The following is a 72,089-nucleotide window of genomic DNA, read 5'->3' as shown; positions in this document are numbered from 1 at the left end:
AAGAGCAGTGTCGACTGTATTCATCAGCGGGATTCAGAACGAGGAGCTATATAAGGCTTTGGCAGGCAACTCGAGCTTGCAGCAGGATGTGCTAGCCAGGCTCTTTGAGGAGACCATCCGAGTGGACGATCAGCTGAAGGAGCAGAGCTCCAGGAGCGCGAACGTAGAAGAGACCGCTTCGGAAGCTCAAAGAGGCTGTCAGCCTCAAGTGAGCGATCAGCACCATCAGCCCAGGATAAGGGAAAAGCCACCGAAACGAATCAAGGCTTGGTTGATGTTAGAATGGAACTAGCTGAGTTGCACGAAATGTTGAGACGACCAATGCACCCACACATCCAATGCATGTACTGTGGCAGAAACCACTTGCCAACCGAGTGTCAAGACCCTAGGTCACGACCTTGCGCTAACTGCGGTAGGTTCGGTCATGATGTCGCACATTGTAGACTGCCAAGGAGACTTCCGTACTCACAACTATACGGCCAACCTTACCTAGTGAGCAGGCGCAGCCATTCTTCAGAAGGGGAGCCCCATTGGCCCTTCCCGCGCCCAACGACGTTAAGCCGACTGTTCCCAGGATGGAGATAAATCCTACAGGCATTCCTAGGCCGCCTGGTCCTTACGTAACCCACCCATTGAGTGACGCTCTTGTCCACTATGTGGAAGAACCAAATGAGAAGGAAGCTTACATATGCCCTTATGTTTCGCAGGACGACGAGGGCAACGCTGTCCTCATGGACTATCGACTAGTCCTAGTGATGGCATTGGGAAGAGGACGAGGTAAGCAGGCACAGGACCCAATTACCTGTTGGACATGTGGCCTTGGACATGTGGCCACCCAAGTCATGTCTCATCGCGCTACCCTGAGAGGGAGCAACAAAACATAGATAAGGCCGACCAAATGTGCGCTGAGTGCAGAATCACTCATCTTTTCGTCGATTTCCCAAGGAGGAAGCCGTCACCTGGTTCAGCCAATGAGCCATCTATCCCATTAGGGCTGTTTGGTGTCGAGAACCACAATGGGGAGGCCACGCCTATCCCATTGTGGGTCATGACCCGTGCCCAAACGAAGCAAGCTGGCATCTCTCTGCCAGGACCTAGCAATCTGGATGCAGCCTCGATAGGGAAGAAGAGCCGTAGACGGCGGAAGAGGAAGTCAGAAGCTAAAATCGCACTAAAGACTGAGAGTGTTATAACTCTGCCCACTGGAAACAAGATCTTCGACGCAGAAGCAGAGACATCAACCCCTAAGACGGCCGAAAAGGAAAGCGCTAAGGTAGGGGAGTACCCGCAACCGAAGCGACAACTAGAGGCCATAGAGAAGGCGAGGGAATGGGTAAAGGAAGCCCAAGAACACCTAAAGGACGCTGAGCCCATCATGGAGGATGGGATCGATGACCTCTCCGGCATAAGTGCGCTGATCTCACTCCCACAGCCCAAGTCAAGAGAAGCAACTACACCACAAGAGGTGCCATTAAGGCCAAACCTCAAAGCTGCTATAGGGCCACGGTTCAGTCACGGCCACTAGTCAAGACAATCCAGGTTAAGAGAGAGACGAACACCCAATGATCTCCTAACCACACTAGTGACTACCCCTGTAACACTCAGTCTGGGAGATCTGCTTAGACAGCACCCCACCCTATGGCAAGACCTTAAGCAGTGGGTTGAAGGAACACAAGAGCAGGTCACGACAGACCCTCAGGACCATGGGGCAGAAACGCAAATACCGTGTTTGATGCTGCACACTACGCCTAAGTCCTTGCATGTCAATGCCTTTTGGGAAGGCTCCGAGATGCATGCAATCTTGCCAGTTTTAGCCCTAGGCGACACCACGAGGAAGGGAATCATAGACACGGGGGCCGGGGTTAGTGTGCTTAGCTACACAGTGCTTCAGACTTGGGGAAACCCACCTGTTGAGACTGCTAGGTTTAATGTCACACTAGCAAATGGTATGAGAGTTAAGCCATTCGGGGTGCTTAAGAATTGGCCAAAGAAGATCGCAGGTGTCCAGTTCTTCGTTGACTTTATAGTCATGAAGGGAGTGGACTACGACATCCTATTAGGCCGCCCCTAGATGCGCAATGCTTGGGTCATCAAAGATTGGGGTAACGGCTTAATCTTCCTTTGCAATAGGACAGATGCCATGAGAGTAGAGATGGACACTTGGAAGACCTCATCTGTCGACTTAGATGCCATCTCTACTATGCTCAAGGGCAATACTCAGGCCAAGAAGTCCTACAGGCCCTTGACCAGGTATATCCCATGCCCAGAGGACGAGCGGGATTGGATGCATGTCCTTGCTACAATCGACCTGCCGTTCTCTGATCACGAAGCATATGAGCAGGCCATCAAAATAATTGGTAAGGCTGACGACACACCCTCCGTGCCAGTCTGCATGATGGCAGGAAGCCTTCAAGGGAAGCCGAAGCCTGTCAACTCCCACGTTCCAACCGACGAAATGGAACTCCAGGAGATACTGGAATATCTATTGGATAAGCTAGCTGGCAATCCAGCTGCGAATCTCAAACCACTCCAGGATCTCCTAGATGAACCCAAGTGGCAATGGACCAGAGTGCATGACTTAAACCTCATGTATAACTGGGCCCTGGTGCCTGACCAATGACCAAGGATAGACCAAGTCCTAGGAGATGACTAGCAGTCTGATGAAGGAAATTCGAACAACAAATACGAAGACTGCCAGTCCTTCAGTGATGAAAGTGAGGGTGAGGTAGATACTGTGGAATATGACACTGAAGGATAAGAAATAGAGCAAATATGGGCAGACTCCAAGCCACTGAACGAGGAGTCGTGAGCGTGGAATGTGACCGCACATGGAATGTGACTAGCCCAGCCAGGAATGACGTCGGTATTGAGATCTGAATCACCATCTGAACTGCGCCCACCAGGAGAAACCACCTCTTCTAGCGAAGGGGGGGAATTCGACTCTGAATCAGAGGTTAGCTCGGAGAGTGATCCAGAGATCCCTAGGCCGCCCACAACCAAACGCACTAAGGGGGACCTACCGGTCCACCTGAGGCACAAGCGATTGAGACAAGAGAAGGCAAAACAACCTAGGGAGGATCGAACGGAAGAACAGCGGAAGCTGCAGAACCTCCCTAAACGATTCACGAAATTCAAAAAGGGGGATAGGGTGGTAGTGCTGTTAGGTGCCAAACGTCAAGCACAAACAAGTGAACCAATCGAGGGACCAGCCAGGGTCAAGGAGGTGGACCTAGCCCAAGAGGGGGAATCACCCCGACCAGTCTTCATTGCTGATGATTTGACTAGTAAAGAAGAAACGAGTCTTGTTGCTCTCTTGCGAGAGTACATAGACGTGTTCGCCTGGTCCTTAGGAAAGCTTAAGGGGGTGGACCCAAGTGTTGTGACCCACAACATACCCATGACGCCAGACGCAATATCGGTCAAGCAGCGACTGTACCCTATGAATCCTAAACATGCTCATGCCGTCAAGGAGGAGATTGATAAGCTAATGAGAGCAGGATTCATTTATGAAATTGAGCACATGGACTGGGTATCGCCCATAGTCATCGTGATGAAGAAAAATGGAAAAATTTGAGTGTGTGTCAATTACAAGAAGGTGAACGCTGCCACCAAGAGGGACAATTATCACTTGCCGTACATCGAGCACATGCTGGAGAGAGTGGCAGGCAAGGAAGCCTATAATTTCCTGGACAGCTTCTCAAGATACAACCAGGTGCAAGTGCATCCTGCTGACAGGCATAAGACTGCCTTCGCCACTAAGTGGGGTGTCTATGCGTACATAGTCATGCCCTTCGGGTTGACTAATGCCCCTGCCACTTTCCAACGCCTCATGTGCACCATCTTTAAGGACATGCTTCGCAAGGAGTTAGAAGTCTTTGTTGACAACCTTTGTGTCCACTCAACATGGGTCGAACACTTAGACAAACTCCGAGCAGTCTTTAAGTGGTGTCGTTTATACAGCCTCTCCTTGAACCCCTTAAAGTGCCAGTTTTGGGTGAAGCATAGATGCATTCTAGGACACGTGGTGTCAAAGAACGGCATTGCCACTGACTTCTCGAAGGTCAGGGTCATTGTTGACCTTCCACCCCCAAGCAACTACAAAGGAGTTCAATGCTTCCTAGGTCATACTGGGTACTATCGGTGGTTTGTACTCAATTTTGCGTTGATCGTCAGACCATTGTACAAACTGCTTATAGTCTTCGAATGGACTGAAGCATGCCAAAGGGCATACAAACAGTTGAAGAAGGCTCTAACCACAGCACCAATCCTACGAGCCCCAGATTGGACCATCACCTTCCACGTGCATATCGACGCTTCTAAGTTTGTCATGGGGGCGGTGTTGTGCCAGCCTGGCGAACACAATTTAGACTATCTAGTAAGCTTTGTTAGCAGACAACTCACTGAGACAGAAATGAATTACTCAACGATGGAAAGAGAAGGACTAGCCATGGTATTCGCAGTGAAGAAATTCTGGCATTACCTCTTGGCCACGCCCTTCACCTTTTTTGTGGACCATCAAGCCTTGCTATATCTAGTAAACAAACCTTGTGCTATGGGACGCATAGCTCGATGGCTCCTTTTTCTTTTGGAGTTCAACTTCTCCGTAGTGGTACGGAAGGGAAAGCAGCATTACATGGCTGATCACATGTCGTGTATTCCCACCGGGGAAGCCGCTAGGCAAGGTGTTATTGATGAACTCCCCGACGCCCATCTGTTTAATCTCTCCAGTGAGAGAGACCTGTTTAAGGCTAATCTGACACCATATTGGGAAGATGACATAGTCCAAGTGCTTGAGCACGGACTGCTTGACTGACCAATAGAAAAAGCCCGGCTTAGGAGATTAATCCTCAAGATCCAGCCTTATCAGCTGATTGCAGGCCAACTCTACAGGCTGGGGCAAGATGGATTGTTGTGCAGGTGCGTGTGCGAATATGAGGTGCACGATGTGCTCTCAGAAGCACACGGCGGCATTGCTGGAGGCCATTTTAGTGGAGACACGACAGCATGAAAAGTGTTGCAATCTCAATTGTGGTGGCCCACGCTTTTTTGTGACGCGCCATGATTCGTCAAGCACTGTGACAAGTGCCAACGGATGAAGGTCCCAATTTGCAAGGATCGAATGGAATTAACTCCAGTTATTGCTCGACAACCCTTCGAAAAATGGGGAATTGATTTCATTGGGCCCATCAATCCTGCAACACAGTATTCGCAGGCCAAGTACATCATTGTGGCCACGGACTACCTCACTAAGTGGGCAAAAGTGCGAGCCACACGAAAAAATGAAGCTAGAACGATGGCTAAGTTCTTATGGGAGCAAGTAATCTAACGATTCGATTGCCCCATCGAACTGGTCAGTGACCAAGGCACGCACTTCATCAATGAAGTGATCGCACACCTCCTATCCACCTTCCTCATCATCCATCGCAAATCCTTGCCATACTACCCTCAGGCAAACAGCCAGGCCGAATCAACAAATAAGGTTCTCATCAATGTCCTAACCAAAATCATTTCTGCTTCACGCAGCGACTGGGACAACAAGTTGATGGCAGCTCTGTGGGCTTACCAAATCGCCTATAAAACGGCTGTCAGTCAAACCCCCTTTAGGCTGACATATGGGACAGAAGCGATTCTACCGGTAGAGTTCTTCGTTCCTAGCCTGAGAATAGCGCTTCAAGAGCGATGGGAAGGAAAGGAGGCATGGATGTAGCGACTAGTTGAGCTCAAACGTCTCTCAGAGACTCGTCTTCTTGCCACCCATGCACTGATTTGCGAAAAAGCCCGACGCAAGAGCTGGTTTGACAAGCACGTCAAGTAGCACGAGTTTGAACAGGGTGACTTAGTGCTCCTCTACTTAGTTAAAGGGCATAAGCAAAAGATGAAGTTTAGAGGTCTTGGACCATTCAAGGTTCGTGCAATCAGCCGAACAGGAAATGTCGAACTCGAGACCCTAAACGTGAAGGAATAGGCTTCTTCAATGTCAGCTGTGTCAAGAAGTACTACCCTCCTACGCATCCTTTGCATGAACCGCCAATGTTAGAACCGCCTGTCAGGGTCCGAATAGCCACAATCACTGAAATCGATGACGAGGACGAGGAAGCCGTGGAACCCGCATACCTTCGTATCATGGTCACGGCCAAACACACATGCGCTTTCACCGCCTTGATCAACGAGGGAGCAGACTTCAACGTCCTGACCTACGATCATTGGACTCAACTTGGCCAGCCACAACTTCAACCCACCACTACAAAATTAAGCCCACATGGGGCCCATTCCTACGCACTACTCGGCAAGTGCAAGGCAATCGTTTCTACCGAGTCTGAGACTGCTCCAATGCTTTTCTACGTGCTGCCAAATGCTAAAAATGCAGGCATAGAGTCATTGTTGGGGCGCACCTTCAAAAAGCAGACCCACTGCAATGTCGACTACGCATTGTAGTGCATCCACCTAGCAATAGGCAACGTTCGCATTGTTACAGCTTTTAGCAAGGGCTGCGTGACCTCATCCTGGGCCACCCAGCCACCGATAGAAACACCCGTAGGCAATTCTAAGGAGGGGGTGGAATGCGGCCACCACTCCCCGAGTCTCATCGCCCGCAACCCATACCAGCCCAAGCTAAGGCCCCACAATCCCACCTCCAATGGGTGCCTAAACAACCGCAATAGCCGCCTAGGAGTCGGCGCTCCTACCCTCAGAAGACTAGAAACTCTAAACCTAGGAGGCCCAAATGTAGCCATAGGAATAGATGTGTAATCAGTCAGAGATGGGTCCCCAAGGCTCTCTTGCGTGCACAAGGCTACTATGAGGGCAATGCTTGGCTATGGATACCTAAGGCCCACGTGGCCAGAGGCACCAGTCGCACACCGACCTCAAGCTCGATCATCCCGAAAACCGTAAGATCTCGAAACCATGAGCCGTAGAGCTTCCTCGATCTGCAACCATCGAGTCCATCCACATGTGAAACAATGCAAATCACCCAAGCCTGTCAGACCAATCAACAACTGCCAACTCGGGCATCATTACAAGCAGGAAATGATTCAGGTTTCCAACTCCATCCTGAAAGCAATAGGCCATCACGTGAGGCCACTGCTAACCTAGCTTCTGTCCCAGCGACCCAATCGCAAGCTCCCGAAGTCCTACCACAGCAACTCTCCGTAGTCAAAGGCTCAAGTCCTACCAAACCCCAACCGCCCACAAGCCTTAGGCCCTCTTATAAGCAGAAATCCTTTCTCTCACAGCTGATTTAGCTAAGGAAACAAGGGATGATGTGGTGAATTGCATTAAACGACTGGACGCTACTTTTGTGTCGCTAGCTCTAAGCTACGATCGCCTCGACTTAGGCCTATTGGATGAATCCTTCATAGCCGAAGTTCAAACGATGTCTTGTTCTTGGGAAATGTTTGAATTTGCATTTGCAAAAGTCCCTACCTCTGTTGCTAAGTTGCTCAGTGGTGAGATCTCAAAAGAGCAGGCAATCAAACAGCGCCTCATCATGTCGTATGATCAACGAACCACCTCCGCCATCACTGACCAAGAAGTGGCAGAGTTGTCAAAACTAGCTGAGACAAAATCCCAGTTCTTAAGGCATTGGTACGATCTTAGACTGCAATGGAAAGTCGAAGGATGCTGAGTAATGACCAACGCCAAGCAGCGACGCGCTATCAAAATGGCAGAGTACGACCCCACATACGTCGCACCGACATTATATCGAGTGTTAACCATGTTGCGAGGCCGTCCTATAGAAGACCACATCAAGGGACTCCCCTACCTCGACCGCTTGTTGATTGAAGAAGAGTTACACATCGCTAACCGAGTCAACTCGGGCGACTTCCTAACTGATGTTCTCACATACATCACTCAAGTGGGGATTAAACCCTCCGACCTGGACCGCGAAGCCCATCTCGAGTACAACCCCAATTTCTATACCTGGCTCCTTCACAAGTAGCCAACCACGCCAAAATACCTACACCTTCTAACCCTCATCCTAGGAAGGATTCTTCTCAGACTAAAAGGGGAAGGAGTAATGTGAATCAGATCAGAAGTAATAAAGCAAATCAAAGCCATGAAGTATGTAGACGTGCATTGGGAAAAACGGATGGGGTAGGAAAGAGGACACAAAAACTTTGAATCAAAAGGAAAAAAGTTAAAGTATGAAAAGAACCTGCACTAGACTTTAATGAGTTCATTCAGAAGCATAAAGTTTTTGAGGTTTTAACTATTACTATGTCATAAGCACTAACGAAAATTACAGTTATGATAGGAACAAAAGATGTCACAGCAGGACCGAGCCCACCAACTCCTCTTCACAGAGGAAGAGAGAACGTGGTACAACATCAACCTGGAGAACCGCGCCTATAATCAGCTGAAATTCTAGACTATCCACAATTTGGAAGAATTAGTGGCCAAAGAAGAGGCGGCCAGGAGCATCGTGGAAAGTTGCAACCTTAAAAAGTACCTGGAAAGTTTTTCATGAGAACCTAAGCACACGAGCTGTGTGGAATTCCTCAGGACCTACCTCTTAGAATATCAATCTCGTTCATGTGTGTTTGACCGACATGAGCTGGACACAGCTGGTCTGGCTAGATCAGTTAGGTACATTAAATAAGTTGGTTCTACTTCTAGTGTGAATGGTCTTTATGACCTTAGGTTGTATATGCACTAAGAGTGTGCTGAATGAATAATGAGAAGAATAGAGAGAGGAAGCATGTTGCTTCACTCCGTGTTGCTCTCTTTCCTGCATCCATGAAATCTAACATGGTATCAGAGCCATGAATGGGCTCACTGGTGGAATGCACTCAAGAAGAAGACTTGAAGATTGACCTGAAGAGCTGGGAAAGGAAGAGGACTGACATTCATTTTTCATCAATGGTCTCACAGAGGTATGTATTGTGGAGCATTGGAGTCTCATTGCTTGAAGTAGGAGCTGTGGCTTGCTGAGGAGTCTTCCAAGGACTGATTGAGCACCAGTGAGTGCATTATCATTATAATAATAAGCAAAATGTGCAGCAACAGAGATCAGGCCAGTCTGCGTGTTTGCGCCTGCTGTGGCTGAAGGCATATTCACCTGCAACACAAGGCATTTGCAGCTCCTTAGGTAATCTACAGCTTGCCTATACACCTTGGAAGGTGGTTGAAGGTCTTGGCATGCTATCACTTGGATGTATGCTCAGTTATGAGCTACAGATCTGAAATAACAGCAGTTCAGCTGTAAATAGTGATAGGGCAGCTTGTATCTGAACTTGATTGGAGCTTGAAGCTCTTTGATATGATTTATGGACCTCATTGGAGCCAAGGAGCACTTTGGAAGACATATGTATCAGTTCTCATGCCTTTGAACTGAAATTTCTTGAAGGAAGTACTCAAATCTGGAAGTGTAAACAGGCTGGAAACCTGTCTCAAAATAGTGGGCAGCAAGCATTAGCTTCCATTGAATTATTAGATAACACTTGGTTGGGATTTATCATATGTATGACATGGGATATGTATGCTGGAGGTTTATGGATTGGGTTGAGCATCAAGGGATCATGGAAGTTGAAGTCTAAGGCTAGTGATTACTCCAGTGACATTGTCTCAGTGGTTGCAAGTAGTAAATGCAATCTATGAATTGGATTCATGAAGACAGGATGCCTATAGTTACCCGAATGCTCATGTATTGAACCTAACACTTCAAAGTGAATGTCTGACATGATTTGAGGCTGTTTTGGAGCTGGATGGACTTTGGTTTATTGAGAATTTGCTAATTGCAATTTGTAAGTAGAAGGCTTGATACTTATACCTGCTATCTATGCACTGATTTGTGCCCCATTGGTTATGCTCGGATTGCTACATGTACTAGCAGATGTCTATGAAGGTTTGGGACATGTATGACATGTATATCACTCAATTTTGGGCTTGAAATCACTGCTGCTCACTCACAGAATTACAGTTTTCAGACTGCATATATGTACCCTGGCAGTGAGGTTGCAGGATTTCAAACCGAAGTGAATACATAGTATTTGCACTGACTGCTTTACTCACAGGTTAAGCCACTTGGTATGAGCTGTTTTGGACTGTCAGTGGGCTGAAATACCCTGGTTTTTTACTGCAATTAATTGCAGAAAACTGTCATAAACAGTTTCGGGCTGAAGTTGAACTGTTAAGAAGATCTTGGTTTGCAGGTAGTCAGGCAAGGTCTACAACATGGCAAATGCTGATAGAACTGATAATGTAACCCAGATTGTGGGAGAAAAGCTTGATAGCAACAAGTATGCAATATGGAAGTTCCACATGGAGAACTTTTTGATAGGCAAAGGATACTGGGACTTAGTGACAGGTGTTGAGGCTGAACCTGAAGTTCCAGAAAGGAATCCTACAGCTGATCAAAGACAAGCGCATCGAGCCTGGACAGAAAGAGCTCGCAGGGTTTTACATTGGTTGTCATTATGTATCTCAGATGCTATGTTGATGCAGATTATGAACTGTAAATCCCCAGCAGATGCATGGAATATATTGGTCAAATACTATGGCACAACCACAAGTGCAAGGAAGATACAATTAAAGTAGAAATTCAATAACATGGAGAGGAAGAATAGATCCATACAAGATTATGTCACAGAGGTTAAGACCATAGCAGATCAGCTGGCATCTGTTGGCTCACAGGTTGAAGATGAGGATATGGTTGCAGTGACCTTAAATGGCTTGGGTCCTGAGTACAAGTCTTTTGACACTTCAGTGTCTGTGCAGGCTGAGATGCCTGACTTTAATGAGCTGGTTGCATTATTGATTCATGAAGAGGTGAAGCTTGGCTTAACTACAGGGTCAAGTAGTTCAAAGAATAAGGATGCAGTTTTTTACTCGAATCAACGTGGTCGTGGTAGTCGTGGTAGAGGCTATGGATCTGGCAGAGGAGGCCAGCAGAATGCATCCTATAGTAATAGCAATCAACAGTCATCAAATGCAAGAGGTGGTGGAAACTTTCGAGACAGGGGGAGATCTAACTCCCCTGGCAGAGGCTCATGGCAGCAGCAGCGTCAGTCAGACAATCCAAATAAAGATAAGGATTGTCACTACTGTGGAAAGTATGGGCATATTGCAAAGGACTGCTGGAAGAAGCAGGGAAACCGGAAGGGCAAGCAGCATGGACATTATGCTACGTCCAGTCAGGCAGATGACTCTGGTGATAGACTGTTTGCCATGCAATATGTCAAAGATAAGACTGCTGAAAAATCATCTGATGATGCAGTGTGGTACATTGACTCGGGGGCGTTGAATCACATGACCCCTCACGGTGATTGGTTCACGGATATGGTGGCTGAAAAGCATGGCTATGTATGCACAGGTGATGACACGCAGCATAGCATTGAGCATAAAGGCAAAGTGCCTCTTGTGGTCCATAATGGCAGAAAGAAAAATTTGCATGATGTATTGCATGTCCCTTCAATTACGAAGAACTTGTTATCTGTTGGTCAGATGACGGAGCAAAACTTGCAGGTTAGATTCAATAAGCATGGCAGAATGTTTACTCTTGATGCTTCTTTGCCAGAGCTGAATTCAGCTATGTTTGCCCATGGTTCTGGCACTGCTAGGGATTTGGAAATATAGCACAAGAGAGTGGGGCATGTCAATGTGCAAAGGCTACAAATTATGCAAAAGAAACAGCTGGTTACAGGTTTACCGAAGTTCCAATATTCAGATATTGGTCATGTATGCGAGGCTTGCCAGTTCGGTAAGCAGTCACGATTGCCATTTGTCAGGCATGTACGACAGAGTACACGTCCATTGCAGTTAGTGCACTCTGATGTTTGGGGGCCAGCTCATAATGTATCTATGGGAGGTTCCAGATATTATGTATCCTTCATTGATGACTACAGTCGCTATACCTGGCTTTACATATTGAAAACAAAAGATGAGTTCTTTGTTGTTTTTCAGCAATTTAAAGCACAGGTTGAGAAGGAGTTTGAATGCTACATCTCTTGCTTGAGATCTGATAGTGGTGGGGAGTATATATCAAATGAATTTGATGATTTCTTGGCTGAAAATGGCATTTGTAGGCAGCTCACCTTTAGCTACACTCTGCAGCAAAACGGAGTAGCTGAAAGGAAGAATAGGGTTCTGATGGAAGCTGCTAGGACTATGATGAATGAAAAGCATATGCCACTTTACTATTGGGCAAAGGCTGTTATGACAGTCGTATACATTTTGAACAAGTCTCCCACTGCAGGTATTCATGAGATGACACCGTTTGAGAAGTTGTATGGCTATAAGCCGGATGTAAATCACATGAAAGTCTTTGGCTGTCTTGCTTATGTGCACATATTCCTGATGAGAAAAGGAAGAAGTTGGATCCCAAAGCACATAAGTGTGTTTTCATTGGATATTCGCAAGAGAAGAAGGCATACAAATGCTATGATCCCTCTACCAGGGAGACTTTGGTAAGCAGGGATGTTATCACCAGTTACAGTGCCAACGGCGGATATGCCTTCCACTCATGCCTCTACAATTGATTTATAGCAGAGCACTGTTATGACAGGACCTCGTAGTCAGACAGTATCCCCATGGATAGGGAGATTGAGGAGCTCGTTGTCCACTGACACCAGTATGTCAGTGAGGGGGAGACATGATGTCTTGGACAGCAAAGGAAAAGAGAAAGTTATTGAGGATGCATCTGGTATGATGACACCTGGCAGAATGACTTCTGGCTATGAGTTTGGTGATACTTTAGACAGCGAACTTGGTATTCTGAATGTCTATACGCCTGGCACAAGGCAGAGTAGGTATATTCCGCCTCATGAGAGAGGGGAATCGAGTAGTGCACCATAGCTTAGACGCTCGCAAAGGGTCAGATACCCTGTTGACAGGTTGACATACAGTGGCTACTTTGCAAAGCATTATGCGTACATGACAAAAGTGATGGAGGTCAAAGAACCAAGTACATATGCTGAATCAGTGAAAGATGAGAATTGGTGTGTAGCCATGGATGAAGAAATGAATGCCTTGGCTGAAAATAAAACATGGGATTTAGTACCACTGCCTGAAGGGAAAAAGACCATTGGCTGCAAATGGGTCTACAAAATCAAATGCAAGTCAGATGACAGTGTGGAGAGATACAAAGCCAGGCTGGTCGCAAAGGGGTATGCCCAACAGTATGGACTTGATTATGAGGAAACATTCAGTCCTATTGTCAAGATGGCAACCATACGCACTGTGATTTCCTTGGCTGCTTTGCTAAAGGCTGGAAATTGCAGCAGATGGACGTTAAGAATGCATTTCTTAATGGTGACCTAGCAGAGGATGTCTATATGGTTCAGCCGGAAGGGTATGTTCACCCTGATTTTCAGCATTATGTATGCAGGTTGAAAAAGGCATTGTACGGGCTAAAGTAGGCTCCAAGAGCTTGGCATGCTAGGATCAGTAACTACTTGCAGAGATTGGGTTTTGCTATTGGTAGGGCTGATCACAGCCTATTTACAAAGAAGACTGACAGTGGTTTAGTAGTGCTGGTCATATATGTTGATGATTTGATAATCACTGGTGATGATGACTTGGGTATACAGCATGTAATGAAGATGTTGAAATCTGAATTTGACATGAAAGACCTGGGAGAACTGAAGTATTTCTTGGGCATTGAGGTAATTCTAGCTGACAATGGGTTATGGCTTATGCAAAAGCACTATGCCATAGAGATGCTGAAGAAGTATGGCATGGCTGAATGCAAACCTCTGGATACACCTCTTGATCAGAATGTCAAGCTAGACATGAACACTGGGGCTGAAGTAGAGGATGTGACTATGTACAGTCATATGGTTGGCAGCTTGATTTACTTGACCATCACTAGGCCTGACTTGAGCTATGCTACAGGGCTCATAAGCCAGTTTATGCAGAAGCCTAGAAAGCCGCACTTGGATGCAGTTAGACGCATTATGAGATATGTTAAGTCCATTGTAGAGTATGGGTTGTTCTATGTCAGAGATAAGCCCTTGATATTGATTGGATACACATATGCAGATTGGGTAGGTTGCTCATATGATCGTAGATCTACGAGTGGATATGCATTTGGATTTGGTAGCGGCATGATTAGCTGGAGCAGCAAGAAGCAGCCTACGGTTGCTTTGTCGAGTACTGAGGCAGAGTACAGGGGTGTTGCATTGGCACCATGCAAGATTTCATGGCTGCTCAAGCTTATGGCTGATTTGGACATACAGGTAGATGCTCCAGTGAAATTACTATGTGATAATCTGAGTAGTGTACTCCTGGCTATGAATCCAGTCTATCATGCCAGGACGAAACACATAGAGGTACACTACCATTTCATTAGAGAGATGGTTCTTGCAGGACGAGTTGATCTTATGCATGTAAAGACTGATGAACAGGTAGCGGATATCTTTACCAAGTCCTTGGGTAAAGATAAGTTCTGTGGTTTTAGACAGCTGCTTGGAGTACATATGATGTCTTGAGCTTGAGGGGGAGTGTTAGAATATCAAGCTCGTTCATGTGTGTTTGACGACACAACTAGTCTGGCTAGATCAGTTAGGTACATTAAATAAGTCAGTTCTACTTCTAGTGTGAATGGTCTTTATGACCTTAGGTTCTATATGCACTAAGAGTGTGCTGAATGAATAATGAGAAGAATAGAGAGAGGAAGCATGTTGCTTCACTCCGTTTTGCTCTCTTTCCTGCATCCATGAAATCTAACACTACCATCCCGATGGAGAGTGTGGCACTGTCACAGTGGGGAGAGGGCAAAATGCTAAGCAGGTGCTAGTCCATCTAACCCTGGCATTGGTGGAGAAGGCACTAGGGCTGGAACCGAAGGTGGAGAAGAAGCAAAAGAGGGACGTGTATGCCATGTTGGGGATGAGGAAGGAGGAGGTGCTGAGATGGCATCAGTAGCCAGGACATCCCCAGTGCAGAGTCCAGACTACAAGCGAAGCTCGTACATGCGCTCTTCTCTAGCCAACACTATAACGCGCTGATGCACAGGATCAGCGTACCAATCCTGGAAAATGTAGCGGCCCATACCCTACACGAAGTCGACTAGAACGGCTACATGCGCAAGACTATCGATCAGGCAGCCCGAGCTCTAGCATTAGGAAGCCTGCCAGTAGGAGGAGAATCACCGATGTCGAAGGCCGCAGAAAGAGAAAGGGCTTCTTCCAAAGCCTCATTCATTGCATATGGGGGCATTTTAACGGTGCTTATCCAGGAGGCCGTAAAGGAAGCAAAAGAGGGGGAGGGAGAAACACCCGACCGATCACCGCCCCATCAACACCAAGACAGGTCTAGCGATAGGACGGAGACGGAGGAAGAAGGGGAAGAACAAAAGAGCAAAAAGCAAGTTAAGGAGACTAAGGAAAAAACAGTGCAGAAGAAGAAGAAACAAGATGAAGGCCGTAGAAAGGAGAGGGAGGACTTGGAGAAAGTGAAACGACAATCCCTCAAGGAGGCTGAGGAGAGAGAAAGGAAGAAGAAGCTGGAAGAAGAAGAGACAACGGAACAAGTAAGGTAGGCTAAAAAGGCGTCTAAGCGGGAAGCCGAAAGGAAAAGAAAAGAAGAGCAGGAGAAAAAAGAAAAACTAGAGGAAGAATGCAAAAAGTCCGAGGAGGAAAGAAAAAGAAGAGTCGCGGAGGAGGACGAGGAGTTACGAAGAAAGGAGGAGGAGGACTTGCCAGAAGCTACCCGCCAGTCAATTGAGCAACAGTGCAGGGCAGATGACCCAGAAGCCTGGAATCAGCCCAGGGAAGACAGGCCTAGCTCCAGCATGCAGGCCCCAGAACCTGCACCCCCCGCAGCTCCAGAAGGAAAAGGCAAAGCACCCCTGCATCCCATCCCCACCCTCATGGCACCCCCCCGCTGAAACCACTATGCCCACCCCTAGCATCCCTACCAGCTTGGAAGTGTCAACCTGGTGGCCTGGATGCAATACTTCATCAACAAGGAAATAGCCCAAGGGAAAAGCATGGAGACGATGACCACAGGACCAAAAAGGCCAGCTGCAGATGCTGAATCAAGGCAGGATCAAAAGCGCCCGTGCATGGAGGCCTCAACCACCCCCACCCACACAATAATGATGCCGCCAGCCAGTTATGACGAATACATTGCTAAGCTACTCTCCCAACTGGAGAGGGCCAAGGAGAAGAAAAGGATGGCTGTGGTGTGGCTGAGTTGATGGTAGAAAAAGAGTCAGTGGCGGCTTTCCAATTGGAAAAAACCCACATCATTTCCATGGAGCAATGCCAAATCTTTGAACTCAAGCAAGAGTTGAAGGCCAAAGAAAATAAGGAAGAGAGTTACAAGCAACAACTGGAGGATGAGAACCAGGAACTCGTGCAAATGCAGCGGGAGTACAAACTCCTCCTGATGCAATATAAGGAACTGGAGTCGAAGTATAAGGAACTGGAGTCAAAGACCGCTACCATTGAGCAGATGATGGGGGAGCTGAACGTCAAGGAAGAGGAGAGGAGCCAAGAGAGGGAGCAGCAACAAAAGAAGATCGAGTCTATCTCCGATCAGCTATGTCTCGGGAAGACAGAATAAGACAACATGAGCAGAGCGCTCAAGGCCTAGGAGCAGAAGCTCGTAACCCTAGCTCAAAAGCAGGGGGAGAGAATGGAAGGCATGAGCAAAAGGGCCGAGAAATGGGCTACGCAGAACGAGGCGCGGGTGAAGGCTCTGGCGCGGTGCCTCGCCTTGGTGGAGAAGGAAAAAATCTTGGCAGAAAGCAAAGCGGGTGCCATCCAGATAGCCTTCATCACCCAATAACAAGCCTTCCTCAATACGCTGATGGATACAACTCAACCAGAGGGGGCGGAGCCATTGGAGGTGGTAAAGAAGAAATTAAGCATCGCACGTAGAGCTCTATACACGGGGCTGCAAATGCCACCCAACCTGCGAAGGTAAGGCTAGGCCTAGAGGAGCAACGGAAGTATCTACTACTGGCCGGTATAACCCCCCAGGAGGCAGACGCCCTCGGCTTTGAGGAAATAACACTACCAGAAAACTGGCATGGGGAGGAAGTCGAATTTAGAATTGACATGAACAGGTTCAGAGAAGATATAATCCCGCAGCCCCCCTCGCCGCACGAACAAGAGCAACAACCCGACTCGCCCCTGGACAGACAAGCCATCCTTAAAGAGCGACGAAAAAAGCTGGTGGAAGAGGCCATAAAATGGCTGAAGGCCAAGCCCGTCGTGCAGCCATCCACTCCCCTCCCACCATGCCCTGAAGACCTACCTATGCAATTCCACGCCGAACTGGTGATCAAGGCGATGGAGGAGGTGATAGTGGCTGGCAGCCGACTAGGCCAAAGATGGTTGAAGGACAGAGCAAAAACCCCCACCTTGTGGGGCACGGAAGAGGCCGAGTTCTAGCAAGATAAGATATACAAGGTGCCACACACGGTGAGGGGCTACGACTGCTAACCCCTCTGGAGGAGGCGAATATGTAATACCAACATGTTTGCCTGGATGGCTTTTTGTAACACCCTACCCCACGAGCGGAACGACCCCACGTTTATGGCGTATCCCTGTAGGGTAGGTGTGGATTTTGTCACCACGCTCCATGGGAGGCACGACTTCCCCGTTATCTACAATGCCAACACCACTTCCTTTGAAAACGCTCTACTTTGTGACCTAGGAAGCCGCTGCCTCCATGACACATTTTCTTGTGGAGTTCTCCTGCCCAGATCCCGCATTCATAACCACTTGTAATTACCTTAGGCTCCTTAAACTCATACTTAAGAAAGACCCAGCACCACAAGAAAGCAGCTTGCCTCCCCTCTTTTTTGATCCTAACGCTATCGATAGTTGCGCCATGACCCACTTAATGATGCGGGCTAGCCTTCTACCTTCATTTTGCCTAGCGCTCCTAGAGAATATGAGCGATAGCCAATTCACTAGGTGCAGCCACCCCTTCCTATCCACCACCTCTCTCCATGTCCGCATGAACCTGAAAGGGTACATGCAGAGCCATCAATTTTTACGCAAATCCATCCGTCCACCCTCCCCCCTCATTCTGACGACGAGAGCTAGCCTTGGTTGTCCTGCTCCTCATGTAATACTATCAAGCAATGTGGCCAAAAAAAAAACTCACTGCACCTAGGGTCCTTAAGTTAGGCGTTTCCAGTGACCTCAATCGGCTGACTCCACTCATAACCCCCTAGCCCTTTTTAATCCCCCCACGTCACGCTTAGGGCACATCAACGGCAAGACACACCTAGGGAAGTAACACTCCCCTATGGTTCGACCTGTCACCCTAAGCCACTAGCACCACTCCCCCTTGGCACAAATGGGGTCCTCAAGTGTGGGACATCACCCGGGTCTGCCTGCGGTTAGACCCACTTCCCCATTTCACTAGCACGAGTACACCGCACCAACATGCTAATGACAGCTGCCCCCCTAGGTAGAGCACTGCACCTTCTTCTTCAAGTATACCACTTCTGTCCAACCACCAACTTCGGAGGCCCTCGTTCACCCATGCAATCCACTGCGCTGCTCCGACGACCATCGTTCTTGAGTTGCCACAAACCCCTGAGTCTCCATGCTACCCTTAACCTTACACCCATGCCAAAAGTGCCATGGAACTGGCACCCGTCTAGGAGGGGGTAATGTTAACCCCAAGTCAAGATGGCGAAAAATGGAGAAAAAGCAAAGGAAGATGAAGAAAAAGAGTGAAGACATGCAAGCGGCCCCTAAAGATGGACCGGGGCAAAAAGAGCAACCATAAAAGAAAAGGCGCCTCAAAAAACTTGAAAAATCTTTGTAAAAGAGCGCCATGCTCCCTCCTATGCCCATTGTAAAATATTAGACGGGTGTAGGCTAGAGGCACGGGGCTAAAAGAGGAAAATGGAAAAAGGACATTGCCACAATGGCTGATCATGTAAAAAAGGGATGGGTGCCCATGGGATTTTAGGGTTTTTATATATAAAGTTCAAAAAGTGAATAAGAGATCATTCTTTGGTGTGTGGCAAAAAGAGTCTTATTCTTCTTCTCTCCTTCTCACCTTCTTGCTTGTGTGTGCTCTTGAGAGAGGGAGTGTGAGAGTGTGAGGGAGTGAGTGTGTGTGAGGGTGAGGGATCAAGAAGATGAAACTCTTCACCATCTCCTCTTCTTCTTCTTCTCTTCCCTTCTCTCTTCTTGCGTGCACGGCTATGGAGAATGGAGCTTGGAGGTGGAGGCTTGAGGATGCTTGAGCTAGCATCTAGGATCGTGGAGCTACCGGTGTGTAGAAGAGAAGAGGCAACTCGTATCGGCACTAAGGTAAGCTCACTACACTCATAGGATCGACGGCGCGTCGGCTAGGTGAGAGATAGCCATTAGAGCTTGCTTGGAATGCTTGAAACAATAAGCAGTCCGTGGGTCGGCGGTTGAGCAAAAGCTCCCACAATTATCCACATTATTGATCATCCAAATGAAATCATCACCATATCACCCTCAAGCTAATGGTCAGGTGGAATCTATGAATAAGATCCTAGTAAAAGTCCTGACTAAGGTAGTCTCCACCTCGCGCACTGATTGGGACAATAACCTCATGACAATGCTATGGGCCTATAGGACAACTTATAAGACGGCTATAGGGCAAACACCATCCAAGCTAACCTATGGGAATGAAGCAATAATGTCAATGGAGTTCTTCATTCCAAGTTTGAGAGTGGTAGAACAAGAGAGATGGGGTGAAAAGGAAGCATCGATAAAATGCTTGGTGGAGGTAGAATGCCTCTCTGAAACTCGGCTATTAGCAACCCATGCACTAATCTGCGAAAAGGTGAGACGCAAGAGTTGGTTTGACAAACATGTCAAACAAAATGACTTCGAGTAGGGTGACCTAGTACTCCTATACTCTATAAAGGGCCATAAGCAAAAGATAAAGTTCAGAGGATTGGGACCTTTCAAGGTCCACAATATTAGTCGAACCCACAACATAGAGCTCCAGACTCTACATGGAGAGAGCATAGGCTTCTTTAGGTAGTCAGTTCAAGAAGTACTACCTCCAACACATCCAGTGCACAAGCCTCCAATGATGGACCCACCTATGAACATAAGAGTAGCCACCATCCTTGAGATAGAAGACGAGGATGAGGAAGCAATGGCACCTACATACCTACACATATCAGTCACTACCAAGAGGATACATGCTTTTGATGCACTCATTGATGAGGGAGCTAACTTTAATATTCTTATATATTATCATTGGACCCTCATTGGTCAGGTCCCAGTTGCAACCTACTAATGCTAAACTCAAACCATTAGGGGGCAGTCTTATTCACTGCTAGAAAAGTGCTAGCAGTCTCTATTGAAACTGAAAACCTACCAATGGTCATCTATGTGTTGCCTAACACCAAGGCCACAGGTAAGGAATTGCTGCTAGGATGTGCATTCAAGAAACAAGCACACTACAATGTTAAGTACAACTCACAATGTATTCGCCTTACCATTGGCAATGTTCGAATAGTGACGGCTTTCAACAAGGGAAGTGTAGCTCCATCTAAGGCCGTAGTGCCACTGGTAGAGCAACTTAGTGCCAAGCCTAAGGAGGGGGGTCATGACTTATTCCAATCCACCACAACAAACCAGCTACAACCCCCAGCAAAGGCACCCAAAGCAACTAAGAAGCAGCTCAAATGGATACCCAAATGACAATCATTATTGCCTAGAAGTCAACCCGCATGAACTCATAATCCAAGAAGCTCACACCCTAGGCCTAGGAGACAAAGCTGGCACTATAGAAGCTGATGAGAACGATTAAGTCATGATGGGTGCCCAAATCCCTACTGCATGCTCAAGGCTACTACAAAGGCAAAAATTGGATTTGGTTGCCCAAGACTACAAGTGGCACATGTGTCCCTCAGCCACCACTGCCTTCCAGCCCATCTCCACATGACTATAAGCTAGCTAAGTATGAGAAACAAACTAACCCAAAATGAACCAAACCCATCAAGCCTCAACAAGTCTATCAACCAAAACCACGGCATGTTGCATCTGAATCAACTCAACCTGACACTTCTACCATTCCAACTACTCCACAAGGAGAAAGCAACACATCAACTAGGTCACATGATGAGCCCATTGCACAAGTGGCCGACAGACACCCCACTGACCAACCCATGAAGTAGACATTACTAGTAGCTAAGTTATCTAGTCAAACCCCAACCTCCTATAGGCCTTACACCCTCCTATGAGCAGAGATCTATCCTTATTTGGCCTCAGACTTGGCCGTGAATATGGGGGGGGGACGACCTGGTCACTTCCATCATATGCTTGGATGCCACCTTCCCCGTGTTTGCTAAAAGCTATGAGTGGTTGGATTTAGTCCTCCTCGACAAGCCATTAGCAATAGATGTACGCTCCTTGCCATGCACTTGGAAGGAATATGAATTCATGTTCTCATCAAGATTCCTGAGGTGGTCGAGGACTTGATTGCCAACGAGATTTCTTGAGAGCAAGCTCTCAAACAGTGGTTACTCACCTCCTATAGCAAGAGCAAAGTCTCTACAATGATCCAAGAACTAGAAGAGTTGAAACAATTAGACGACTCTAACTCTTCCTTTCTGCAAAAATGGTATGCTCTCTGTCTTCGATTAGAACAAGAAGGCTGGCAAATTATGACCAACACTGAGCAAAGATTTGCAATCAAAACCTTTGAGTATGCTCCAACCTATGTGGCTTCTACATCATTCAGAGTATTGGTCATCAAGTGCAATTGGCCTTTAAAAGAGCATGTTATGGCCCATCCTTATTAGGATCGACTCTTGATTGAGGAAGAACTGCACATCACTAGTAGGATGAACTCTGGTGACTTTCTAATTGATGTCTTGACCTACATTACACACATAGACATTAGGCCTCAAAATATGGGTCATCACACCCACTTAAGGTATAAACCATAGTTCTATGCTTGGCTCATGAAGAAATAAAGCACAACAAGCACGTGCTTAATACCCTTAACCCTTATCCTCCAATCCTAGGAAGAATCTTCATCATTCCTAGGGGGAGGGGTAAGGTGGAAAAGAAAAGATGACTTGAACTTCAAAACTTCAAAGGTGAAAAAGGACAGATAAAGTGAACTTGAACTTGAGGAAAAAATTTTATGGAATTCGTGCCTAGAATGTGTGGATTGCTTGAAGTAAAAAAAAAAATCCATTCCATACTGGAACATTACACCATTCCATAGTGTTTGTTTGTAATCTTTTTTTCTTTATGCAATAGGTACTCTCAAATGAACTAATTGTAAGATGTTGTGTACTAACAGGAACTCGAGATGACATGACAACTTCCATTCTTGGAGAAAGAGCACAATAGATACCACTTGGCCATTGAGACATAAGTCTACAACCAACTAAAATACCATAGAATCAGCAATTTGGAAGATCCGGTGACCAAGGAAGATGCAATGAAGCAAATAGTTGATCAATGAAATCTCTAGAAATAGTAGAGAAAGTTAGCTAAAAGATCAACTAGAGTAGATTAACTGAGTTCTTGAGATCTTTTGATGCAAGAAAGAATAGTGGTATAGTAACCATCAGGCAAGGAGGCTCACCCAAAAAAATAGAAGTTGCACTTAGCCCTAAAATAGTGGAGAAGGCATTAGGTCTGGCAAACACATAGGGAAAGAGACCGAAGAAGGATGTTTACAACATGCTAAAGATGTCAAAGACAAAGATGCACAACAATGATGGGATTAGTTTATCAAACATCCCTGACCTCATCATCCAATTACAAGCAAAGATGGTGCATGCCCTTTTCTCTAGTCACTGATATAATGCACTCATGACCTGGATACAAGTGCCAAATGCTTGAAAGCATCCCAATAGCAAGGCCCCTAAACAAAGTGAATTTGAATGCCTAGATCCATAAAATGATTAAATCATTAGAAAAGGCATTGTCATCAAGCCAAAGATCTGTAGGGGGTGAGTCATTGGCCACCCCACATGATTGAATCAAATAGAAAAATGCCTACATTGAAAGCACCCATGATAGGGTTTGGAGGGGTACTAAGATGGCCATCATCCAAGAAGCCATGGGAGAGATGGAAAGGGAAGAAGAAGTAGGGGAGACACCGAAGAGATCTCCTATTCAAGAGCAGCACCACTCCCTGATCACAAAAATCCCATCAATGTCTCCAAAAATAGGAAATGTGGGAGACAAAGAAGCTATCATGCTACAAAAAGAAGAAGTAGAGTGAGCTGTCAGAAAGAAAGAAGCTCAACTCCAAGAACAATAGCAACAAAAGGGTTCAACCAAAAGGACCATTAGTGAGCAAGGTGAGGAGGGTTCTATCCCATCGAACCAAGGAGACAAGGGAAAAATCATATTGAAAATCCTAGGCAAGAAGAAGGAAACTACAATAGAAGAGGACAAAGCCTTAGAAGCCATGCAAAAAAAATCAAGAAAGCTAGAGGAGGAACGAAAGAAGATGCAGGAAGAAGAGGAGGAATGCCTACGAAAGGAGAAGAAGAGTCTAAAATGTCAAAAGATGAACGAAGAAAGAAGCAACAAGAGGAGGAAAGACTAAAGAGAGAAGATGATGAGAAAATGACTCTTGCCCTTAGATTGTCAGTGGAGCAAACCTCCTAATTGGAAGAATTGGGAAGGATGAGCCTAGAAGATGCACCAGGCACCAGTCCCACAACAGCAAAAGCAACTCAAGGACCTATAGTGGCAAGCAAAGGGAAGGCTCCATTAGACCCATCACTGTCCGTCATGGTTGCCACCACTACCACCACACGAGAAACCATAGACACGAATGTGAACCAAAGCAATGTGATGGCATGGGTGCAGTACCTACTAATCTTAGTGCAATAGCTTTTGGCCTAGCACCAAGTGGAGGAGCCCCAACACCAAGGATGAAGAGGCATGTTGCTATAGATGCAAAGTCAAGAAAATACCCGAAGAAGGCTAGAGCAGAAGCCTCAACAATGTCCATACCTTTGGCCATGCTAGGGTCATCAAAGTATGATAAATATGTCCGAGAGCTACTAGGCCAATTGGAAAAGGTGAAAGAAGAGAGGAAGGCAGTGTTGGCAGAGTTGAAAACCAAAAGAGATGCATTCTCAGCTTACCAACTAGAGAAGATGAAGCAAATAGCCACCTAGCAGAGGCAAATAAGCAACTTGAGGAAGGAGCTCGAAGTAAAGAAGGATGAAGAGAGCACAAAAGAGTCCCAAGATGCAAAGGCAAGGGAGGAGATAGGGCTGGAGATGCATTTCTCAACCCTTTTACAACAAAATAAGGAAATGGAGAAGCACCTTGAGCAACTGAGAAAAATCAGAGATGAGCTCACTGAGGAGTTGGAAAGAGTAAGAACCCAGGCCTATGCACAGTTCCATAAGGAAAAACAACAAAATGAATGGTTGCTTAAAGAACTATACAAGGCCAAGGCACAGAGAGACGAGGTGTCATCCAAAAGGTTGACAGAGGTGGAAAGTTGACTCCATGTGGCCCTCCTAGAGCAAGAAGGACTGGAAGAATAACTGAACTACCTTAGAAAATAGAAATAAGAGATACTCAAGATCTAGATGGAGCAGAAATAGATGGTAATGATGTTGTCTCAATGCCAGAATCAAGGCATAGAATGGATGGAGGAGAAGGCCAGTGCTTGGGAGAAAAAAACCGCTGGAAGGCTCAAGGACCTTGCCGCATGCCTTGCCTTGGTAGAAAGTGAATGAGTCATTGCACTAGCAAGGGGGCAGAAGCAATGGATGCAGGTATAGAAGTCTAGTAGCAAGCCTTTCTGAATACGGTATTGCATGTGACCTAGGCTGAGGGTGAGGATATAATGGAAGAGCTAAGAAGGAAGCTAGAAATTACAAGAAGAGCCCTGTGATGTGGTCTCTATGAAAAGGCACCAAAAGAGAGCACTAGCCTAAGCAAGGAGAATCAACGATAGTACCTAATGTAGGCTGGGCTCTTGATAAAGAAGTTGGAGGAATTAGGATTTGGAGAGCCAGAACAACAAGATCAACCATCCATTATAGCTGCAATGGAACCACCAAGAGAAGAAGGGTAAGACTTTGAGCAAGGCCAAGACAAAGAAGAGCGGCCACATAAGCTGAGCCCACCACAGCAAATGCAAGCACAAACAGAAGAGCAAGGTGAGGAAGCTGCTCCTGAGAGAGTTGTGGAAAGGAAGTGTAAGCAGAGAGAGCATGTGGAGCTAGCATGAAGGAGACTCCAAGAAAGGCCATAACAAGTTCCCAAGGTCAAGATCCACAAAGAAAAGAATGATATCCTATAAACTAGGCATAGGAATTGGCTGTCTAGGAGCAATGGGAGAAAAAATTCCAGCCTTTCAAACTCTCCTTCGACTAACCTCGTTCCATTAGGTAGGGTCCTATCTCTAAGAGTAGTGGAGCAAGTGATCAAGCTCACCCAATGACTAGGAAACTGATGTATCGAGGAAAGACCAATATATCCTACAAGGTGGCAAAGAGAGCCTGCAGAGACTCTTGGCAAGATGAGGTTTGGGAGATCCCAAAGACCATTAACAGATACGAATCCCAAACTGAAATGACGGCAACATGTCTGGGACTCCAACCTTAAGATGCTTGGATGGCCTTCTAAAAGACCAGAGTAGAGAAGTGAAATGATCCCACCTATATGCCATATCCGCAGAGAATTGGGGTAGATTATAACTCCAATGTGCATGGCAAGTATGATTTCCCAATGATATATAATGTAAATGCAAGGAGTCCAGAGGAGTGCTTAGTTTTCACTGAGCAGGACATCCACCCATCCATCATGCACTTCCTCGACGAGTTTTCATCCTGCCCCGACCCCACATTCATCACTACTACTTGTAATTATCTTAGGGTACTTAGGATTTTGCTCAAGCAAAAGCCCATAATGGAAGAGGTCTAGCTCTTTCTTTATCTAAATGTAGGAATTGATAATTGTGCAATGACCCATCTTATGATGAAGGCCACACTTCTACCTTCCTTTTATATGGTGGTCCTTAAAGATATGAACGACAGCCACTTCACCAAATGCAATCACCCCTTCTTATCAATGACACCCCTAAATGTACGTATTAACATAAAAGGCTAATCACAGAGTAGACCCTTCCTTACCAAGTCTCTTCGGCCCCCTCGTAGTGTAGCTCCTAAAGGGCATCAGGATGACATCTAGTGTGCTCTCGTCTAATGTATTAAATATCCCCAAAAAAACACACAAACAAACAAAAAAAGAGAAGAGAAAAAGAAAGAAAGAAGACAAAGAAAGGACAAAGACAAAGCACAGGAAAATGAAGAAATGAAATTCTCATATACCATCAAAGTGCCACAAACACTATATCTAGGGACAATTATATCCCTAGCCCCTTCCCCCACTTCACACTCAGGGATATCAAGGGCAAGACATGCCTAGGGAGTTTACACTCGCCTATACGGTTAGAGACCTGTCTCCATAAGTCACACCCATAGCACCTCTCCTTACACACGAACTGGGTCCTCAAGTGTAGGACAGCACTACGAGCTTGCTTGAGGTTCCACTAGCATGGATATCATGTACTACATGGTGAGGTAGACACTCCCCCAATTAGTGCACTTCCTTTTCCTTTTCAGGTACATTCGACAACCCACGATCCCACCAACCTCGAAGGTCCCCTATCACCCATTCAATCTATGCTCAGCCTCTGCAACCTCTCATCCAATTTGTTATGCTTCTTCTCCATGACCAATCTCCCCAAAGACGTTGATTGAGGTTCCACTAGCATGGACATCATTTACTACATGGTGAGGTAGACACACCCCCCCAGGTAGTGCATTTCCTTTTCCTTTTCAGGTACATTCGACAACCCACGATCCCACCAACCTCGAAGGTCCCCAATCACCCATTCAATCTATTCTCAACCTCTGCAACCTCTCATCCAATTTGTTATGCTTCTTCTCCATGACCAATCTCCCCAAAGACCCATTCTCGACCCACGATCCCACCAACCTCGAAGGTCCCCTTTCACCCATTTAATCTACTCTCAGCCTCTGCAACCTCTCATCCAATTTGTTATTCCTCTTCTCCATGACCAATCTCCCCAAAGACCCATTCTCGACCCACACAGCAAATCTTCAACCACGAGTCCTCACCAACAAGTGCCATGGGACTAGCACTTGGCTAGAAGGGGGATAATGCTAACGTCGATGCAAAGAAAGCAAAAAAGAAAGTAAAAGAAAACTTAAAAAACATAGGACAAAGTCAAAAAAGCTGGTCCAACGAAAAAACAAGAGGAAAAGGGCCAAAAGCACAATGAATAAATTTAAAAGTCTAGTACGAGTGCAAAAAGGAAAATGTGTATCTTAAATATAAAGGCGCACCCTAAATCCTTATAAAAGAGTGCCATGGTCCCTACTATGCAATTTGTAAATGTAGATGGACATGGATGAAGGAATAGTGTAAATAGGAAGGGAATAGGGAAAGAGAACCTAGGCTAAAATGGCCAGTCATGTAAAAAAGGGATGGGCACCCAAGGAGGAGGTAGGGCATATATAAAAGGCAAAAAGTGACTGTAGAAGCTCATTCTTGTGTGTGGCCAAAACTAGCTCTTTTCTTCTTCTTCTTCTTCTTCTTCTTCTTCTTCTTCTTCTTGTGCTTGAGAGAGGGAGTGTGAGGGAGTGAGGGAGTGAGTGTGTGAGGGTGAGGGACTGTGGCGGAGAAGCTCTCCATCTTCTCCTCTCTTCTTCTTCTCTTCTCTTGTCTTCTCTTATCTCACACGTGGCAAGGGAGCTTGGAGCTTGGAGCTTACTTGAGCTTGCATCTTGGATCATGGGGCTACAGGAGAGCTCATGGGAGGAGGAAACTCGATCGGGCATGATGATAAGCTCATTACACTCATAGGTGTGAGAGTACGCATGGCTATGTAAGAGGTAGCCATTACACTTGGCTTCAAATTCTTGAAATAATAAGTGGTCCCTGGGTCTTGGTCGTTGAGCGAGAGCTCCCACAATCAAGCCTAAGCTTTGACTTGCAAAAAATTTCAGTTCACCCTCGTGCGTTCATACTGCCCTGCAAGCAGTTTCGGGCCAAACTGAGGGGCATATGATCTCGAATTCATGATTTGACTGGACAGACGACTTTTTAGCATTGAAATCTATTAGCTTGGCCTTTGTCACTTGCTTTCTGACTTCAGGATCAAGTAGTTGCTTCATAACACTAAACCTTTGTGGCCATTAAATGGAGGGTCAAACAGATTAGACACTTACATTGGATTCCCAGGTGTCAAAATGCATCTAGGAAAATTCTAGCTCCTTGGTCCATGATCGTTCCATTTTTTGCCAAAAATGCCTCTTTTACAACTTCATGTCACTTTTGCGCTTTAACTTTGACTCTAAAATTCAATTCTCAATAGTAACCGAGACATGGTAGCTCAAGTGGTAGTGAGATAGTGTGCTAAACCCAAGGTCAAGGATTCCATCCTCATGAGCATGATGAGGACACCTTATATATTGTAAAAAGTGATTATGGCTCCACTTGGCTAGTCAGCAAGAGGGATGTTGTAATGGGATCGCATGTCAAGGAGGTAGTCAATGGTTTGGGTTAGCCTTGAGTGATTACAACTATGGATGAAAGTTCTGATATTCAAATAATAAAAAAGCAATTCATGTCTAACTATGATAGGTAGTAAAGGCCAATGAATAGTCATTATACCAACTTATGGATACACACACACGCGCGCGCACACACACACACATGTATGTAGCTCAATTGGCAAGTTGAAATGAGGTTTGAACTAGTCATTACACCAACTTATGGAGGGACAGAAAAAATGTTCATATATAAAATGAGCACTCAAAGTGGCTATCAATCATGATTCATGAAAAATGAATGGCTCTTGCCATATTTAGCTCTTTTTTCACATGTTAGTAGGTTACATTTTTAAATTTCAAAACATGGTTGTTATTTTAGGCCAAGATTTCACATGATATGAGCCTTTCCTTTGATCAATTAGATCTGCCAAAGGCATCATATGCGTTTTATAATTAGTCTCAAAATATAAAATTTACAAAATATCAGATTGATCATATTAATATTTTGGATTATGCTCTCATACATTTCAATGTCTACTTCAAAGTATATGCTAGGTTGTACTCAAAGTCAACCTTGCTAGTACTATGAATTGTATGTGGCTAGGGAGTATAATTAAAATACTACTACTATAGAATGTATGTGGCTATGGAATATATTGAACTCCCTTCCCCGCTCCTTTTCCAACCCCACCCTTACCCCCCCCCCCCCCCCCAAAAAAAAAACCCCCTCTCTTACTTTTACAATTGGAGGGAGGAGTTAAGGGGGCCCATCCATTAATGTATATGCTTATGTACTTTTTGGAAAAAAAACCCTCCCTCACACTTACATGATTCTATAAATTGCCTATGATGAACCCCCCTAGGTCAAAAATCCAATGTGCTTCTATAAGTGAGTAACATTTGGAATACATGTCTATTATGTGTTACCAATGAGAATTTCTTTCTCTATCCCTGTTTTGAGTAGCTCCACACAAAATATCTGCCCTTTTTTTATCACTCCCAAGTTGGCACATACTTTCAAGTTGCAAGCATATGTAATTTCTCTAAGAGACACCTTATCCAATTGCATTTGCTGAAAATAATTGAGTGCTTCCTCACCAAGCATGTGTTTTGCTACATTGAAAACTATAGATAGGAAACCATAAACATCAATTGTCCTTTTAGCACTGAGGTGTGCTTGTCTTCAATCTTCTGTGGCAAAATCACAACTTTTAGCTACCTATTAAAAATCCTTAAGTGCTAAGAGAGCCATGCATTGATGGCTTCTAAATGGTTTTTCTCCTCTTCTCAAAGAAAAAAAACAAACAAAAAGAGAGAGCAATGCTTGAGCAATACATTATTAACATTGTAAATGCACGCCCTACCTTGTAAAGTTTCAAGCTTCAAAACAATCTTCATTTTTTGTGCTTGTTCTGATCATCTTGAAAACTGTGAGCTTTCATGTCGTCCACCTCCACGCTTGTGATGAGAATAGCCTAGTAACTCCCAAGACATGAGACATTACTTGAGATTATCTAAGTTAGTCAAGAGAGCTTGGGAAAACTTGTGTACTGGAGCATAAGACAACAATGCCTTCTTGGCAAGCGCAAGAAGCACATATTTGTGTGGTTAGCCAGAGCTAAATTAGAGGAGAGAAATGAGAGGGTTGAAGAAGAACATAGAGGGATTGCTACAAGGACGGGGGAGGATGTCAGAGAGAGAACCAGGGAGAGAGAAAGAGGAGAGAGAAAGACTGCAGAAAGAGAGAGAATAAGAGTGACGAGGAGAGAGAAATACTAGAATTGGAGAGAGAAAGACTAGAACAAGAAGGGAGAGAAAGATTGTAAATGTATTGATTTGTCAAAATATGTGAAAAATTACAACTTCTCTCCTTATATACCAGTGTCTATGTGACATGGCATATTATTAGCATTCTAACTATTCCCAGCTTCTTACAATCCATCCCTTCCCAAAAGTTTTTGTCCTCAAAAACAAACCTAGAAAGAACTAAAGAAGAGATGGATAGAACAGAGTACTACTCTGTTTTACAGCTTTACAAATGGGAAATGAATGAAAGATTATCATTACAAGGGCTGAATTTGAAGAACGGAAAGAGGACCCCATTATATACATGATTTGAAGAACTTCAGAAGCAATTGGAGCCATAGAATCTTCAACAAATAGTTCCAGAAGAAAGTAGACAGCTTGCTGAAATAACAGTCCCTGTTGGACCAAATCTGCCATAACTTTTGATAGAAGTGTCCAAATGAGATGTACCACATATCAAAACGAAGCTCTTGAAGAGTACTTTAAGCTCATGTAGATAGCTCAATTCTGAAAATGAAGTACGACAAAAACTGTTCTAAAACAGCGTGCTGTCCTGAACCAGTCTGTATCAATACTAGCTCCATAAGCAATAGGCTTCAGCCACCAATGTATCCCTCAAGTATGGATACTCATCCAATATTGAATCAGGTCTCCAAGAAGCCTCTTCAGAGGGTAAACCTCTCCATTTAATTAAATATTCCACAATAGAACGTGATCGAAGCTTCTTTTCGCGCTGACCTATAACAGCCTCTGGGATGTACTGAACAAGACCATCTTCATCAATAGGTGGCAGCTCATCAACTAAATCCACTGGATCACCATAATAGGGCTTGAGCTGACTAACATGGAAGACGTTATGAATCTTTGTAGAAGAGGGAAGCTCTAGTCTGTATGCCAAATCTCCAATCCGTTTAAGGATCCTGTAAGGGCCATAGAATCTGTGGGCAAGCTTATTACTGGATCCATCTTTCAATGTAGAGTACTTGGATTTGGGCACCTTCAACAAAACTAGCTCTCCTTCCTGAAACTCTAAAGGCCTCCTCTTCTCATCAGCATACATCTTCATCTGATCTTGAGCCTTCCTTAGATTCACCTTGCATTGCTGAAGAAGGGTCTGCATTCTTTCCAACTCTTCCTTCCCATAAGGGTTGATCTTTTCATTAAAAATGACTGTGAGCAAGGGCACCTTGTAACCATACAAAGCCTCAAAGGGTGAAACTCCTATGCTCGCATGAGTGGAATTATTATAAGCAAACTCAGCCAAGTGTAACCAAGAATCCCATGAAGTTTGGACATCATAGCAAAAATGGCGAAGATAAGTCTCCAACCATTTATTAACTCTCTCTGTCTATCCATCAGTTTAGGGATGATAAGCCGTAGATGGAGCCAACTTAGTACCCATAGATGTAAATACCGCTTGCCAAAAGTTACTCATAAACTTTGAGTCCCTATCATGGACAATCACCTGCGGTAATCCATGTAATCTGAAAATATGCTCCATAAACTGGTTGGCCACTTGAGAAGCAGTAAACTGAATTTTTATTGGGATAAAATGAGCTGCTTTGGTGAGCCTGTCAACCACCACATAAATACTATTCCACCCCTTCTTGGTAGTAGGTAAGCCAGTGATAAAGTCCATAGTAATATGAGTCCATTTACCCGTAGGAATAGGCAATGGCTGCAACAAACCTCCTGGCTTATGGGTGCTATCCTTATTTTGCTGACAAGGCATACACTTCATAATGAAGTCCTTGACATCTTTCCACAGTCCTTTCCAATAAAAGCTCTTGCTGATCCTGTCATAAGTCTTGAAAACTCCCAAATGTCCAGCTAAAGGCGAAGAATGCAACTCCTCCATAATTTTTCGCTTGAAAGAAGAAGTAGAGGGAATAACAATCTTGCCCTTCCACCAAATAAGACCATTTTTAAGCTGGTAATGTGAGTTTTCTTCCATAAGACCTTGCTGTAATTTCTGAAAGATTTGGCTGAATTCCTTATCTAAGAGATATGCCTCTTGTAGCTCTTCAATCCAATCACTATGTAATTCTGTCATGGCTGATACTTTGCAGGCCCACATACGAGAGAGAGAATCAGCCACTATGTTGTCTTTGCCCCTTGTATGAGTGATGTCAAAGTCATAATTTTGTAATGTTGCTACCCATCGTCTTTGCTTTGGAGTGAGATTTGACTGAGTAAGGAAATACTTGAGTACCCGATGATCACTATGTACTCTGAACCGGCTGCCATACAAGTAATGATACCATTTCTTGATTGCATGCAGAATAGCCAACATTTCCTGGTCATAAACATTCATGGTCATCTCCTTATCAGTAAGCTTACGACTTTCAAATGCAATTACTCCATGCTCCCGAAGCAAAACAGCCCCAATGCCACGGCCACTAGCATCACACTGTATAGTAAACTCTTTAGAGAAATTCGGGCATACAAGAATAGGAGCAGAGGTAAGTAATTCCTTTAACTGGTTGAAGTTGCTATCTGCAAGAGCATCCCAAAAGAAAGCCTCTTTCTTCAACCTGTCAGTTAAAGGGGCTGCAATTGCCGCATAATTCTTTATAAATCTGCTATAGAATGAAGACAGACCAAGAAATCCTCTAAGAGAGGTAGTAGTAGTAGGCGTTGGCCAATCTTTTATGCATTGCACCTTCTTGGGATCAGCCTGTATTCCTTTTTCACTGACTATATGTCCCAAGTATTCCACTTCAGTCTGCATGAAAGAACACTTCTTCTCCTTAGCAAAAAGCCTATGATGTCTCAATACATCAAAAACCTTCCTCATATGCGACAAATGATCCTGTAAAGTCTTGCTATAGATCAAAATGTCATCAAAGAACACCAGGACAAACTGAAAGAGGAAAGGTTGCAGAATCTTATTCATCAAGCTTTGAAAGGTAGCTGGGGCATTTGTAAGGCCGAATGGCATCACCAAGAAATGGTAGAGCCCACGATCAGTCCTAAAAGCAGTCTTGACCTCATCACCCTCTCTCATACGAATCTGATGATACCCTAATCTCAAATCAATCTTCGTGAAGAATCGAGCCCCCTTAAGCTCATCAAGCAAATCATCTATCCTGGGTATAGGATACATGTTCTTCACGGTTATCTTATTGAGATCCCTGTAGTCAATGCACATTCTGAAAGATCCATCTTTCTTTTTGACTAACAGAACTGGGGATGCATACGGTGAAGAACTTGGTTCAATGAATCCCATTTCAAGAAGCTCTTTGATTTGCTTGGCTACTTCCTTTCGTTCACATTTTGATAGTCTGTAAGGTGGCTTATTGATTGTCTTTGAGTTGGGTTCCAAATCAATGGGGTGATCCACCGCTCTCTTAGGAGGCAATGAAGTAGGTACTTCAAATAAATCTCTATACTCCTCAAGAAGAGCTGTCAAGGCTGGATGGTTCGCTGAATTATTGGGCTGATCTTGTGTTTCTTTGTTCAAATGCAATACAAATATCTGTGAGCGCTTCTTGTACTCTTTCTTGAGTTGTTGAATGGTGATAAGCTGAAAATCAGATCTACTAGGGATTCCCTGTAAACGGATGAGCTCTCCATTGGAGAAAAACTCCATATATAACTGTGAGAAATCCATAGTAATCCTGCCTAAGGTCATCAACCAATCATAACCAAGTACAATATCTATGGGCCCCATTTCCAAAGTGATCAGGTTTACTTTGACTTGAAAATTTTCAGCCATCTGCAAAGAAACCTGTGGGCAAATCTGTGTGCTGATTTCCTCTTCACCATTAGCCACTTGTACTCTAATGGGCTGCTGTAAGTCGGTGGGAACACAATTCAACTTGTACATAATGGATTTATTGACAAAACTGTGGGTACTGCCACTATCTATCAGGATGAACACTGGCTTTCCACATATGCTTCCCTTCATACGAAGTGTATTAGGGCTCTTAGATCCCGTCCAAGCATCCATAGAGATAGAACAATTAGTGGCAGCAGGCAGCTCATTACAAAATCCACCAGGATCAAATGGAACATCTTCGCCTGGATCAAAAGGAAAAGAATCAGATGGATCATAAAAGTACTCCTGTCCACCATCATCCTCAAAATCTTCATTTTCAACATTGTCTATCACTGCATTAGCCTCATTTATGTCATCTTCAAAGTCCTCAAAGACTAGCATACTCTGAAGCTTTGGCTTGACATTCTTATATACACACTTTGAAGCATGGTCAAGAGTATACTTTTCTCCACATTTGAAGCATAAGCCCTTGTCCTTTCTTTCCTTGTAAAGATCCATGGGAATAGATTTGGAATTTGTAATGGCTGAAGTGGGCTTAGGCTTGTTATCACCCTGCTTAAATTCAACCTTTGGACTGTTTGCTGTCCTGAAATTGCTTTGAAGCCTAGAAGCATTAAATGGAGGATAAGTTGGTACCCTTAAGTTCCCACTAGGCACATGATTGCTGTCATAAATGTTACCAACTTGCCCTTGCTTTAAAACAGTCCTTGGCTGTCCATAACTTGGCTAAAATGAAGACTCTTTCCTATACTTCCTTCCATAACGCTCTACAAGCTCAATAGCCTTGAAAAGTGAAGTAGGATTTTGCGCCATAACATCAGCTAACAAGGATGGTTCTAAACCATACATAAACTTATGTAACTTGGCCTCATCACTGATGCTTTCCACATACATAGTCAAGTTGAGGAATTGGTTTGTATATTCTCTTACACTTAGGCCCCTTTGTTCCAAACCATACCATCTTCGTGCTAGCTTCTCTTTTTCAAGAGGCGAAACAAAGACTTCAGCCATAAGTGCCTTGAAAGCTTCCCAATTCTCAATAAGTACATTCTCTTTCTTGATATACCTCCACCAAGTATGGGCAAATCCTTCTAAATGCAGGGAAGCAAAGTGTATCTTCATGTCATCAGTTTTAGGAAATATGTCAAAGTAGGACTCCATCTTAGAGGTCCATTCCTATAATTCTGATGGTGAAGATGACTGGCCATTGAATTTGGCTAAAGCAATTTTGTCCTTGAATTCTCTATCATGGAAGGGTTACTGTCCCAAAACTGGCTGATCAGGATTTCCAAGTACAGAACCTCCATATTGGGACTGAAATCTTCCAACAGGTGGCTGAGAATTACCATGTAATCTTCCTATTGGTAAAGCACCCCTAGAATTCTGAGTATGCAGTCCAAAAGCTTGAGTATTAGCTCCATTCAAACTGCCCACATAGTCATCATGCCTTTGTGAAGCTTCTCCTACTTCATACTGACTATTTGGAATGCCTCTTCTTCCAATGATCCCATTTCCATGACCATTCTGGTTAGATGGCTGAAGTGGGACTGAAGGGCCACTGTTTGAACAAGCTTTCTCATTAACTTCCTTTGATGCCATTTGCAACTGCATAAATTTTGCAATTTGTGCCATGAGTTGTTCGTTGGATTCTACCAACTTATCAATAGAAGCCTTGGTCTGATCAGTAGATTGAACCATCTGCTCCATTCTTGACAAGATGGCCTCATGTCGTTCCCTATGTCTCAATTCATGGGCACACAAGGTATCAGTGAGTATACTGATTTCTCCTTGTTGTTGAGGCTCTTCAGGGTTCTCTTGAAGTGCGCTATACATCATAGAATCCCTGATTTGCTGTGCATAGTCCTCCTGGACCTTATTTTTGCCTTTATGTCCTGCCATACTAGTGCAGTCCTGCAGTACCCCCTGTCAGTAAAACGGCTATAACTTTGGCTAGAAAACTCCGATTACAAAACTTTTTTGTGTGAATCGAAGCTTACAATGCCCTCTTCGAGATGAGCTATAGCACGCTATAACAGGTTTAGGACAGAAAATTCTGTAACTGAATTTCAGAGTCTGAACTATCAAGTCCTGCACCCTGTTTAGACCTGTAAGTGCCCTGTTTTGACCCTGTAATGCAAGAGAGTAACCTCAAATGGCTACCAAACCCTGCAAAGGGGTATATAGGACCTGTGGGTACCCTATGGTACCTGCACCTGTGCTTCAATATCAAAGGGTGTACCTATATCCACCTGTAAATACCCTGTGGGTAACTTGTAAATTCCCTGTTTTACCCTGTTTTAATCCAGTAGGTACTTGAGTCGTTGGAAAGTCTTCAATCTTCAATTCTCCACTCGCTGTACCTGTGTGAGGGATAAAACGGCAGGACGGGCTCCCTACACGGGCTCCGAATCACCGGGAGGTGGGCAAAGTTCCCCTCGGGTCGGTTGGTTGCACCCCTTCGGGATCTTCGATAGTGAGGGAGGGTCACCTCTCTTTTGTCCCACTATCTCCCCCGGCATCCACCTTTTTCCTCGGTGGGAATATCAACATGGCAGAGGCTAGTGTACTAAGAAATCAGCATGATATGCAATTGAAAAATATCCATTCAGCCTTTCATGAGATGCAATTGATTGAGATAAGAAAACTTGAGATGGGAGAAGGGTTTTACCTATGCAATTCAGTGACTCACTGATTGCTAGTACTTACCCTTTTACAATTTTTCAATTTAGGTAAAAGAGAATCAACCAATCAATTGGATTAGAGTAAACAAAGGCATCAATCAATGTATTCAGTCAATAAGATGCAAATGTTATGCTGAAATCTCAGATTGAGGCTTTTAATTCACTGATTGAAGCTAATATGCATTAGGCAAGCATTGCATTCATGAGTAGGTGAATTCAAGTAAAGGTTGGCTGAGAATTTGATGAAAATGTTCAATTCTTTAATCTCTCAATCAAATGGCTTAAGCTCAGCAATTGGATTAGTGAGAGAGATTAAAAATTGAAGAGGAATACCTTGACATGGTTGAAAATAACTTGCCAAATGCTTGATAGGGCTCCCGGTTGTCCAATATTAGCAAAATAATCCATAAGGCTTGCTTATCTGATGGTTGAGACCAATCTTGAAGCTTCAAATGCTTGAAATTGAAGCATTAAACCCGTTTTCCCCAAATTTTTGCTCCATAGAAGCTCTTGATCCTCAATCTTTAGCCATCCCGTGCTTAATCCTTGCAATTTGTTGAAGAATCCTTGCTGAAATGATTCCACGGGCCAAAAGGATGAAGAATCTTCAAGAAATTGTCAAGAAATGGAAGCTTGGGCTGAAGCTTTCATGGCTGCCCATGGACTGTTCACCTAGGGTTCAAGAGAGCTGAGGAATCCTTGAATGTGGCTGAGAATCTCACTATTGCTGAGGATTTATGTTTGAAATGAATCAAGAGGAGTGCCAAAGCTGAGGAGAAGCAAGCTGGAAGCAGGGCAGGGCTGGAATCAGCCCGAAAATTGCGCCGCAATTTTCGGGGCTGCTTCTGCCTCCATGGCAGTGGAAAGCTTGAGCAACCATATGCTCATTCTAAAGGTCTTGAACTGAGGAATCATTTCCATGTGGTATTTGACCAAGAAACTCAGGGATAAGAGAGATATGAACTAATCTTCAGGGCTGAACCTCCATGAAACCTGCAGGAAACTCCAGGAAAGGGGAAAGAGAAACCCCTCTTTTCAAAGTAACCACAGTTTATTCCCAAACTAGGCCCGGTTAACCATCCTTTACCCTAGTTACCTTCAATTTTGCATAAAATTTGGTGACGTCCAACCATTTAAGCCCTTATCCGCCATATCTGACCTTGGATATCTCCAGATGTAGTCATTTGCTAACTGTAGTTGTCCTGCAGCACTCCACTAGTCATTGTCTTGTACCATTTTTGTCTGAAATTGGTTTTGAAATAGGAAAATAGGAGTGAAAATGGAAGAAAATAATGGATTAAAGACTGAAGCTCTGATACCACTTGTCAGAGAGAGAACCAGGGAGAGAGAAAGAGGAGAGAGAAAGACTGCAGATGAGAGAGAAAGACTGCAGAAAGAGAGAGAATAAGAGTGACGAGGAGAGAGAAAGACTAGAATTGGAGAGAGAAAGACAGGAAAGATGAAGAAGCCATGGAAGCTTGGAACAAGAAGGGAGAGAAAGATTGTAAATGTATTGATTTGTCAAAAGATGTGAAAAATTACAACTTCTCTCCTTATATACCAGTGTCTATGTGACATGGCATATTATTAGCATTCTAACTATTCCCAGCTTCTTACAGAGGAGAGAATGAGAGGGAAGAAGTGTGTGAAGCAAAAATGGTGAATTCCCCTCTGGCAGGGTAACAAACAACTTGGCCTTGGCATAGGCTTTGAGGAGGGCAACAAATGCACAGTTGTTAGGTTGGAAATGGTCCTCTTCATCTGGTGCTAGAAGTGGAATGCACACTACAAATTCCCGACATTGATATAACCAAATATGAGGGTGGTCCATGAGTAGAGGTTGCACTGAGGGGGCTAATCAAAGGCTTGCTAGTCCATAAAGTCAAAAGATAGTAAATCATTAATGCCCATAGCCTTCATCTATAAACTTGTCATAGCAAGGTTGATTCTCTAAAGTGCTAGGATAGATGTTGGTAGCATCTCATTTTCATATGTAATTTTTGTATAGAGCTGGTAGCACTTGCCTTGTTCAATATAACCAACTCTTCTTGCACATTGTTTTGAAGATGCATGAGAAATGGATATAATGATGAGGGAGTCTAAATCAAGCTTGGGATTATAGACATTCTATTTTGCAAATCTTGGGTCAACTAGATTATAAATGCCATCAATTGTCAAAGAGGCTTCAGCAATGTTGGTGGCTACTACCACTTTCATTATTTCTAGAGGAGCTGGCTCAAAAATTCTGGTATGCATCTCACTGGGGAGGGAACAATAGACTTACCTTAGGAGCATTTGGGCCCAACCCTTTTATCCTTTCATAAAGAATCTAGCAGCAAGCTGTGTTAATTTCTCCCTAACCAATGAAGCATGTGTGCACACATACACACATAGAACCAAGTCTAAGTATTGACTCTCCTCCCCATTCCCCCCCCTCCCCCACCCCACCCAAACTCTCACAAAATGGTAATGCACCTCAATGTGTTTTGTCATCGCATGGAATAGTGGATTCCTAGCCAATTGTATATTGCTCATGTTGTCACAATGAATGACAACTAGACCATCACCTTGCACATCCAAATCAATCAATAACTTCTATACCCATATCACCTCGCATGCTACCATAGCAACACCTCTATACTTAGCCTCTGTACTCGATAAAGTAATGGCTGGTAGATCTACCAAGGAAAAACATCCAAAGTACTACCAAGGAAAAACACGAATTTATTGGTAGATCTTCTATCAAACTTGCTACTAGCCCAATCTACATCTATGTACCCAAACACTACACATCCATACCTGCCTCATAAAAATTTCCATAATCCAAGGTGGACTTCACATGCCCCAATATCGACTATATCCATATGGGGCCTCATAGGTACCTCTATATAAACTAACTCACAAGTCTAACAACATAACTTAGGTTTGGCCTTATGATGGTCATATAAATCAAACTCCCTATGATATTCTTGAACATAGTAGGGTCTTCTATCTCATCCCCAACATTAGCACTCAACTTTACATTTTGCTCCAATGGAACTGAAAGAGGCTTACGTATCATCATACCATACTTGGATAACATATCCTAGTCATACTACCTTTGGGACAGGCAAATACCATCTGCACATTTGATCTTCTTACTACCAAGGAAGTATCTCAACTCGCCTAGACCCTTCATCTCAAACTTTTGTTTTAAAATGCCCTTGATATTATGAATCCCACTGTCACTATCACATATAATAATCAAGTTGCTCACATGATAACTGTGACAACCAAAGCTACATCACCCTTCCTCACATAAAGTGAGTGATTTACATATAAAATATAAAAGTCAATGTTGACAAGATACTCTCCGATCTTGTCAAACCATGCTCTAGCTACTTGTTTCAACCCATAGAGTGCCTTGTTCAACCTGCACACATATGTGGGATGCTCTAAATCCTCATAACCTATCCATTGCTCCATATACACCTCCTTTTGCAAATCACCATGCAAGCAGGTATTCCTCACATCCATTTGTTGTAACACCCTTTGGTTGCTACCAAAGAATTCACACATCTAAAAGTTTCCATCCTAGCAACTAAACTAAATGTTTCTTCATAATCTCTACCATATATCTGTGCATAGCCTTTTGTAACCAACCTAGCCTTGTACATGCTAATAGAACCATATCTGCATTATGTTTTCTTTTGTAAACCCACTTACAACCAATAGCTTTCTTGCCCTTGGGCAATGGTACTAGATCCCAAGTCATGTTGGCATTTAATGGAGCCATCTCCTCAACTATCTTTACCAATTAAGCATAATGGTGAGTTGCATAACCCTCAAAACCAAATCTTCTAACAAGATATCTCACCTTGCTAGACATGTGTCTTCCTGCCTCTAGAATTACTATAGCCTTCCAAAATTTACATGTCATCAAACTATTTATTTAACATGTTTTGCTGGTCACTACTAGTACAACCCATACCATGGCATGTTGAAGAGCTGCCACATTTCCTTTCTGAACTTGAGTAGAATGCTTGAACATGTTCACCGCTTCTTTCAAATGATTCACCCTACATATTGATCTCTTTAGTGATCATGAGAGAGACAAACTTGTCAAAATCTGGAAATGGATTTCATATATACATAGAAGTAATAAAAGATTTGTAGGCCTTCTCATTATTAAGACCACCCAAAGTAGATGAAACCAATATTATGATTGTGCATTGCATCCATAGCTATTGCTAAGGCATCTACAATAATGGATATTCTAAAGGCGACATGGACAATCAAGTCTTTAACTTTTGGAAGACCGTTTGCTAGAATGGCCAATGAACTTAGTTAAGATCGTAATTACTAACTATTTCTCTAGTCAAACCATAGAGTGCTCAACAAAGAGACTAGCCAACTCGTGTCTTTTAGCAATCATCTTTGTCAATTTACATGAATTGAGCCGTTTTTATCAATCAATTCATCACATTATCAAGAATTTGTAAAGGATGTTACAAATGTTGTGATGCATCGAGCATTGGACACCTTGGCATACATCTTACTTTGGCCTTGGTTACCCATTATTTATATTGGTTGCATTTTAAGACTATAGTTGAGTCTTATGTGCATGAGTGCTCACAGTGTCAACTTAACAAACCTATCACTTTTATATCTAATAGATGTGGCATAAGTATTGGAAAACGTGGAGGTACACATTAACCAAATGTTTACACAATTGTACTAGGGAGACATTATTAGAGAATGCCACTAGAGATAGCTACTAGATGATTCTACTAGAAAGATACTCCTAGACATTTCTTTGTTTAGGGATAATGTAATAGCAATGCATCCTCATAAATGTGCATTTGAGCTAGTGAGATGAATAGAGGAAACTTTTTTTTTTTACATATTTGATAATAGCATTACTTTAGTGACAATGTTTGGTGGATTTCTATGAGTTAAATATTTCATGTCTTTGTATTTATTGAAAACATATTCTTGAAGGTTATCCAAGCTGCATGTGAAATTTTTGCATTTCTCATATGTCCTAGCATAGTGCTATCAATGATGACTGCAAATAGCCAATATATTACCTTTTTGTCTTTTGCATTCCATTCTTTCCATGCCATTAATTCTTTCGCAGTCATAGGATCAGTTAGCTCTGGTTCCTTTTCTTCATCTGAAACAAACTCGAAGAGGTATTTTTCAATAAGAAAATTCATCACATAAAGCTTTCATAATGGGGTAATTGTTATTGTCTAGCTTCTCGATGATAGGATGACGAAACTAAGTACTAGACAACAAGCAAGTCTTTTGCAACCTTTCATAAAATATGTGTAACAATAAACCGAGTACCCTTTTTAACTGACTACTCAATAATACATACAATATATAATATGTTTACAAATAAGCCTTGTGTTTGCTTCTTGACAAATACCTCAAAACTTACAAAATTGAAATCGGTAATTTGTGTATTGGAGAATGACCAACACATCCAAATTCATAGTCTGCCCTGAAACTATTGTTCACAATCCTACGAAGCTAAAACGGGGCCTGAAATGGCCTCAAATGGCCAAAAACACAATAGCCATCTTCTAAGGGGCTTAGTGTACATAATATACATCGTTTTGTTTGCACACCAAATCTCACAGCAATCTAAGATTCTTGCTCTACCCTCCTTCAGATGCCTCCATAGGCATTGATCAAGGGAAAGAGAAGAGAGAATAGGAGAGCTTCTTATTGATTGCTTGCTCACTTGAATCATTGCTCCTTCTCATTCACTTTAGCCTTCAAAACCAACCTCTCTCAGTGGTGCCACTTTGGTACCATATCATGAATCACGTGGTGGGGAGACCCGCTTGAGCTAATGTGTTAAACATACACAATACAATCAAGAGGATACTCACTCAATAACATAAGAAGAGAGATGGGGGCTAAAACCTTCTTTTTTTGCTTTTCTTTTTTCTCCCACAATACAATGTACACAAAAGTAGTATAGATAAAATACAATATAAAGAAAAGTGGCCTACTAAGTCAACCAATGCATAACTAACTATACTAATCGACTATTACTATAACTATGCCAACTGTAGATACGTGTAATAAACCAAATATAATAAGTGATAAGCTAGTGGCCATTTGAGGACCATAATGACCACCAACATGCTAAGTGTAGATGTGTCAATCCATCTAACCAGTTAGTCCATCATCAATGTCTTTCCATCTCAACAATAATAAGAAAGAGATGGAGAGTCATGATAAGTAGCTTCTCTTCCTTAAGTCTCTCACTCACTTCCTCGCTTTCTCACTCTTCCTTGGTCACTTTTATGTGATAGTGAAGCAAGCAAGAAGATAGAGAAAATAGAGAAAAAGAGGCTCTCAATAGTTTGCACACAGTTAACACAAGAATAAGCTATTCATTCATTTTCATGCCTCATATATATGTGGTTTCATTTTGGATAGGCATTCTTGATCCTTTGTTCCTTCTCTTATCCATTCAGAATGCCCAACCTTTAGATTAGGCCTTTATAACCTATCCATGGGATATTAAAATATATTCATGGAGTTTTTCTAATTAGTTTTTGAGGCATTTTTTGTGTATGCAAGCATGTTGGACATTTTGGTTTTATCAGTAGATTCTCATAATTTGCACGAGAGTGAGCCCATCACTTCAATTTTATAATGACTACTCTCTGCATGTTGCAAATATTTTACAATTGGCTCTAAAATATAGTGGACTTGTCTCAAATATGTACAAGTGGGTGGAAATATAATTTTAAAAGATGTTGAGGACTTAAATATATATAAATATAACTGCAGTATTTTTATAGGCATCATCTTTGACTCTCCTTACTATTTTCAACTATTGATTGTCACTTATTAGTTTAAACAGTAACTATTTATGATAAGTATCATTTTTGATACCTTATAAATTTGATGCTTTAACTCCTAATATGGGTTGCTTCCTTCACACTTTTAGACTTTTGCAATTGCTAGTTTTAGTAGTTTTTGAAGTTAATAGAAGAATTAAACCTAAGGCCCTACCCAATCATCAATAAAGCTAAGCACATCAATGTACTTCAACAAAGGAGTCACAATGTACTCCTCTAAACCCAAGGAGGTTGAATCAACGTTGCTTAAGTTGATGGAATGTGAAGAAGGAGTATTTGTGAAGTAACATGAAAGAGTGTCTGATCATGGTGACTTGACCTCTTGGAATGAAACATTGCTAGTCGGACCATGGAGAATGCTCCAGGTGATCTCCTTTGGAACATGGAAGTCATTGGGACCATACCTTATGTTATGATGATTGAGGCCACAAATAGTGTAAGGAAATATCATCATGGTCCAATGGATTCGTGACATTGTAAGCACTCAAAATATGGCTATCACCACAAACTACTCAATGATGCATCCACTTCTGACCCTTTGATTATGGGCCAAGTGTGAAGACTTAGTCTACTTTGCTCAAAGAGCTTCAACGTTGTAATAAAACAAAGAGGGCCAAAGAAAAGACATAATACAATTAGACCACAGCTTCCATGCATGTATTGGCAATTTTAAACATGGGTACAAAATATCCATATATTATGATGTTGCATTTAGATTAAGAAGCAAAGAGATGAACCAAATTAGTATTATCATAGGACAAGGTTGGTGATGTTGTTGATACGAGTCTAGAATGATATGGTTGACTGACTAGGGATCACTTAATGAAGACTCATTGAAGCTATGGAACATTATCTTAGTGCTAGTAATTGAAGGAATTTGGAGGTTTCAAAAATGTAAGAATTTTTTGTAGGAAGGGTAGTGTTATAAGCTTATAAGAGGGGTGGCCTCGATTCAAAAAGGCATTTTGGGAAACATTGTAATGAAGGTTGGAGCCAAGGTTTTGAAAAGGCTCTAGAGTCATAATTGACTTACAAGATGCACCCTATTTGTAGTGGTGTTGTAAATCCATTTTTCTTAATACAATAGTGAGCTATCATAAAATTATGAAAAGTTGTAATGAGTACATAAGGACTGCAAAACATTGATTGAACATCGATAACTTATATTTACCGTGAACATTAAGTTTTCATGAATGTTGGGGCCATGCCCTAATACTAAGCCTTGTTGTTCCATGGACATTGAGACTTGAATGGCCTTAGTAGACGCTCACGATAGCAGTAAACACAAGAGTGTAAAATGAGAGCATTGGAATGAGAAAATGTGATTGGCCAGTGACAAGATAGAGCTAAGGGGGAGGGGAGAGGCCAATGGGAGGAGAGGTGACGTGGAAGGGGCCATATCCACTGGAGCGAAGGTGGGGCAGAGGGGAGGGCGTGTGCTGTGAGAAAGAAGCAGCATTGAGGCCTTTCTCGCGCAATCAGTCGCAGCACAAATCACTACATCATCTTCATCTTCATCTTCATCTTCATCTGCGTCTTCGTCTTCATTCCCCATTTTCGATTCTCTCATCACCCAGTAGTATAGGCCCCCCCTCCCCCCCGCCTTACCCGAGCTCCTGCGTCCCGTGAGGCTATGGCGGCCCTCGCAGGCTCCTCCCTCCTCGCCCGCCCCGAGCTCTTCGGCCAGGCCGTCGCCGCGCCCTCCTCCGCCTCCTCCTCCTCCTCCTCCGTCTCTTCCCCCTCCCCCAAGATCGTCGCCCTTCTCGGCAAGAAGAAGCCCAAGGCCGCCTCCAAGGCCAAGGTCCCTGCCAACGAAGAGCTCGCCAAGTGGTATGGTAAGTGTGCCGAGACGCGCCCGTCTTTGTCGCCCGCTGAGGCCTCATTCTGGCCGCGATCCTCTCTGCCTGTGAGCTTTTCTCATGCTCTTTCCGTTTCCCCTTGTAGGCCCTGACCGCAGAATCTATCTGCCCGAGGGTCTCCTCGACAGGTCCGAGGTGCCTGCCTACCTCACTGGAGAGGTGCCTGGAGAGTAAGTAATTCAGTGTGTCGCGTGTTTTATCTCAGCTTTTGCTATTGCCTACTCTCCCCTAGCCCTCTGATCTTTAATGTTGTCTCTGCAGCTATGGCTTTGACCCCTTCGGCCTGAGCAAGAAGCCTGCGGACTTTGACAAGTAAGCAGCCTATTTCGGTAGACGTGTAGAAGCTAGAAGAGGGGGGGGTCTAACACTCGACACTATTGTAATTGTAGTCTGAAGCGCACCGGCCTCATTAGCTTCTACACGCTATTTCATGCAGGTACCAGGCCTATGAACTCATCCATGCCCGATGGGCTATGCTTGGAGCTGCCGGATTTGTTCTTCCCGAAGCTTTCAACAAGTTTGGAGCAACCTGTGGCCCTGAGGCTGTCTGGTTTAAGGTACACTCTCCTAACAAAAGGGTATAAAAACTGATTGATTCTGTTTATTTGTTTGTCTTACTGGTCTGTTTTGATATTGTCTGATCCCAGACTGGAGCTCTTCTTCTTGATGGCGGTTCGATTGAGTATTTTGGAGCTACAGTGCCCATCAATCTAGCTGTCGCCGTCATTGCCGAGGTGATCCTTGTTGGTGGCGCTGAGTACTACCGTGCCACGAATCTGCAGGTATGTGTTATGGCGTGAGTTTGAAACAGTCTTGCGCTAGTACCTCAATTTTACATGAGAGATTGAAGATGCAAGAAGCGTTAATTATTCGTGAGCCTAATTGTTGCTTTAATTTTGGTATAATGGACTCGCATCACATCTAACTCGGGAAGATGCAAGGCATTGATTTCCTAGCAGTGTCTATTGGATTCTCAAACCTTTCTGAGAGTCTATTAGCACCATCGTTTTCAAGTGCCCATTGCTTATCTCTATGGTCCTATCTTTTCTTTTTGCTTGTGGAGAAGATCACATGTTCGCATTTATATTTCGGATTTGGCTTAATTACATCTTATGCTGGGTGCAAAATCAGGGATTCGACAGGCTGCACCCGGGTGGCCCCTTCGACCCGTTGGGACTTGCCAAGGATCCAGAGCAATTTGCCCTGTTGAAGGTGAAGGAGATCAAGAATGGCAGGCTGGCTATGTTCTCCATGCTTGGCTTCTTCCTGCAAGCCTATGTGACTGGGGAGGGTCCAGTGGAGAACCTTGCTGCTCACTTGAGCGACCCCTTCGGCAACAACCTTCTGACTGTGTTGCAAGGAGAGATTGAGAGAGCACCAAGCCTCTAGACGATTCCAACTCTGTAAAGAAGCTTGTGCCATCAGCGTACATGAGTCTATAGCTTACTGCCCTTCATCCCCATGAGACGCGAGCTAATGTGTTTGCCTCTTATCTCATGAGATCTCATCAATCAGATAAGATTTTTTAAATTTAACCTTAATCTTGAAGCGCAGTGTGCCCATCTTTGATGATCTAGCTTTTCTCTGTCGACTCCTTTCTTATCGTAAAGTTGAAGGCTATAAGTCAATTGCTTTCGCATGCGACTGATGAAACGTATGAGAATACATGTACTGAAAGAACTCAATTGAATGATGTCAATTTTGAGCCCTTTCTCGCAACTTTAACGTACTTTCAATGGGTCGGCTATGGTGCTGCAGATGACGGTGGCAATCGAATCGGAATTTAAGACAATTGCAGAAGCATGATGCTAAATGTAAATTCTCTGAAGTGAAATAACATCAATTCCACAGACAGTGGCATTGGTGGGAAACAGGCTGAGTGGGAATGGGAGGCCCTACAATCATCTGGAGAAATTAAAGTAAGCCAGATATAAGGCGGTCGAGAAACATGATCGGGGCTTGGGCCAAGGCAAGCCCTGTGAGAGGGAAGTTTGGTTTTCAGAGATGTAGCGATATTGAACCCCTCGCTCCCAGTCCTAGTGATATGGTTTCGATACAGCTCCTCGAGTTAGGGAGCTGAGGCTTACATTGAAAATCTTCAGGGATTCTGAATTGACATGTTAAACGTCCAACTGAGGCAAGCGATGTCTCGAGAGATTGCCCAATTAGCTTTTCCTTGTTGCGCTGATATAGAAAAAGAGAGAAGTTATTATATTTACTATGCATGACCAAGAACTAAGAACCATGAAGTGGCTACTGTAATTGTAATAGAAACCTAGATTCATCAACGAGGAAGTTTTATTACCACAAAATAAGTTAGCAATTATTTCAAAGTCATGAACGCCATGGAATTGAGAGAGTTTCTTGATAAAGACTATATCTCATTTGCTTATTGTTTCAATAGTAGTCTATGTTAATAGCATTGCTTACTTAGCTTAGTCCAAAGGCATGGTTTCTCTATTTCTTCACTACTTCTGACATTAATCACAAATCCTTAAGAACTTGGACAAGAAAGTTCAATAGGGTGTAATAAGAGGTATGCTTTAAAAAAAGGACTACTCAATTCTAATGTAGTGAATTGGAAAACTATTTAGTCAAGGCCTTAATGGAAACATAAGATTAGTTTTTGGCTTTATAAGGCTTGGTGATAAGCATAAATAAGACAAAGCCACTAGCCTTTAGTATGAAAGGTTGTAGCCCTTGCTCATGTAATTGGGCCTAAAGGTCATCACCTGGGAAAACATTCGGGCACTTGGAATACCTGATGGTGAAGTAGTGAGACGAAAAAGGATGGCCAAGAAAGTGAAGGACAATATACAGGAATGGAAAGGGAAACTTGATACTTTTACTAAGTGAATTGTAGTATAAGGAGAAAAATGAAAGATGAAATAGAGACATGGAAAGAGAGGTTAATAATTTTTACAAGGCAAATTGTAGTTTTAAGAGCAATCATGGCATCTCTCTTTGTATTCTCGGCAATGATTTTGGATTTCAATGTCAACTTGGGTAGCTATTGGCCATTGAGAAGAATGTAACAACCTTTTTTCTTGGAATCAAGAGTTGGGAAAAACACTAGAGAGGCTATCTCTTAGTCTCATTGATCTTTGCATAGAGGTTTTGCCATTTAACCTTATGGAGTGTCATTAGTCATGGGTGCTATTCATCAAAGCTTACTTGCTTTAGACCCTCCTTGTAGCCATTGGATAGAAATTTGGAATTAGTATATGGCATTGCTATGAAGGATGTCTTGAGATGGTGTGACATATGGAATAGTAACACCCTAGGGTAATTGGATTAAGTAGATAAAGACAGAGTTCCTTCTATCAAAGGGGGGTGGAAGCTATTTGAAGTAAGTAGTTAACAAAAAGCAACAAGACTAGCCCATTGCAACGATAGGATACAATGGCAAGATATTGAGATACATGGAGTCCCTAGTAGGAGTGTAACTATTGAAATGCAAAATGAGTGATTATTACAAGTACCCAAGCCATATAGGCAAAGTTATAGCATAATAGAGGAAGTAATACATGCAATCTAAGATGAGGACTTGACAAGCAGGATTACATGGTTGTTGAGAGCTATTCTTTCTTTCAAGCTAAAAGTGATGCCCTAAAAAGTGCAATGAATCTACTCTCCATAGAAAAAAGGTGCAGAAAAACGATGGGGTTTATCCCCCATGTATGGGTTTTACAAGATAGAAGAGTAGAGAAGTCAAGCTAGTCTAGAGATAGGTTCAAGAGTGCATCAAAAAGTAGGGTTTTATGATAAAATGGATATTAAATTAGTCTTCTTTAGATAGAGGAAAAAACTTTATAATGAAACAATCAAGGCTTGGAACATGATAAGAGCTATTGTTATTGCTTGGATTTAAAAGCAATGAAATGACTACCATTTTTCTAGAGCAAAGTTGCCACTTATGCCCAAGGACTCATGAGTCAAACTTATGAATGAAATACATACAATCTTGAAAGGCTTAATGTCAACCCATAAAATCCTACAATGAAGATGAAGCTTTGTTTGTTTCTCATAGGTTGTTGGACTTACATCTCCTAATTGTATTGCTGACATTAGGACAAGCTACTACTCACTCTTTAATATCCTTGGCATGAAGCATATGCCAATGTCGTCACCCTTTGCACCTTGTTCCAACTTTCATCCTCCCCATCAAGACCTAAATTTGACTTCCTAATATTACATGTGACTATTAAGTTTTTTGAAGTACCTTACAATACTTTCGTTGGGTCTTAAATTGTCTAGATATTTAGGTAGGTTAAACATACTACAAATGAAAATTGATAAATATCTTTTCTATATTATCAATTTGATTGTTGCTTTCATAATGATCAAACCATAAAAAATGTCACAAACCTATATAGAGATACCAAACATAAAAATTGTTGGGGATTAAAGGCCCAAGCAATGAGCTTCATTCTCAGCTTTTATGGCAAACACTCAATAAGGTATGCATCAACCCTGTCTCTCCTTGGATCAGCTCCAACCCTTCCAACCTTAATCAAGGCCCTTGCCCAGTAGTATTTAAGCTTCCAAATGACCCAAGAGGGTCAACCATAGTAGGAAGATCCCTTAGGGTTAGTAGTGCTTTGCCCAATCTTTGGGGGTCTTTTTGGCTTCCTTCAACTTCGACTTTTGCATCTTAAGAGCTTTGGGTCATTCATTACTCTACAATTTAGGACAACTCTGATGTTCACTATTTGGACAATAAATAATCACTTGTTTTATGCTCTACTGATGCTTCGAGGAAAATTTCACAATACTCAAATGATGTGTTGATGCTCAAGAAAGGCTTTTGGATTGATTAGACCTTGTTTAGCTTCGTTTTTGAAGGGTTTTTTGTTAGAATGCTATGTGGGTGGCAAGCATTCACTATTAAGGATTATATATTGAATGCCTACATACGATTTCAAGACTTGGTATTGGTTATTATGCTTGGATATGCTTACATTGAGATCTAGGCTTTGGTTTTGAGCTCTGATGGTTATATATTTGTAGTGGCTACTTGCTTTTAAGCTTTCTTAGGGATTGAAGGGTTATTGCGAGTACATGCTCTCAGATGTATTACTTTATGTCATTAGGCACTCGGATGCTATGAGGCATATATATTGAACTTTACTTTGCTCTTGGACATTCTAGTTTGCATGTATGGAAGCACTTTGATCTTTTCTTTGCATAGCTCTGACTCTAGAGTCAATGAGAGACAAGCTGGATGGCACCAACTTCAATTATTGGAAGACTTCAACCTACCGCACTGTTACAGGTTCAATCAGTATGGGTGATGATCATGTATGTGATATTGTTGGCAAGGTGATGTGAGGTTGCAATTTGGTATTAGTGCTCCATTTGTGCTACATGATGTACACCATATCTTGACATTGATTATAAGCTTTACCTTTGCTAGAGAGTTAGATAATATTGGGTATCATGTATCTGTTTGGTGATTATGCATGGAAGATTACACGTGGCAACATTATTTTTGCTAGAGGTTCTAAGGTTGGTGTCTTGTATCCCTTACTTATATCTAGATCTTTCTATTATCTTTTTGCAAGACCAATCTTCCACCTATTCTCTTTGGCATCACCATCTTAGGCATATGTCCCTTAAAGAAATGAAAGTCCTTACTTTTTATAGTACTTATCGCCTCTTGACTACTCGTATTTTGATTCATGTAATCATTGTTTATATGGCAAGCCTAAGTAATTCACTATATGTATACCCTCTATATCACATGCATTCAAGGCCTATTTATAAATCTTCTTATTTGTGAACTTTTATTTAATAAAAAATAATCCTTTTCTATTCAATCTATAAGTAACCCCTTTATACGGGCCCCTTTTGTATGTAAAAAATGTGTAAAAATGATATTTTTAAAATCCCATATGTTGAACCCATGTGATACATACATATATTTATGACTAACCTCCCTGAGATGGCAAGAAGACTTGTAACTCACATAAAAATTTTGGTTCTATGTGTGTGGGTGAACCTTTAGCTCTTGTGCATTCAAATGTTTGTGGTCCCATGCCCTATCAATCATTAGGTGATGCAAAGTATTTCGTTACATTCATTGATGATTAATCTCACAAGGTTTATGCTTCTTCTATAAAGTAGAAGTTAGAAGTTTTGCCTACACTTCAATACTTTCTTGCTATGGTTTGGAATCGGTTTGGGCATCAGCTAAAATTCCCATGGAGGTGAATATATCTCTAAGGCATTTCAGTAGTTTTGTGATGAGATGGGTATTAAGCGTTACTTGACTGCCCTATATACCCTACTGCAAAATGGTGTTGCAAAGTGCATGAATAGGACTATTTAGGGAAGAGTTTGCAATATGGTTAGTCAACAGCTTACCACAACATTTTTGGGTTGAGGTAGTTACTACTGTCGTTCATTTGATTAATAGGTTCCAATGTATTCCTCTTGGTGGTAGAATTCCCTCGTATACATACTTTCAAGTCTTTGGATATAAGACTTTCTACCATATTTCTAAAGACAAACGTAACAATTTTAATCCAAATTCCATGAAGTACATCTTTCTTGGATATGGTATTACAAGTGAGATGAGCTATCACCTTTGGGATCTACAGGCTCAAAAGGTTATCCGTAGCCATGATGTTGTCTTCCATGAGGAAAAGATGTATCTGAGGTTGAAGGTAGTTGAGATACACAAGTGATATTTTAGCAAGAACCTTTTGTTATGTACAAGTAGCTCCAATTAGATAGCTTGTTGTAGTTGATGATGATGATGTAGCGGCCTATTATGTAGGATTATGATGCTAGATAGGGAGAATAGGTAGTATAGGCTCCACAACCATCTTTGAGATGCTCTACGAGAGTCTCTCGTGCTCCTAATCGGTTTGACACCTCTATGTATTGTATGATGGTGATAGATTTTGGTGAGCCCCTCACCTATGAGAAGGCTATATGCAGAGGTGATAGTTACTCTTAGGAGAGGGCTATGGAGTTTGAGTTTGATTCAATATGGAAAAATTATACGTGGGAGTTGATTTCCTTTCGAGATGGTAAACATGCATTACCATGGAAGTGGATATATAAGTTGAAGGGCACCCTTGGTTGCCATAAGCCAGTATGCAAGGGACATTTGATTGTAGAGGATTTTGAACTAGAAAAGGGAGACTTTGATGAGATATTCTCCTATGTGGCCAAGATAGCAACCCTTCACTTGGTAATGGCCTTTGTTGCATAGGTGGATCTAGACTTGTATCATATGGATGCTAAAATGGTTTTTTCACATAGGAATATACATGAGGATACCTATATGCAATAGTCTAAGGGCTTTGAGAAAAAGGGCAGAGAACACTTAGTGTAAATGTTGAGGAAGATTCTTTATGGACTTAAGCAGGCACCTAGGGAATGATATCATAAGTTCGATGCTTTTAGGCACTCACAAGGTAATTCCCACAGGGACATGGATCTATGTCTTTACATGAAGAACGCCCATAATATTAGCCTTTTCACTTTGGTACTATATGTTGATAACATGCTAATTATTGGGAGTGCTCATGATGAGTTGGATGCTTTGAAGATTCAACTCAAGAATTGCTTCAAGGTGAAGGACATGGGGTATGCAGCTTATTGAGCTAAGAAATATATTACATGCTAATTAGCATCTTAAACAACCATCACTAATTGCAACCTATTACTATCAAACCCTACACGGCCTATTTTCAATCATCGCTCTAGTGTTTGGAGGTATCCATCTACTACATCATCATAGCACCTAATCAACCTGCATTTTTAACCTCTAGTGCTAGCGACAGGCTATTGCCATCTCTCCCACTAGTAGGTGATTGTTGCAATACATGCAATTTTGCTACTCACCAGGCCACTTATATCAACAAACACCTCTTATGTTGTCTCCTAATAGTTCTTTGGCTTGGGTGATCAATTTTTAGCCTTCTTTGGTGGTATACTATTGTGTTTACCAAATTTTAGCCTCCGATTGCTATATTTGGTGACCAACATATTGCCCTTGATTATTCAACACTCTCTCATCTTCGATTGGTGATTATAGCACTTGGGATCCATCTCTGATAGTGTGGGCATCACTCTCCAATATACTACTGCTCTATCCTTGGTCACTATTCATACTCTCCATTCATTTAGAGTTTTCATTCACTTCAGAGTTGTGTTCTTTCTCTATCATTCTGCTTGTGTTTGTTACTATGTTTGAGTTTTGAGTTTTTCTTTTACGGTTTGGGTTTTGCACATATGTGTCTATATCATTGTGTTTATGTCGTAGTCATACACTCTATGTTTCCTCAGTGCAAACCTTAGCAACTACTCCACAGTTTTCTTCACACCTCTCACATCCTTGTTATATGTGTTACACGCAATGGCTCTAAGGGCCTCCTCTACTTGTCATAGGGAGGAGTACATTCATAAAGTCCTTGAGTGGTTCCATATGTAGAGCGATGAGTATACTAGCTACCCATTACCTTCTCATGTGAAGGTTAGTCAGGTAGATTATCCCTAGTCTAATTATATGTGGGCCAAGATGGCCAATATCCCATATGCATGAGTCGTGGCAACTTGATGTATGCCATGATAGCCACTAGACTTGACACAACATTTGCAATGGGAGTTGTGGCTTGTTATATGGTGACACCTAGCCAACATTATTGGGATGCTATGAAGGGTATCATGAGATATCTTAAGGGCATTGCATATATGTGCATTTGTTACAGTAGCCAACATATTGGAGTCCTAGTCCACATAGACTCTAATTATGTAGAGCATGCAAATATAGTAGAAAGTCCACCTCTAGCTATGTCTTCATCTTTGCTAGAGGTGCTATCTCTCGAATGTCCAAGATATGCAAAAATGCACAACCTTAACTATTACCAAGGTTGAGGATGTCTAACTAAGGCTTGCAAGGAGGCCTTACAGTAAGGCCATTTGGTTAGAGATCTTGGTATGACTATGAATCCTACATTGCATTTGGCCTCTATAAATGATATTCAACTAGCACATAATCTAGTCTTTCATGCAAAGACCAAGAACATTGAGGTCTGATTATCACTTCATAGCTTGTTTGAATGACAAGAATCCTCTAGATTTTCTCACTTAAGGTCTCTCAGTGGAACATTATGCCTTTCTTAGGAAGATGATGGACATTTTCATGACGTTGTGTATTTATTCTCGAAAAACTTTGAAAGAGGGATGCTTGTTGGTTGAGTAGTTGGAATAAAGACAATATCACTTCCTACGTTAAGTACTATGCCACTTGATTTTGTTTCTTCTAGTGGTTGAATAAGATGATGAGTATGGTGGACTCAAGTACCATGAACTAAGAGAGATGCCTTGTTGATGGAGCAAAGAGAGTACATGACATTCTTTGTGCATTGCTGAGGGTGGACATAATCTACATTCCTTTAGTGTGTGGGATTTGAACCAATCTGAAAGCAATAGTATATATGTGCCAAAGCTTAATGATCTTGGTTCAAATAATTATCTGGCCATGTAGCTAACATAATTCATGGAGGGTGAAGGGAAGGAAATGAAATTAGGGATCAATCTAGGCCTTGAGCACCTTAGTACTCAAGGCCCAATAAGGTATCATGCTTTTCATTAAAATAAAACAAAAACAACATGCTTTAAGATTCAACAAAAAATCCATTGTGCTACTTGGTGCTAGAGAAAAGGGAGGGGGTAATGAAGGGGGGGGGGGGGTGGGGGGGAAGGGGGGGATGTAAGGGCTTTGTAGCTATACCATGTCGTTGCTACCGATTGCACCTATATAGGGAGTAGTAGTGACTCAAAGCCCTGCCTTGTTTCCACTCTACGTGTGATTCCTTATGCCCAGTGGTGAACCCTCTTATGTGCGGTGTCACGAGGGTGTAGTCCTGGGATGTGTCTATGTTGTCCCGCTTTTTGGATTGAATAATACAAGAGTATACCTTGAGCTCATATCGTGTTACCTTTCTGTGCCATGTTGAGTGCGTAACGAGTGTAGGTTTATCACACTTAATATCAGAGCAACTCTTGCTCGGAGTGAAGGAGTGCTCACGGAAGCAGGAGGAAAGATCCAGTGCCCCGAAGAGATCAAAGTCGTAACGACCCACAGCACGACGCCCCGCGTCGTATTGCCCCACGTCGTGATGCCCCACGTCGTGTCGCCCCACATCATGACGCCCCCCGACGCGTCGCCCCAACGTGATGCCCCAACCTCGACATCCCACCGTCTGAAGACGTGACGCGGCTTCCCCGCGGCACGACCAACACCACCACAAGCAAAACGCGGCTTCCCCGCGTCGACACCACCACCAACCACATGGAGGACGAAAGGGAGAACGTCACCATCCCAACACTGGAGGAGAGGAAGAAGAGTAGGGGGCAAGAATGGAGAGTGGCCCAAGAGGAGAAGGTGGCCGGACTAGAAAGACAATTAGATGGTATGTCAGGCATGCTAGAATCAATATGGAGGAACATGCAGATGAAAGAAGACCTGACAAAGTACAAGTATTTGGTTTATTTCATGGGCATATTTGCTGCTGTCATTTTCTTGTTCCTGGGATCTGTGAAGGGGTTCAGTACTAAGCCCTAGCCTTGCAGATACGATCCAAAGAAGGAATGTGCCCCAACTCTCTTTACAACGATTTTCACTACAGTTGCATTTATATTGGGAGCTTTGACGTCCATAGTGTCGGGATTTTTGGGCATGATGATCGCAACATATGCAAATGCTCGCACAACTTTGGAAGCCAGAAAAGGGATAGGCAAAGTATTCAAAATTGCCTTTCAATCAGGTTCGGTGATGGGTTTCTTACTTATTGCTAATGGCCTCATAGTTTTATACATCACTATAAAACTGTTCCAGCTTTATTACAAGGATGATTGGGAGGGCCTTTTTGAGGCCATCACTGGCTATGGGCTTGGATGCTCATCCGTGGCTCTATTTGAAAGGGTTGGAGGTGGAATCTATACCAAAACGGTAGATGTTGGAGCAGATCTTGTTGGAAAAGTAGAAAGGAATATCCTAGAGGACGATCCGCAAAATCCAGCGATCATTGCTGACAATGTGGGTGATAATGTGGGAGATATTGCTGCAATGGGTTCAGATTTGTTTGGCTCCTTTGCTGAAGCTTCTTGCGCAGCTCTTGTTGTGGCTTCCATGTCATCATTTGGAACAAATCATGACTTCACTGCTATGTGCTTCCCTCTACTCATTAGCTCTATGGGCATTGTGGTGTGCCTCATCACAACCTTGTTCGCAATTGATGTGTTCGAGATCTCAAATCTAAGGGATATTGAATCTACACTGAAGAGAATGCTGATATCCACCATCTTAATGACATTCGGTGCAGCTTTTGTTTGTTGGCTGGCACTACCGTCCATGTTTTACATATATGATCCTAACGGTGGTGCAAAGATGGTTCAAAACTAGAAACTATTTTTTTGCGTTGGAGTAGGGCTTTGGGCAGGGTTGGTAATTGGCTACGTTACAGAGTATTTCACTAGCAATACATACAGACCAGTCCAGGATGTTGCTGATTCTTGCAGGACAAGAGCTGCTACCAATGTCATCTTTGGTTTGGCACTTGGCTACAAGTCTGTAATTGTTCCAATATTTGCTATTGCTATTGCCATCTATGTCAGCCATACCCTAGTAGCCATGTACGGGATCACAGTTGCAGCTCTTGGAATGCTTTGTACCATTGCCACCTGTCTAGCCATAGATGCATATGGTCCCATAAGTGATAATGCTGGTATCGCAACCGGTCTCTGGATGACCATGATACTTCTTACACATCTCTCCATAAGAAGCGCACCCGCAATATAGACTATGAGGCCGCGAAGGCTTTCAAGATGGACAGATTCCTCAACCATAGGACTTCTTCAAAGTCCAGCTTGCGGCATCAACAGCCCCCAGTTGATAGCACTCCGCTCTCCGAATTGGTCTCTGTGATCCACACTTTGGGGGAGTGCTTTCTCAAATTAGAAGAGATGAAACTGCTGATGCAGAGAGAGTCTGAGCGATTTCGTGATGATCTGGAGGCCAGGCGTACAAAGATGTTCCTAGAGTCCCAGAAGCAGATTGCTGAGATGTTTGCTTGGGCTCTGAGCAGCAGTAAGAAAACTAATGAGCTCTTGCTGATGATTGTTGGTATTTTGTTCATCATTTGATTATTCTAAATGTTTCTTTCTTCCAGCTAATTTTTTGCTCTTCATGCTATGTTTCATATCATTTCATCTATATTACAGCTAATGCGTTGAAATTATTCCACGCTTTGTTTATAAGAAATGTTTCGAGCTGATGGGATGATATTTGATTTCATTTTTATTCCAGCTGTTGAAATGTTCCAGCTGATGTTTCATTATTATTCCAGCTGTTGAGTTGTTCTAGCTTATGTTTCATTGTTTCCAATTGTTTGTCTATTTTCAATTGATTCGTCTGTTCAAGCTTATGTTTATTCTACTTGATGTTTTATCTATTCTAGCTAAGGAGCTGATGTTGCAGCTAATGTGTGCTCACTTGATGCACTTCTGGGGTTCCACTTCTAGTGTCTCGTGTCTCTCTTCCTCCGTTCCTCGTCTCCCTCGCGCACTGTTCAACAGGAAGTCTGTAAGATGCTTCAAATCAGAAGGAGAAGTTGGTGAGCCCATAAAAGTATGAACAATGAATTTCTTGTTTTCACCTGCTCAATTTACTATCAGATGGTGTAAAGAACAGGGCAAAAAAGGTATGTGTGTTTTGATGTTTTGATGTTTTACAAATGTTTGTTTTGATGTTTTACAAATGTCTCTTATGTTTCTAAACTTTGGTTTATTATGTGTACATAAAGGTAACAAAATCACAAATGATGGTACAAGAGATAATGGAACAATGAAAGCTAAGGAGGTCATTGGCCCTAATGTCTCTTCAAATCACGATATAGGTATATGTCTTTATTTCTACTAAACTTTGAAAATTGAAATTTGTACATATTTTACATCTTGCTTTATTAGGTGATTCATTTTGAGATTAACTAGCTTTAATTAGTCTCTTTGTCTAATTTAAAATGTTCTTAGTTATTCATATTTTTAAACTTTGAGTAATTGTGTGTATATATATAAATATAGATTAAAGAACAACAAAAGGTGGGAAAAGAGGTAATGTAAGAAAGGGAGATCAGGAGGTTACTTGCAATAATGTTTCTTCAAGTCAAGATGCAGGTACCAACTTTAAGGATCAAAAACTTGTACAAATTTGGTGACCCAAATTGATACAAAATATCCAATTACTTTCTTTTGTGTTATTGAAATTTTTCATAACCTTGTATTATTGTGAGCTTTGGTTAACTCTATGTATATATAGGTAAACAAGTTACTAAAGATGGCACAAGAGACAATGCAAGAAAGGAAGACATTGAGATTGCTTGCCTTAACACTTCTTCAAGTCAAGAATCAGGTATTACCAGCTTTCTGATGTTGATAATGAGTCATTTTTTGAAATGGTTATACTAACTAATGATATTTGATCACTTGAGCATCAATAGGAGTGATACGCATACCATTATATGATGATATCTATCGGCCACCCATGTTGAAATTTAGAGAAGAGGGTAGACAAACATTTATTACTTTGCAACATATTGGAGATTTAAGGGATAAAACAATCAAGACACACATGTTGCTTAATTAGTTTTTAGTTCTATGCTCCTTTAAAATTATTTTCATTTTTATTTTGGTTGCTAGAAGTAGATGTTGATGTCTTAATTCGTTTAATCTATTTTGATCATTAGATATGAGGCCATTTCGAGTCCCATTTAAACTCCACAGGATTGCAGATAATAGTTTCATGACATACAATAATTTTGGTTGTGTCGTCCATTTCCAAGTGCACATGTTACAAATTTAGGATTTTTAAATTCTGAGGTTTTTATTAAGAAGTGAATACAATATCCATTTGCAAATAGATTGTAAATTTTATGTATTATTTAGTCAATGAAAAAGGTTGGCTGGTTATTATAGTACATATTTTGTGAAAGGTTGCAGAAGATTTGCTTGCTATTTAGTGCTCAACTTTGTCATAATGATTGAGAGCAATGAAAATCCTACAAAAGAGAAGCTAGACAACAATAACTACCTATCACGGGAGTTTTGTGTAATGAACTTATTGCAAAAGGCCTATTTGAGTTTGTTTTAGGTCAAGAAAAGAAACCAGAGCTAAGTGATCCTATGACGACAGAAGCAAAAGAATCAAAGGCAGAGAAAGAATGGAATGCAAAAGACAAAAGGTAATGTATTGACTATTTGCAATCATTAATTACACAATGTTGGGGTATATAAAAAATGCAAAAAGTTCACATGCAGCTTTGATGATATATTTTTCAGTAAATACAAAGGTACGTAAGATTCAACTCAAGCAAGAGTATGTTATTGATCCTTACTTAGAAATGATGGCATTCTCTATATAATTTTCTAGTTAAAAATTTATTGTGCAATTTCTTGTTTGATATTAGCATGTCTAAGAGGAAGGGCAAAGTAGATAAAGTGATAAGGAAAAAAGAGAATTTCCACGGAATTCCCTAGTTGAAAGTACATATAAGTAGGGAATGTAAAAAATAGGAAAAATGAGAGATTTCTTAGTGAGAGTACCTAGGGAATCACCTCTAGAAAATTTTTCCTATATATGAAATATTTCCTATATAGGAATTATTCCCTACATAGAAAATTTTGTATTTTCCTATTCCTACATAGGAAAGGTCTTATGTGATTCCCTACTTATTCTCATTAGGAAATGTCCCATTTTTCCTAGTTTTTACTTTCCCCACTTATATGTATTTTCAACTAGGGAATTCCATGGGGAATTCTCTTTTTTTCCTATATGGGGATCGATTGAAAGTTCCTTGTGCCATCCTTCTCTATTCCGCCATCAGCTCCCTCATCCCTGCTAATGATCGAGGTCGCCATCAACCTTCCCTCCAGAGCTTCCCACAACTAAGGCTTCACACCTTCCACGCTTCGCGAAGCCCAACACCGACTCCTGCTCCTTCCATCTCGGATTCTACCAATTGCTGTACCTGTTTGGAATAACGGGTGGGGGGAGCCGAGCAACAACACCTCCTGAGCCTCTTTTATATCTTTGTGGAGGTTGCGGGGCAGATTGCTCAATGAAGCCAGGAGATGCGATACAATGCTGTGAATGCGCTTATCGTATCCCCCCATAAAAAGCGCAGCAGGAACTGAAGTTCATGCTTGATCAACGTCCTGTTAGGAGACAAGCTGATAAAAACTCTCAAGAGACTGATGAAAATGACAGTGTCCAGCTGCCTGGACTGTCTTTGATAGAAGCATATTAGCATAAGAAGGGTCATTGACAATAACCATGAAGATCAGCGATGAGCTTGAAGTTGTCTAACATACTTCCCATGGTTGTTTATGCTTCCACTTGTGGAAGCCAATACTCACAACTTTAATTTTGCTCCTGTCTATACTTCTTATGCAAATGAGCCAAGCCAATGTGAATTGGACTAGGACATCTTGTGAATTCACCTTGAGATATTATAATAAGTGTGCCTTCCCATGAATCGTTGAAGCCTGCATTTAGGACTTGTAACCATTTAGCAACTCAAGAGTCATTGTTTTTACTTCTTCTATCTTGTTCCCTTTATCCTTTGTGGTAATAACATGTTTCTACCTTTTCCTCCAAGTCTAATCTAAATTCAATGGATTACATCCAAATTTATACTGTGGAAGAATCTTATCTAGCTTATCTATGTTGAGCTAAAGTAAAGAAAATCCAAACCACAATTCTAGAGTCTTCTTTGGAGGACATAAAATTCACAAGATTTCTTGCTTCTAATCAATTACCTTTTAACTCTAATCTTGCTTTATCCTTCAGCCTCTATTTTTTTGTGGCTAAATATGATTGCCCTTCAATAGTGTAGGATCAGATGACATCTATTCCTCATCGTGTTGTACTTCTAAGTACACATTGTACTTTGTTACTTTTCTCTTGATTTCTATACATATGCACATTTGCCTTCAAGTGGAAGGTTATTGGAGATTAAAGGCTATCTATATCTATCTCCTTATATTTACTTGTACTTACTGGCTACATACTTACTGACTACAAGTGGTGATTGTCCATTACTGTCACTTTATTCTTTATCATTTCTATGACAATAGAATAAGGGACGTTAGATTACACATTGTGGTTGTTGGAGTTCCCAAATACCATCTTCCTCTCTCTTGCTCAAACCTCCATAGCTTCTGCTTTCTCTTACTTCCAACAGTGCTCTCACCTCTTGCTCCACCTTTTAAGAATTTGAGTACTTTGCCCTCTTTCTCTCTTTTTTAATCCTTTTGCAAATGGCTTCTCTCTCTCTCTCTCTCTCTCTCTCTCTCTCTCTCTCTCTCTCTCTCTCTCTCTCTCTCTCTCTCTCTCTCTCTCTCTCTCTCTCTCTCTCTCTCAAATGAAAAGCAAGAAGGAAAGTACACAATTTTGTACACACATGAATTTCTCATTCTATTATTTCTCATTGAGACCTAAATTTTAGAGCCAAATTTAAAGAACAAAAGTGGCCTAATGTCCATAAAATAGGTGTTTTTGTCGAAAAGTATATCGATCACGGATCAAGGAGCTGGAGTTTTCCTAAGTGCATGTCAATGCTAGGAATCCAACACAAGTGTCCATTCGTCGCTCAGAGTCCATTTGACCTCTCATTTAATGGATGCAAGATGTTGGCATTATGAAGCAACTACCTAATTTGGAAGCCAAAAAGAAATGACAAAGGCCAAGGTCATAGATTTTGATGCTAAAAAGTCGTCCATCTAGTTGGATCATGAATCCAAGGTTGTTTACCCCTTCGTTCGGCCTAAAACTTTGTAGAAAAGTGTAAACATAAAAGAGTAAATCAATTATTTTAAAGTTTAAGTAGCTAATGTTGATTAGGCTGAGATCCTTGAATTCTTCACTTTACATCGTAAGAAACAGCAAGAGATTTGATGCATTGTATGAAAAGTTAAGATTTCAGTCTTCCTCCCTCCTCTTTCTCTCTCGCCATAGACATTGTTCATATGGACTGAGAGGATGAAGGGGAATGGGAGCCAGTTCATAATGACGAGATGCAAGGAATGGGACAAGGAAGCACAAAGGTTGTACATCAATGGTTGTAAAAGAGTGTCAATGGTGGCTTCTCATTTTTGAAATATGATGGGTTGTACATATGGTTAATAGAATAAGCGGCCTTTGATTGAATTTTATGATGAATCTTTAATTCTTATTATCTAAAATAATTAAAAAGGGTTGAATATGTTTGAAATTATAAAATAATAATTAATTTTCAATCATCTATATAATGAAAATCAAATGTGTAAAACTCGTAATGCGAGATTTAGTAGAAAAATAATAATTTTATGGATTTTTATGATTCAAATGGTGTTCTTACGGAGTTATATTGAATGCAATGCTGAATCATAATCCATGTAAGCTTCATAAATTTGAAAATTGGAGAAACCAATTATTAATATTTAACATTTATTTAAAATATATTTTTGATTAAAAATTTTAGTTTTTATGTGTAAAACATTACCATAAACTAGATATATGTGTGTGGATGTATGGTGAAAATAGGGCATGGGGATTTGCCTTAGCCCACCTCCATCTTTATGCAAAAGTGTGTTTACCACTTTTTTTAAAAAAATAACATGAAGCACCCTCTTAAACTAGTGCATGATTGCAAAACCTAAACGATCGAGGGAAAGGGGTTGTGGAAAGTTATCAATTGAATTTTGATTTCCATGCATATCATAACATATAAGACTCACTTTTCATTTAATTTTAAAGGAACAATAGCACGAATTAGTCCAATTTTGTTTCTAAGAAATGAAGCAATATGTTAGAAAGGAAATCATGGAAAGAATATTTTTCACACAATAAATTGACAAATTTGTGGTTAATTTGTTTGAGCACTATATGGTATTACAACTTGCATTTGCATTTCTATACATGGTATCAAGAAAGAGAAAGTCTCTTAGATGCATTGCAATTAATTGCTAAAACTATTGACCAACTATGAGAGTGTGAGGATCCCTAAGCGCTATAGGATAGTACGATTTTCTTTGGGGTTTGATCAAGTGAGAAAACAAAAATATATATTGGAATGTACAATTTGGAAAAAAGAGTAGACAATGTTATGAATGTGTTCTATGTTTGAGAGATAGATTCTAGTGCCAATCCCCCAGATGTAGGAGAGTCATAGGAGCCACAATGATCAGTTGGGGGATGCTCTATATGTGTGTGTAACGAGGTGTTAGTCACCTATATGTGTGGCATACTCCCTTTGTTGGAGCCTCCAAATACTTCTAATCACAAGGCCATGAGTGGTTTGGTGAGCATAGGAGTCCACCAACTAGAGCCCTAGAGCTAGTGTCGGGCCCATTTCTAGTCCCGACAAGTGGTGCATTTGCCAGGAGTTGCTAATAAGTGGTGGTTTCTAAATCTTAGTTAATACCGACTAGTTGTTCAATGTAAGCCAAAGAGCATTGAAATAGATCTGATATTTCTTGATAGACACCGTCAAGCTGAGATCCAATGTTAAGAAAGAGACGAAAGGGCTAGACGGTGAGCTGAGATCCTTAGAAGATATCCTCCAAAGTGTATTTGTAGTCAAATATCCTTGAGAAAGGGAGATCTTGTTGACCCTACTATTCCAACCAACCTATTAGGGGAAGGGGGAAGCTCTAGCATGCCTCTTACCCTAACAAGTCAGCCAACTTTGAGTGGGGGTGTAGTCCCACCAATACAAACCCCTATAGCAAATTTGGTTGTCATATGGCAAGAATGTTGGATTTGCCAGTCCTAGGTTTTCCTCTATCCATTTTCAATGGGTTAGCAGAGGAAGATGTGGAGCTTCACATCATTGAGTTTCACAAACTCATGTTCAATTGTTGAATTCAGGATGAAGGATATCTCATGATGTTTTTTAACCTGGCTCTAAAAGAAAGAGTTGTAATATGGTATCATGCCTTGGAAGTTAGAACCATAACCACAATTGACTTATTCTTTATAGCCTTCCAAAGAGCATTTGTCCCTAAGAGAGGTGATTAGTATTGGTTGCATGTTCTAAATGTGATATGTCAAGAGCCTCATGAGAATGCTTGAGTGTATGCCAAGAAACTGAAAGAGGTGTTTTGCAAATCGCAAATCTCTATTCCTATTCCACCTATTGCCCAACTATAGTACTTTTTACATGGATTAAGCTTCAATATCTAAGTGTAGTTGAGTAGAGTTTCTCTTGCATATACGCTGCTAATACATGAGCAGAGGAGGTAGAGTCATGCTTACAAGCAACCTATGCATCTAGGGCTAACCTAAATTTGAGTCTAGGTCCTGAAAATAATTTGGCATTGATCAATGAAATTCAAGGTGTGACTAGTATACCTATGACCAATTCGAATGGAGGAGGAAGCCTAATGTAGAATGTGCCCATGCTACTGACTCCTCCTAATGTTACTATGCCAATGGCTAGAAAATGGCTATGAAAGCTAAATGATTAATCCTAATGTCATTAAAACTAATCAATGGCCAATGGTTAGGTTAGTTGAATGGCAAGCGGATGATCATAGCTATGAGTCTAGTGCATCAAATGTTCTTAGTGAAGTCAAGAATGTGATAAAGCATTATATTGATATGATAACAGAATTGTATAAACAGATAGTCGTAGATGTTAATTTCCTAAAGAAGTAGCAAAACTTGATAGGAAGGAGATGTCCTGAAGAGTGTAATCCATCAAGATTTAGCTATAAGTGGTGTCGTGGTCAGCATTTTCCAAGAAATTGTCCTAATGTTAAATGCAACATATGTGAGAAGTCCAATCATCTAGCTAGTATTGCTGGAGTAAGATTAGCTCTCTTCACAAAGGAAGTAGTCAACCGAATCTGATTAATCATTAAGCACAAGGAAATAACCTTCAAGAGGATGAGGGACCAAAGCAAATATTGTAGAGAGGAAAAGCTATCTTAAAAGAGTTGTTGGGTTGTAGTGGTTTTAGCCTTATCGAAGCTATGCCTGTCAACACCACACTGAGGCTTCCAACTTATGAGCCATTACAAGAGGATAGAAGATTAAAGAATGTGATAGAGATAATGTTAAATCTGTTGAGGAAAATCCTCAACAAGATCATAAGGGGATGCAAGTCCTTAACCTGATCTAGAAGCCCATCCTCTAAAAGCTATTGATGGTAAAGCTGACTCCAATAAGGAGTTGCTATGATATATAGATCAACTATTGCTGTTTAGCCCAATTTTGGAAGAAGAAGTGGTACCATCTGATTGCATTTCTCAGTCACAAATTGGGGATGTCCGACATTAATTATACCCACATGGAGAAACTATGCCTTAGGATGGTCTTTGCAACGAAGAAATTCAAGCATTACATCTTTTATACAAATATAAAGGGGCTAAGGGTATTAATGAATAAGTTGCAACCACCTAACTACCTAGCAAAGTGGTTGATCACTTTGCAGGAGTTCGACTGTGAAATTAGGAGTAAGCTACCAAAGTTGCATGACATGGTTGAATATCTTGTGGATTTTGGGGAGCCGAAGGAAGTCTTGGTTGAAGGTAGTGACCTCAAGGGTCTATTCAAATTTGATATGGCCCCCATTCCATCCTTGTATGCTGCCATAACACACCATCAATCCATAAGAGAGGCTAGAGCTGTTTTGTCGAAGGCTATAAAGAGGAAAATTAGTCAACAAGCCTTGAAATTCACCTTGATTATAGGAACACTATATCAACAAGGGGTTGATGATCTTTATCAGTGATGTGTCATACTTGATGAGGTTCCATTTATCTTGGAAGAGTATCATGACTCTGCTTGTGGCAAGCACTTTGTTAGACGATTGACTACATAGAAAGCTTTTAGAGTCAAATATTGGTGGCTGCCCATTTTCCAGGATGCATTTGTGTATTTTAAGAGATGTGATATATATTAGAGGCATGACAATAGGGAGAATAGGAAGCAGCCACTGACTCCTATCATGGCTATACTACCATTTGAGAAGCGAGATATTGATTTCGTTGGACCTATACATCCTTTGTCAACTGCATGAAAGTGTTATATCATTGTGATGACAAAATATTTCACAAAGTGGTACGAAGCTCATGCTAAGATGAAGGATAATGCCAAGGAAATAGCTAGTTTTATTTTGGAATAGACTGTTTGCCATTTTGATCCACCTAAGGAGCTTGTGTCTTGACCGTCGGACACATTTTTCGAATCAAGTGATTGGGGCTTCGATGAAAGCAATGAAAAGTAAATATAATAAGACCACAACTTACAACCCCCAAGATAATGAGCAAGTAGAGAGTAATCATAAGTAACTTGTGGGGATTGTATCTAAGATGATATCCAAAGGTAAGCGTGATTGGGATAAAAAGTTGTATGTGGCTATTTGGGCTTAGAATAAAACATTAAAAAGAGCTACTAGCCACATCCCTTTTAAATTAGTATATAGAGACGAGTGTGTTTTACCTTTGGAGATTGAGTTGCCTATAATAAGTTTTGCTCTAGATCATTCTCTGGGTGAATAGAAAGCATTGCAAGAAAGGCTAACTTCCCTTACATATCTTGATGAGATTTGATAGCAAGTCATATCTTGATGAGATTCGATAGCAAGCATTGTTACATCAAAAAGTAGGGAAAAAGCTAATTAAAATGCTAAGGGTCAATTGGTTCGATATTACAATGGTTGTCATGAGCTCTTCTCAAGAAAGTTGGAACCCAAATGGAATGGTCCTTATATGATTGTCTATATAGAAAAGAATTGGCTCTATAGCCCTTTTTAGTAGATTTGCAAGTGGTAAAGTCCAAAACTAAAGTAAACTTCAATAAACCGAAGCTCTATTATATGTAGGGAGGACTGATGTTGGACTTGGTGCCTTTGCAGGTCCTTCAGGATCTAACTTAAACTTGCAAAGAATACCAAGACTATTGGATGGGGAAAGTCATTCCTTATCTTAAGCATCCATATTTAGAGCAACGTTACCACCAAGGCAAAGTGATCTAGTGGAGTAAGGGTTATCACATTATAGAGTGGCAAGATAGATCTTTTATGTGGGATATTTGAGTCTATTTCCACCACTGTCATCGAGTTCTTACTAGTGCCTCTATTAAGTTTAGTGAAAAAGAAGAAAGTGTACATGTCTTACATCCCCCTCTCTCAATTTGACTTTGATTATCGTAAGTACGAATAGATTGATTGCCATAGCATGCTACATCAAAGAAGCATTGGTTTATACATTGTATTTTGATGGAGCTTCTTGAGGACCTGTTAAGCATGCGAGTGTAGGGGTTGTCATAAAAGACGCCCATCATCAAGTGGTTTTAAAAATTGGAGTGTATTTAGGCATTGCTTTTACGAATAACATGGTGAAATACAAGACCTTGCTTATGGGATTAAATCTAGCCAAACATGGTGGTATTCACCGCTTATTGGTGAAATATGACTCCCAGTTAGTGATTAACCAGTTAAATGGGACCTATAGTGTGAGGGATCCCATTTTAAGGATGTACCATTGTGCAACCTTGGACACCCTTGAGATCTTTGAGGCAATGACTTGCCAGCTGATTCCCCATTGACAATGAAATCATTTTGTAGACTCCCTAGCTAATTATACCTTTGTTAAATGTCTGGGAGCAAAAACAGTTCAACACCTGAACCAGGAGCCGTGTGAAGTAAGAACTTCATGCACGGTTCTGAATGAGCGGGAAGAACGAACTATGGTTCTACGAGGATTTTACAATTGCCTCCTAATGTTAGTCAGGGCTACTTGGGGACTACTTATTGACATGTCATGTTTTGCCTACTGATGGTCAGTATGGGTTATAATCTAGGTAGCGATTGACCATTTTCATATTCTATCATGGACTCATTGAATCATTCAATGGCATATTCGTCAAATGTCCCTTGCCATTTATTTAAGGGGATTAGTTAATAATTTGATACATTCAATGTAGGGCCTAATTAGCCATCCCCTTGATCTAGTTTTGTGCTTCAGTAACGTGTATATGGGGACCAAGGGTTTACTTTTAGTAGTAGGTTGTTGAATGGTGTGCTTCATGGTTATATTTCCTTAGGCCAAGAGGACCCTCTGTTCTTATAGAGAATTTTTTATTTCATTAGGTCAATAGGGCCATTTTTTTGTTTGGCGTGGGTGTGGTTAATGGGTTTTGTTTTAGTGCTACACTAAATAAATTTGACGAAGCACCTAGAGGGAGCCTCTTGCTGCATAGAAGCTTCTTATACCCAAGCCCAGGTGATATCCTTTCTTTACGAGTTCTTTTCCTTTATGCTTTATGGGTATATGTATGTGGGGTATTTTTCTTTTATTAGAGACTGGCATTCAGGGCATGAAGTCCTAGGGTTAGATTGGGTGTGTCAGGGGATGTTGGAGCAGTTGTCTACCTCCTATAAAAACATTGTCTAGGCATCTAAAAGTTGTTTTTAAAGGTATTCCTAATGTCCCTATTTTGCTAGCCTACTAGGCAATTGTTTCTAAGAATCCTTGTTGGTTGTGAGGCATCTAGGAAAGCTTACTAAATAAAATAGAAACATCATGAATACATCTAAAATATATAAGATACAAAGGTGTGTAAAAAGGAGTTCTAACCTCTAAAATAAGAAAATAAAGAAAGAAAAATTCCAAGAGTAGATGAGCATCACATTGGGAAGTTCTAGGGGTGACATTCAGTCGAAAAATAAATAAGAATGGTTGGAGCAAAAATAAAATTGAGCAAAATAAAAAGGATTTAGTGTCGCCTTGTGAGAACTTGGTAGGTTCTTGGGTACCGAGAGACTGGACCCGCTGAGATACCCTGTTCTCCTTGGGTGAGAATATGCTCAACTCCCTCCTTTTTACATGCCTAAGTATAAAGTATTAAAGCAAAAATGTGGTAAAATTAAAAAAATACTATTTTCAATAGCTCAAGCTATCGGAGTCCTCATTTAATAGGAGTTCTTGGGTCCATTTGTCCTAGGTTAGATAGGTAGATTCGACAACCACTTAGGATGGCTCCTTTGATAGATATTTTAGCCGTTGAGTGTTGGAGTAGTTGATTACCAACTAGCTTTGGTCTAGACTATGTTGGGCCTATCGCTCATGGACTTCATGCCTTAATTTTGTCAAAGGGTAGGGTGAGTGATGTGTTTGTGCTCTGTTGTGTATTTTTATTTGAAGCAACTTGATGCTCTTTATGGTTTATGTTTGTGTAGATCACTTCATGGATTTGACGAGTTGAGTCACCCTATCTCGTGATCACCAATGAGAGTTGAAGTTTAGGGCCAAATTTAAAGTGTAAAAGTGGCTCGATATCTATAAAAGAGGTGTTTTTGGTAAAAAGTATATCGATCACGAATCAAGGAATTGGAGTTTTTCTAGGTGTCAATCCAACACAAGTGTTCATTTGTCAATTAGAGTATGTTTAACCCCCCATTTAATGGCCACAAAGTTGAGTGTTATGAAGCAGCTACGTGATGATCGGGAGCCAAGAAGCAAGTAACAAAGGTCATAGTAATATATTTTGATGCCAGCAAAAGGGAGGAATCCGCCTAAGGAGGGGCCAATCGGAAAAGGTGCTCCAATTAACCGGCATTTTTTACGCCTCATTAGAGTCGTTGCCGTACGACTCAAGAATGGATTAAAGCTATCCGTCCAGTCAAATCACAAATCCAAGGTCGTTTTCCCCTTCATTTGTCCCAAATCCATTTGCAGAATAGTGTAAACATGAAGGAGTGAACTTGTTATTTTAAAGTTTAAGTAGCTAATGTTGATTAGAAGGGACAAAACACAAAAAAGAAATTGTCGTGAGAAAGGAGGGGACACAAATTGTTTTGTGCCCCATTTTTTGCCAGTTTTTAATATTTGTGATCATTCAAATCATGCCTTCTCCTCTTAGGACTAAGATCCCTAAATTCTTTGCTATGCATTGCAAGAAACAACAAGAGATTTGATGTATTGTATGAAAAATTTAGATTTCTATTTTTCTCTCTCCTCTTTCTTTCTCACCATAAACGTTGTTCATATGGACTGAGAGAATGAGAGGGAATGGGTGTTGGTTTGTGGTGACAGGATATGAGGAATGGTACAAGGAAGCACAAAGGAGGCATCAATGGCTGTAAAAGAGTGTCAACACCCTCTCGTTTTCGAAATACGATGGGTTACACATTATATTATAGAGTAAGTAGTCTTTTATTGAATTTTGTAATGAATCTTACCTTATTATTATGGAAAATAATTGAAATGGTTGAATATGCTTGAATATATCTAAAATTATAGAATAATTAATATTTTTTATAATTCACATAATAAAAATCAAAATCGTAAAACTCGCTATGTGAGATTTAGTTAAATAATAATAATTTATGGATTTTTATGATTCAAATGGTGTTCTTATGGAGTTATATTGAATGCAATGTTGAATCGCAATCCATATAAGATCAAAAAAACTAGTAATGAATATTAAAATAAAAATAAAAAATCATGAGAAATGGGTTTTTGAAGGGAAGTTTTTGGTTTTTGTACATTAAAAATTACCATAAATTAGGTATATATGTGTGGATGTATGGTGAAGGTAGGACATGGGGATTTTACTTAGCCTACCTCCATCTTTATACCAAAGTGTGTGTTTACCGCTTTTCTATATGGAAAAATGACATAAAACACCCTCTTAAACCGGTGCACAATTGTAAAACCTAAATGGTAGGGGGAAGAGGTTGTGGAAAGTTATCAATTGAATGTTGCTTTCCATGCATATCATAACATATAGGACACAATTCATTTAAGTTGAAAGGAACAATAGAACATATTAGTCTAGTATTGTTTCGAAGCAAGGAAGCATTATGTTAGAAAGAAAATCGTGGAAAGAATATTTTTCACATGACACATTAGCTCATTTGTGGTTAATTTGTTTGAGCACTACTTGGCATTACACCTTGCATTTGCATTCCTATACATGGTATCAAGAAAGAGGAAGTCTCCTAGATGCATTATAATCCGTTAACATGCTATTAGTGAGTTTAGGAATCTCCCAATTCCTATTTTTTGAATACTAAAAAGGTGGCATCTGGATAACATGCCCGTAAGTTTCTCAAAACCATATGATGTGACCTATCATTGGAAAGTGATTGGAAAATGAAATCTATTGAGCTATAGAGCACTCAATTTGGAGTTATAATGTTTAAGTTATGGCAAATCCAAATATTTGACCACGTGTCCCAAACTTATGAGAAACTCCCATGTTCCCCAATATGGTGTTAGTTGCTAAAACTATTGACCAAGGATGAGACTGTGAGGATCCTTGAGCTGTAGGATATTATGATTTTCTTTGGGGATTGATCAAGTGAGGAAGCAAAAATATCTCTTGGAACGTCATGTAGTTTGGAAAAAGAGTGAACAATGTTACGATTATGTTCTATGTTTGAGACAGTGCATTTCCTGGGGCCAATCCCCAAGATGTAGGAGAGCCATAGGAGCCATAGCGATCAATTGGGGGATGCTTTATATGTGGGTGCAACAAGGTGTTAGTATATAGCCTCCAAACTCATGATACAAACTCATGATTTAGCTAGATTAGTATATAGCCTCCAA

General features: G+C 41.7%; 1 protein-coding gene and 1 pseudogene across 1 annotated transcript; both read left to right on the top strand.

Annotated features, from left to right (window-relative positions):
- The first annotated feature begins 45,127 nt into the window (after nucleotides 1-45,127).
- Nucleotides 45,128-47,017, top strand: LHCB5 (light harvesting complex of photosystem II 5). Its single transcript, XM_087676077.1, has 6 exons — nucleotides 45,128-45,452; nucleotides 45,562-45,646; nucleotides 45,738-45,788; nucleotides 45,913-46,033; nucleotides 46,124-46,258; nucleotides 46,608-47,017. The coding sequence occupies exons 1-6, from the start codon at nucleotides 45,251-45,253 to the stop codon at nucleotides 46,863-46,865; spliced, it is 852 nt and encodes a 283-aa protein (XP_087532203.1). The 5' UTR covers nucleotides 45,128-45,250; the 3' UTR covers nucleotides 46,866-47,017.
- Nucleotides 47,018-55,917: 8,900 nt separating this feature from the next.
- On the top strand, nucleotides 55,918-57,294 carry LOC148037137 (pyrophosphate-energized vacuolar membrane proton pump 1 pseudogene; annotated as a pseudogene).
- The last annotated feature ends 14,795 nt before the right edge of the window (nucleotides 57,295-72,089 follow it).

The sequence above is a fragment of the Lygodium microphyllum genome, chromosome 4, assembly GCF_053477565.2.
Source record: "Lygodium microphyllum isolate KBCC chromosome 4, Lygodium_microphyllum_v1.1.10, whole genome shotgun sequence".
In the NCBI taxonomy this organism is placed as follows: Eukaryota; Viridiplantae; Streptophyta; class Polypodiopsida; order Schizaeales; family Lygodiaceae; genus Lygodium; species Lygodium microphyllum.
This window is presented reverse-complemented; position numbering and strand designations above follow the sequence as displayed.

Excerpts from the sequence above, each read along its gene's own strand:
- LHCB5 (XM_087676077.1), top strand. The coding sequence starts at position 45,251 with ATGGCGGCCCTCGCAGGCTCCTCCCTCCTCGCCCGCCCCGAGCTCTTC. Across the intron at positions 46,034-46,123 it reads CTGAGGCTGTCTGGTTTAAG|ACTGGAGCTCTTCTTCTTGA; the intron begins GTACACTCTCCT and ends GTCTGATCCCAG. Across the intron at positions 46,259-46,607 it reads ACCGTGCCACGAATCTGCAG|GGATTCGACAGGCTGCACCC; the intron begins GTATGTGTTATG and ends GTGCAAAATCAG.